This window comes from Rhineura floridana, chromosome 1 (assembly GCF_030035675.1).
Source record: "Rhineura floridana isolate rRhiFlo1 chromosome 1, rRhiFlo1.hap2, whole genome shotgun sequence".
Classification (NCBI taxonomy): Eukaryota; Metazoa; Chordata; class Lepidosauria; order Squamata; family Rhineuridae; genus Rhineura; species Rhineura floridana.
The window spans coordinates 276,629,575-276,701,663 of NC_084480.1; positions in this window are offsets into that span (position 1 = coordinate 276,629,575).

Below are 72,089 nucleotides of genomic sequence, written 5' to 3' on the forward strand. Positions count from 1 at the left end.
CTGATTGGTTCAGTTTTCCCGGGCTTTCCCCGGACATTCGCGCACATGCGCAAAAGTGGAAATACATGATTGGCTGGGAATGAGGGAAGGGGTATGGGGAAACGCCCATGGACCGCCCACAGCTTTAAAGTCTGCAGTATTGCATCCGAGCACCTTACAATACAGCGGATGGTTCCCGATTTTAAAAAGGAGATCACATTTTTTGTGGTAATGCAACAGTGGATTTAACCACATGAAAATGCACAAAAGTGCGCGACGTCATATGGACGACTGAAAAATAATGAATACACAAAGTGATCATGTCACACATTATACGGTCATCTGGATGAGCCCTTACAATAAACAAAATCACAAAAGGGTGGGTCCTACAAATATACATCTCTAGTGTCAAAGGCCAGGGTAAAGAGGTAGGCCTTAAGCATTCACCAAAAACTGTATAGTACAGTTGCCAATGCACCTCTGTGGGGAGTTCCGTAACTTAGGGGCTGACACAGAGAATGCCCTCTCCTGGGCCACAACCGCCAGGCTTCTGAAGGTGGCAAAACCACCAAGGGGCCCTCCTCTGCTGATTTTAACACCTGAGAGGGTATGTTGGGAAGGAGGCAGTCTTTCAGATATTTTGGGCCTAAGTCATTTAGGGCTTTAAAACACTAACCCAAGTACCTTGAATTGGGCTTGGAAATGAACTGGAAATCAATGCAGTTGTTTTGAAACAGGGGTTATATCATGAGATCTGTAATCTGGCTGCTGAATTTTGGACCATTTGAAGTTTCTGAGTTGTCTTCAGGGACAGCCCCATGTAGAGCGCATTGCAATAATCCAATCTGAGCATGCAGTACAGTGGCCAAGTCATTTCTGTCCAAAAGGGGCCCTAGCTGATTAATCAGTTGAAGCTGCAAAAGGTACTCTTAGCCACTGAGGCCACCTGAGCCTCCAGTGACAGTGCTGAATCCAGGAGCACCCCTTAGCTGCAGACCTGCTCCTTCCAAGGGAGTGCAACCCCATCCAGAACAGGCCATCTCCCTATCTCTCAGATGGGAGAATGAGACTTTTGAAGTAGTAGCTGTTGATAAAGAAGTTATTTTAAGACAAACATAGGGTGATCTGCCTGCACCTGCATCTTCTCTAATATTGTCTCTTGCTCCTGCACCTTCTTCAGTCGTACAGTTTGCTCCTTGCCCCGCTGCACCCCTCAGTCCCCAAGTGTCGGGGACAGTTCCATGGAGTTCAGGATCGAACCCAGCAGGTCCAGCTCTGTCATCTTGCCCACCCTGAAAGCCCCACCCACTCACACACCAGGGGACCATTTCAGACTATCAAGACATTATTGAGAGGATCTTCTAGTTAGTTTAGTGGATCATATTTCTATTTTAGTGTAAATTGGGACAACCGGAAGGGTAATACAATTTGGAAGGGCTTTTGGACGAAAATCTGATCAGGGGCCCAAGGAAGTGATTCAAACTGTGTTGGCATTCTCTCCTTACCACTAGAGAGCAGCTATTAGATATCCTGAGTGAAAGAGTGAAAGGAGCAAAGAGAGTCTAAAGAGTCAAAATGTATGTTGATATCACAAGAACATAATACTTATAGCACAAAGTACAATTGCTTCATGTGTTGCTCTTCCCTAGACTGAGTCACAACAGGCAGCACTCAGATCAGAGGTGGGATCCTCGGGCCCAGGAGCTGAATGTGGTCCTTCAGGCCTCTCTGTCTGGCTCTTGGGACTCTCCCCAGGCAATGCCTCTCTCCAAGCCATAGTCGCCCCTGGTCCTGCTCCATATATCCCTCCAGTACTTTTGCCTAGCTGTCCAGGCCATGTCCCCTCTCCCTGGCTGCACTCTTCATTGTCCCTGCTCTACCCTCTCCTCGAGTGCTTTTCCCTCTTGAGCTGTAATAATGCCTCTTGCTTGCCTGGATAGAGGGTGGGGACCTACCTATGTAAAAACCTGTGACTTTTGTGTGGCTGTAATGTAGCCAACTGTACAAAGGTAAGAGTTACATCCATTACTCCACTCATTTTCACCTCTGGCCTTGCACACTTTTTGCCTCTGGCACCAGCCACCACAGCATGTGGCTCTCAGAAGATTACCCAGAATGGAATTCGGTCCTTGGACTGAAAATGGTTCCCCACTACTGATTTGTTGGAAATATGACAGTGCATTTCAGCTTGTAGCCTGGGAGGAGATTGCATGCTACATGAGGAGTAGAGAGGTAGCGAGAAGACCTTCCAGATTCCTAGACAGTTCTGTCCTCTCTCACCTGAGCTGACCTTTCCTTCCAGGTGTAAACTGATATCCTCAGAGGAAACCAATCTCCCTTCCTGCTCCTTCTCTCATCTCAGTCTTCCTTTGTCCTTCTTGCCCGCATGGCTCCCTGAGGAGGAGCACAGATACAGCAGACATCTCTTCTGCAGCATCTCCTATCTAGTTAGTCAGATGTAGGTCTTTTCTATCTAAATGTATTTCCTACAAAAAACTTACTTTGTTATTTTTCCTCTACCAGACTCTCAGTGTGATTTCTATCAAGCTGAAGGGTAGCTACTGCTTAGAGTTTACAGCACATGCTTAATTCCACAAAAATACCATTATGATCCATAGATCCTAACAGGTTTATGGGCTCAGTGGTAAAGTGGTGAGGCGGTAAATCTAAGAAAAATTGCTGAGACTAGGAACAAAAGCTAAAAGGCAAAAATAGAGAAAGAATCATGGCTGAGAGTCCTGCAAGCTCCAGTGGATGTGGTCAGATCCCAAAGTTAACATCAGACAACTCTGAAGCTGGAGTGTACAGGATGAATCTTGTTTTGGCTGAGGAAGACTGGGGCAAGCCATAAGGACAGAGAGACCAGGGCAGACAGAAGATGTAAAAACCATAGCATCTTTGGACATCAAAAACAGTAAGGCACAATCTCTTATTGCTGGTGTTTTAACAGATTCTCAACTTGTGCATGTGAAGGGGGAGGAAACTGCAAAAGGCATGCTAGAAGCCCTGAAAGAAGTGTATGGGAGAACGGGTGTACAAGACCAAATTCTGCCATATAAATAAGTTGCTACCATGTGGCTAAGGGAAGGTGAATGCCTCCATAGGCATGCAGAAAATTTCCTGAATTTAATTGATAAACTGAAGGTTGCAGGAGGCAAACTGGATAATGCTCAGATAATAGTGTTATTTCTAGCTTCCTTACCAAGTTTCCCTCATTTCTCTCCATTATTGATGCTAAACCTTCCCCTGGATTTAGAGCCATTCTTGGGGACTTTAAAAAAGAATCAGAGAGACACTCCCAATACAAAGAGGAAAGTTCAAGTCGCTCAAATTACACAGCTAAAGAAAAACAAATTGACAGGTATTTCAGGAAATCTCTGCCCAGCAGCCAATCAGAGAAAGGGGATGGGCTTGAATGACATACATGTGCTACTTCAAAAGAAACTGTCCAGCCAATGATAGCTCTCCCTTTAAACAAAGCCAAGCTGCCAGTAAACAGAGAGAGAAACAGAGCAAAGATTCTTATCACGGTCAAAAGATGAAGGCTTTCTCTCTCACTCAAAGCAGTTCAAAAAACACTGCATGGCTGATAGACAGTGGAGCAACCAGCCACTTGACTTCATACAGATTTAACTGCAGGAGTTTTTCTAGCTGATGGAACATCTGTTGAAGTGAGAGGAGTTGGAACTGAAATGTTTAACTAATGATACAAATCAAAGATGCTAGATATGTCCCACAAATGGATGGAAATGTTTTAAGTATTGCCACATTAACTAAGAAAGGCTTCAGTATGATCTTTTATGATAATGTGTGCACAATCAATGTGGATGGAGAAATACATGCCAGATGCTTTGAGAGTAAAGGTGTGTTTGAACTGCACTATGTAAGAGAACAGGCAGATGTGATAAAGTACTGTTCAAGTGACAAATGTCTTGATTTGTGGCACAGACATTTTGCACATGCACATACAGGTGCAGTACTAGATATACAAAGAAATGATTTAGCCAAAGGCATGACAATAAAGATGTGCAAAAACAGAGAGGAAAGATGTGTGAATTGCATAAAAGGAACAAGTGTATGACTGTCTCTCCCAAAACAAAGCGAAAGGCAGTCAAACTCAAGTCCTGCAACTTGTTCATACAGATATACGTGGACCTTTAAAACTTCAAAAGCTGGAAATTCTTATATTTTGGTGTTCATAGATGATTATTCCAGATATTGTATATCTTAACGGCTGAAAGAGAAAAGCCAAGCTCTGGAAATGTACATAGGTGAAGTCCACAAGCCTCCATCAGCAGTTGAAGATGAAGAGATGGGGACCCAAGTAGAAGCAAAAGGAGATACTGGGCAAGATCCAGGACCCACCATTAATGCAGCTGATGCTCCTAAACCAGAACTCAGATGTTAATCCCGATGCAACAAAGGTATACCAGCCAAACGACTGTCCTACCTTGGAAGGCAGATATCACCATGCAAACCTTCAGCATGGGAAGACAGCTGAAGCTGATAAATGGAGAAAGGCAGCACAAGAGGAAATAGAGGCTCTATACAAGAATTGCACTTGGACAATCACAGGATGGCAAAGAGGAAAAAGGCCTGTGGAATGCAAGTGGGTATTCAAAACCAAGCGAAATGCAGAAAGGAAAGTTGAATGCTACAAGGCAAGATTAGTAGCCAAGGGCTATTCCCAGATATATGGGGAAGATTATGATGAAGTATTTTCCCCAGTGGTGAAGCACAGTATAATAAGAACACTTCTAAGTGTAGCAGCTGCAAGAAACATACATGTTGAACACTTAGATGTTAAGTCTGCATTTTTAGCAGGAGAGATCACTGAAAATGTTAACATGCAACAGCCTCCTGGATTTCAAAAATCAGGAGAATTGTATGCAAACCAGAAAAGTATATTATTATTGTTGTTGTTGTTGTTGTTATTATTATTATTATTATCCCATCCTTCCTCCTGGTATATGGGCTGAAGCAAGCTACAACAGCATGGAATGAAAAGTTTAACCAGATGCTCATCAGAGAAGACTTCAAACAAGGTAAAAGGGATCCCTGCCTATACACACGCTACAAAAATAACAAATTGACTTAACATTTTGACATAAGTTAATGATTTGCTTCTGTTTCATGAAGAAGAATCTGATTGTCAGGAGATAGTACTTCATCTGAACCAGGAGATAGAGGTAAAGCAACTGGGACAAGTCATCTACTATCTTGGGATCCAAATATAGAGAGAAGAGGATGGAAGTTACCTCCTCAACCAGAAGCAAAAGATTCAGGAACTCCTAATATACATGGGGCTTGAAGATGCCAACCCAGTGGCTACACCCATAGAAACAGACTTTCTGAAGGGAAATGCACAAACTCCACTCCTACTAAGTAATGATCAGTCTAGAACAGTTATTGGAAAGCTACCATTACCAGGCCAGCTGCAGCAGCTGCAGTAGGGATATTATGCAGAAAAATCAGTTCACCAAGACAAAGGGACTGGGCAGCTGTGAAGAACATGGCCAGCTATCTGAAAAGCACTGCACACCTAAAACTAAAGTTACAGGTCACTGCTAATCTCGAGTTAGTAGCTTATGCAGATGCAGACTGGGCCAGCGACACCACAGATTGCAAATCCACCAGTGGACATCTGCTCTTCTTTGGAGGTGGAGCAGTAAACTGGTCAAGCAAGAAGCAAAGTACTGTGGCAAGTTCATCCACAGAGGCAGAGTATGTGTCAGCTGCGCAAGCATGTCAAGAACTCATGTGGCTATGCAGCCTGCTTGAGGAGCTAGGCATTGTTGAACCAAAGCCTATGAAGTTCTTAGAAGATAACCAAAGCAGAGCTTGGAAATGTTACTTTTTTGAACTGCAACTCCCATCAGCCCCAGCCAGCATGGCCACTGGATTGGGCTGATGGGAGTTGTAGTTCAAAAAAGTAACTTTTCCAAGCTCTGAACCAAAGCAGCATAAAAGTCTCACAGACTGAGAAGATTAACTCACGCACCAAGATGTGAAAGCACATATTGAAAGATGCACAACAGAAGGGGCTTATTGAGCTAGAATACTGCCCATCAGAAGATATTATTGCAGATGTCCTCACTAAGCCACTTCCTAGAGATTGTTTCCAGCTTCTACGAAATAAGATGAACCTTGTTGGATGAAGTACAAGTTTCGTTGAGGGGTGTTGGAAATGTAACAGTGCAACTCAACTTGAAGCCTGGGAGGACATTGCATGCTACATGAGTAGTAGAGAGGTAGAGAGAAATCCTCCTAGATTCCTAGACTGTTCTGTTCTCTCTCACCTAAGCTGACCTTTCCTTCCAGGTGTAAACTGATATCCTCAGAAGAAACAAATCTCCCTTCCTGTTTCTTCTCTCAACTCAGTCTTCCTTTGTACTTCTTGCTAGCATGGTTCTCTGAGGAGGAGCACAGATGCAGCAGACATCTCTTCTGTAGCATCTCTTATCCAATTAGTAAAATGTTGTATCTGGTTCATCAGAGGTCTTTTCTATCTAACTTCTAGCTATTTCCTACAATTAACTTAGTTTGTTAATTACTCTCACTGTAATTTCTACCAAGCTGAAGTGTAGCTACTGCTTAGTGTTTACTGCACGCACTTAATTCCACAAAATACCATTATAATCCATAGATCGTAACATGATTTAGATAATTGAGGGAGAAAAGAAATTTCTTTGGATCCAAGAGAACTGAATTTGAGAGACTCAAAGATCACTGTCCATTTATTTATATATGCTATAATTTCCTTAATTGTATATATGCCTTCTTAGTTGTGTACATGGCTGGCTCATTATATCCTAATACAAATTTCTTCACTTGATAGGAAGGGGTGTCCCAGCTTCTCCCTGACATCATCTTCCAAGCAGAAAGGAGGAAGCCAAAGTGGCCCTCTCAAGGATAGAGATGCTCAATGGCATGGCCAGATAATGGCATAAGGCAAAGGCCATGACAAGGAAGGCTGCCGAATAATGGACATCTGCTGAAGATGTGCAGAAGATAGCCTTTAAAATGTTTTGAACGCACATACTCAAAGCAGTGAGTAAGCATGCTGTGGTATGGAGGAATACACAAAGCCCAAGTAGGGCAGCAGTTACCATGTCCCAGAACAGCAAGGTAACCCTAGAGGGCTGGATTCTACGAGATCCAGGGCTGAATGTTCTTATAGGGTTCTGAACTGCTATGATGCAATAATCTACAACAATGCTTTGGTTTCAAAGCATATGTTTCAATATTCTTAACTTGATGTAACAAGAAGTAGAGTTGGCAAGTGATCAAAATTGCCATATGCCTTTCTTCTGCTCAAAAAAGTGTATAAATATTTTGGCACCAGAAGTTGAGAATTTTATTTGAACGCTAAGCACTAAAGCAAAATGAATTAGCCTTTAGTAAGGGGAGTTTGAAATTGCCCCGTGCCAGAGGGTTAATGGAAAGCAGTATGTCATATATGCTAGTTTCTCCTTTTGCTATCTCGGCCAGAACACCTGGGTAATGTGTTCTGCATAAATTAAAATTCCATCAATATTCTGAGAATCTTAACATTGGCTGTCCTTATATGTTTGAGGGGGAATTTCTGTTGTTAAGGCTAGGCATCCAGTTAAGTATTCTGTTCTGATTAGTCTTATCATTGATATTCTACATGCAAAAAAGGATGTATAATGCATTGTGGAAATCATCTGCATTTTTTATTGCTTTAGGGCCTTCTGAAATACAGTGATCTGCCACCCATTTTCTCAATGTGACATTTAGGAAGCATCTCCATGAGTTTCAAATAGTTCCCTTTAACTAGATTTGCAATATTGCTTTGCCAGGGAATGCAGAAAGGTTTTTATCTTAGACTATAAACCAGAAAATTAAAAATGTATTTCCTGCACCTGTTTAAGTTCTGCTGGCTTGTCACTGAATTTCAATTGGAAAAAGGCAAGACACTATATCCTTACCAGTCAGTCATTATGTATTGCTTTACATTTGAAGTGCATGGCCGTTGCTTTATCAATGGGGCCCATGCATCATTAGGTGACAGTGTGTGGCATTTTTGAAATATAATATTGAAAGCTTGACAAGAAAGCAAAATTGACACACACCTTTGTATGTAACAGGAAGAGAAAAGCCTATCTGAAATCTACAATTTCACACCTTGTTATGGATAAATGGCCTGTTTAGCTTGAGGTCCAAATATAAGCAGATAGATAGCTCTCTTCAGGCATTACCAATAAATGTTATCACACAGGGGCAGATGATGACAGGATGAGTGTGCCAGCTCCACCCCCCAGTCACTGTTCTCATCACATTCCACCAGCTGGTGGCCTCCTGTACTCATGGAGGCTCCCCATGTGTTTTCAAACCTCCCTAAAGGTTAAGACTTAGGTATTTCTTGGACCACCTATATATCAGCCCTGTACACCAGCCCAGTCTTTGTGGTCAAGTGGAGGCACCCTCTTAACAGTGCTGTACTTGCAAATAGTGCGATATGTGACAACATGTGAGAGGGTATTTGCTATAGCGACACCCAATTGTGGAATGTCCTTCCCTCACACACTGGGTTGATGCTAACCTTGATGGGCTTTAAGCATATTGTGAAGACATTTTGTTTAATGCAAGCATTTGGTTAATTGACTGGAGGAGATTTTTGTCACTCTCATGGTGCTGTGAAGTACATTTGATTTATGGTTGTAGAAGACTGATTTTTGAATGCTCTTTTTTTCTGGTAGCTTTCCCCCTTCTCTTTTCTCTTTCTGGAAGCTTTTTCCATTTTGCTCTTTTGTCTCTTTCTGCCTATATTCCCATTCACTTGCAAATTTCCTGGGATCTCTACCTGACACTCCAACATGCTTTCCTTTATGGAGTTGCTGTGAGTGTCTGGGTGAGGGATGGGATCCGTTGGCCAGTGCCAGTTCAAAAGCATTCCGTTGACCTAACAGGCAGTATTGATTTGAGTTTGTTCTTTGTCCACTAGCTGCTGCTTTTTCCAGTCTGTTTCCCCCCCGCGCAAAACATATTGATATTAATAAAGGAAATATTGATATTTTGAAACATCGATAAATGAAAGGAAATACTGATAAAATTATCTTTCTTAATACTAATATTTTATTTGTAAGCTGCCCTGAGTTCCAGCTTTGGAAAAAGGGCGGGGTAAAAATAAAGATAATAATAAGATAAAGATAATAACAATATTTGAGAGGTGGATCTGAAAAAAATCATTTTTGAAAATAGCAACGGAAAATCGCTACATAAAAATCTGATCCACAACAACGATCATCAGCAAATTAATGGAAAAATTGGTACCAAATCCAAATTGGGTGGAATTCTGGCACATCCCTAGTCTGGGTAATGCTTCACAGCTGCTGCCATCCTGCTGTACCCCCTCCAGTTCACCAGTGAGCAAGCTGGGAGAAGAATGATGTGAAAGACAGCAGCAGTTCCTGCCTCCTGCTGACACTCAGGAATTCAGCATTAGATGTTGCAGAATACATGTGAAGGGATCCTAATAACAAAATAACTAATCACTGCTGTTTCCCACTTACTTGAGCAGCTGGAGGTTCTGGGTGCAGCTACTAATGGTCAATTTCCTGGGAAGGAGGGAGCATGGTGGTATTCATCTGTTTAATTTAATGGCAGGCCAAATATCCCTTCCCAATTTTGCATGACCAGTTGCCCCCCACAAAAGGAGGGAAATATTGGTGACTTTGAGGATGTGGGAAAGAGAATTCTGAACAATTTTCATGTGTGGGATGGACTTAGCATTAAGGATGAGGTGGCTGAAAAGTTTCTTCTGTCTCTTTTTTTAAAAGAAAAAAAGAAAAAGGCTTTGCTGCAGCTTCTTAGAATTCACCCAACCCCAACATTTAATCCAATCAACAGGGAGGATTTTTTTTAAAAAAAAACCAGCCCCCAAACAGAGGAAAAAGGCTGGGCTGGATACTTTGGCTTGGCTCACATTTATTTAGAAATTTACATGCTAAGCAGGGGCAAGCAGGCTGGCACTTAGATTGTCTTTAGTCTTTAAAATAGCTTTGTTTCCCCCAAAGCAAAAAGAATACCTATGAAATTCTCCCACCTCCTGCAGAAACTGAGACTGCTGTATTCTTTATTTACTACATCATAACTTCCAGACTGGTTTTCTAGACATGTGCACACAGATACCCAGAACCGTAGTCTCAGCCACCCTCTCCATTAGGTACTTCTAGTAACCAGCCACCAGTCATCCAAAGCCATTAAGTAAGCATCTTCTATCCATTAATGCACATGGGTACTTTGACATTAGTTTGATCAGGGGCCCAAGCAATTAGTTAAACAAAGGACTGCAAAATGTCATCTCTTTACTTGATGACTATTACAGTGTATGAGCAAACTACCTTCAGCCAAGTTTCCAAGCAAGCTGTCCTTTTAATTCATGACTTTGTGCCAGAATTCTAACTCAAATCTTTTTGCAATCTTACGGGGAGCTTCTTTCTAAAGCCAAGTGTTTTCTAAACACTGAGAAAACCAATGTTACAGAGATATTTCAATACCTTACCTCTCTGTCTTGTGTCACCAGGCAATCACTGAAATTCACAAGAGGCTATTGTAAGGACATAATATGGAGAAATTGATTGGTTCCCAATCAGAAAGGGTGTGAGACAGGTGTGTATTTTATCACCCTACTGGTTTCATCTATACAGAGAACATATCATATGGAAAGTGGGACTGGACCAAGATGAAGGAGGTGTGAAAATTGGAGGGAGAAATATAAATAATTTAAGATATGCAGATGATATCATACTCTTAGCAGAAACCAGTAATGATTTAAAACGAATGCTGATGAAAGTTAGAGGAAAGCATAAAAGCAGAACTACAGCTGAACGTCAAGAAGACTAAAGTAATGACAAAAGAAGATTTATGTAATTTAAAGTTACAGCGAGGACATTGAACTTGTCAAGGATTATCAATACCTCGGCACAATCATTAACCAAAATGGAGACAACAGTCAAGAAATCAGAAGAAGGCTAGGACAGGGGAGGGCAGCTATGAGAGAACTAGAAAAGGTCCTCAAATGCAAAGATGTATCACTGAACACTAAAGTCAGGATCATTCAGACCAAGGTATTCCCGATCTCTACGTATGGATGTGAAAGCTGGACAGTGAAAAAAGCGAATATGAGAAAAATCAGCTCATTTGAAATGTGGTGTTGGAGAAGAGCTTTGCGGATACCATGGACTGCGAAAAAGACAAATAATTGGGTGTTAGAACAAATTAAACCAGAACTCTCACTGGAAGCTAAAATGATGAAGCTGAGGTTATCATACTTTGGACACATAATGAGAAGACATGATTCATTAGAAAAGATAATAATGCTTGGAAAAACAGCAGGGAGTAGAAAAAGAGGAAGGCCAAACAAGATGGATTGATTCCATAAAGGAAGCCACAGACCTGAACTTACAAGATCTGAACAGGGTAGTTCATGACAGATGCTCTTGGTGGTCACTGATTCATAGGGTCGCCATAAGTCATAGTCGACTTGGAGGCACATAACAACAACATCACTATAAGCTAAAATTATGAAACTGAGAGTGTCATACTTTGGACACATAATGAGAAGACATGCTTCTCTAGAAAAGACAATAATGCTGGGAAAAACAGAAGGGAGTAGAAAAAGAGGAAGGCCAAAGAAGAGATAGATTGACTCCATAAAGGAAGCCACAGAGCTGAACTTATAAGATCTGAACAGGGTGGTTCATGACACATGCTATTGGAGGTCGCTGATTCATAGGGTCACCATAAGTCATAATTAACTTGAAGGCACATAACAGCAACAACATAGAAATTATTAGGGGAGATTGGAGAAAAATTGTGAACTGAAATATTATGATGCCTGAATTTCATGCAGACTGTAAAAAATAAAACACAGCTGCTCTGGGCTGTTTTTATGCAAACAGTCTATAGGTTTTATGATGGTGAAAATCAGTTCCTCTTTAACGGAGAATAAGAATTTTTGAACGGCAAGTCTTTTTGAGAGGATCCACTGTAGATTACTATCGTCTTCTGTCATTTCACATCAGATAACAAAATGGGAAACCAGAGTAACCAGTCCAAATAAAAAACAGAAATAAATTGTATGGGTTTATAATTAGTTGTGTTTAGGCAGAGACTGGTAGCTAACTAGGAAGAACAATTCGAAAATCTGATATTTCTCATCTGCATGAGTAAAGGAGGGCACCATCATTTAAGATATGGTGTAAAGATGATCAAAGGTACACTTATGATTTAATCTAGCAAAAGTGAATCACATATGGAAGTTGGATTCCAGATTTGGATTGCTAAAGGAGGCTGGGTATTGCACAAAACAGAATACCTCATGAGGAAAACACTCTAGAATCACAGAATAGCAGAGTTGGAAGCGGCCTATAAGGCCATCGAGTCCAACCCTCAGCTCAGTGCAGGAATCCAATTTAAAGCATACCTGACACATGGCTGTCCAGCTGCCTCTTGAATGCCTCCAGTGTTGGAGAGGCCGCCACCTCCCTAGGTGATTGGTTCCATTGTCTTACTGCTCTAACAATTAGGAAAGTTTTCCTGATGTTCAGCCAAAATCTGGCTTCCTATAATTTCAGCACGTTATTCGGTGACCTACACTCTGGGATGATTGAGAAGAGATCCTGGCCCTCCCCTGTGTGGCAACCTTTCAAGTACTTGAAGAGTACTATCATAGCTCCCTGCAGTCTTCTCTTCTCAAGGCTAAACATGCCCAGTTCTTGCAGTCTCTCCTCATAGGGCTTTGTTTCCAGTCCCCTGATCATCCTTGTTGCCCTCCTCTGAACCTGTTCCAGTTTGTCTGCATCCTTCTTAAAGTGTGGAGTCCAGAACTGGACACAGTACTCAAGATGAGGCCTAACCAGTGCTGAATAGAGGGAACTAGTACTTCACACAATTTGGAAATTATGCTTCTGTTAATGCAGCGCATTTGCCTCTTTTGCATCCACATCACACTGTTGTCTCATATTCAGCTTGTGATCAACAACAATTCCAAGATCCTTCTTGCATATAGTATTGCTAATACTATATAAGTATTCCCCATCTTATTACTGTGCATTTGGTTTCTTTTTCCTAGGTGTAGAACTTTGCACTTACCTCTGTTAAATTTCATTCTGTTGTTTTTTAGCCCAATCAAGATGACTTTGAATTTGTTTTTGTCCTCAGGGTATTAGCTGTCCCTCCCAATTTTGTAACATTTTCAGATTTGATAAGCATTCCCTGCACCTCCTCATCCAAGTCATTAATAAAAATGTTGAAGAGCACTAGGCCCAGGACCGAGCCCTGTGGTACCCTGCTCATTACTTCCTCCCAATTTGAGAAGGAACCACTGATAAGCACTCTTTGAGTACAATTCTGTAGCCAACTGTGGCTACAGAATAGCCTGATAGCCACCTGATATTTGTTCCATCTAACCCACATTTAGCTAGCTTTCTAATCAGATTATTATGGGGCACTTTGTCAAAAGCTTTACTGAAGTTGAGATATATTATGTCCATAGCACTCCCACAGTCTACCAGGGAGGTTAGCTGATCAAAAAATGAGATAAGATTAATGTGGCAGGATTTGTTCTTGTTGGCTTCTAGTAATCCCTGCATTGTTTTCAAGGTACTTCCAGACTGACCACTTTATAATCTGCTCCAGAAGTTTCCCAGGGATCAATATCAGGCTAACTGGACTATAGTTCACAGGTTCCTCCTTTTTGCTCTTTTTTGAAGATAGAGACAACATTAGCCCTCCTCCAGTCATCTGACACTTCACATAACCTCCATGATTTCGCAAAGATAATAGACAATGGTTCCAAGAGTTCTTCAGACAGTTCCTTCAATACTCTAGGATGCAGTTCATCAGGCCATGCAGATTTGAACTGGTTCAAAGTGATTAGGTATTCCTTGACCATTTGTCTATCAATCTCAAGCTCCAATCCTGCCCCTTCTACTTCATGTTTCCCGGGAGGGTCACAGATCCTTTTTTGGGAGAAGACTGAGCCAAAGTAGGAATTGAGCACTTCTGCCTTTTCTTTGTCATCATTGAATAGCTGTTTTTTACTGTGGATGTACCTGAATAAAGCTTTTTTGATACTTTTAGCAGCCCTCGCCAACCCCAGCTCACTCTCAGCTTTAGCCTTCCTGACACCATCCCTGCAATTCCATGCTACCTGTCTGTACTCTTCATTTGTGGCCTGGCCCTCCTTCCACTTCCTGTATGTGTCCTTCTTGTTTTCAGATCATCTCTAAGCTTTTTGCGAAGCTACATTGGCTTCTTCTGCTGTCTTTCCCCTTTTTTTCCTTGTTGGAATTGTTTGCAATTGTGCCTTTAGAATTTCCTTTTTGAGAAACTTCCACCCACACCTAGGAATGAGTGAAACCATTAGGTTCCGCTATTAAAAAGTCTGAAGGAGAGTAGACTAGAGTATGTAGATTGTTGAATCTGGGGGTGACCAATATGGTGCCCTTCAGATGTTGTTGGACTCCAACTCCCATCAGCCCCAGCTAGCATGCCCAATGATCAGGGATGATGGGAGCTGTAGTTCAAGAATATCTGGAGGTCCACAAGTTATCCACCCCTGCTAGAATGAATCCTGGAACTATCCTTGCATGGGCAGCTAGCCCCTCATATCAACTGCTCCAAGGCCAGCGCAGCAAGAGGTTGGTAATATCACTGAACTCTTGCCATAGACATGGCATTAGCTTTCAGGCATATACATTTAGGGGTCAGGCAGCCTTCCTCAAATTGGTGCCCTCCAGATGTTTTGGATTACAGATGCCATTAGCTAAAGCCAGCATGGCCAATGGTCAGGGATGATAGGATAGGAGCTGTATTCCAAAACATCTGAAAGGCACCAGGGAAGGCCAGCTTTGATTATCCTGGAGAGTCCCAGATTCATATTAGTGCAAATCCTGACTCTGTCCCTATCCACACGAAGCACTGATTCCCCCCCACCTTCTCCAGCACTTTGCATGGCACCAAGCTGGAACACAGGAAGCTGCCTTATGGTCCATTGGTCCATCTAGCTCAGAATTGTCTACACTGACTGGCATCAGATCTCCAGAGTTTCAGGCAGGGTTCTCTTCTAGTCCCACCCAGAGATGCTAGGGATTGAGCCTGAGACCTACATGCAAGGCAAGAAGGGCAAGCCTCTAGATCTATGGCCTAAGAAGACATGTGCCATGCAGCACAGGCTAAACAAGCATGAAAGAGTCTGAAGACCAAAAAGCAGCAGCTGAAAGGATGCCTGTATCCCACTCCATACCACTGAGCTATGGCCCTTCCCTGTCTGGTGGTATGCATGCCACCAAAGTTGGAGCTCTCATCTCTGATTGGCCTGATCACCTGATAGTGAAAAGATCAGAATACAGACATCTTATCTTCTTCCCTCACATTAGGTGATTAGTGGCATCAGTAATGACTTTGCCAATCATTTGTTGTGCAGAGATAATAGGACGGAGATCCATACATACAGCAGCATATATCATATTTATATCCCGATATTACTTCCAAAAGAGCTCAGGATGGCATATGTTATTGTCTCCCCCCTCCCATATTATCATCACAACAGTCCTGTGAGATAGGATAAGATTAAAGAGGATACCAGGCTCAAGGTCAGCAAGGAAGCTTTGTAACTGAATGGGGATTTGAACTACCTCATTTTGAAGTAAATGAAGCAATACATGTTACCATCTTAAAAAAGACTCTCCCCATAAGACTGTCAGCGGGACAGACTGGGGATTCTGTTGGTGTACCGCCCACCCTGCTGCCCAACGGATTCCCTAGCTGAGCTGACAGAGGTGGTCTCGGGTGTACTGTTGAGATCCCCCAGACTGTTGGTTCTGGGGGATGTCAACATCCATGCTGAGGCCACCTTATCCAGGGCTGCTCAGGATTTCATGGTTTCCATGACAACCATGGGGCTGTCCCAACATGCCATTGGCCCAACATATAGCAGGGCATACTCTAGACTTGGTTTTTGCAACTGGACATGGAGATGGTGATCTGAATGTGGGGGGCCTTACATCAGTCCCTCCGTCATGGACAGATCACTGCTTGCTGAAGTTTAGACTTACAGCGGCTTTTCCCCTCTGCCTATTAAGGGGACCTATTAAGTTGGTCTGCTCCCAGAGACTAATGGATCTGGATGGTTTCCAAAGGTCTGTGGGGAGTTTTACGGCTGATAGGGCTGGCGCTCCTGTTGAAACCCTGGTTGAACTGTGGAATACAAAAATGACCCGGGCGGTTGACTTGATTGCTCCTGAGCGCCCTCTCATATGTAGAGCTCCTACGGCTCCATGGTATACCCCAGAGCTGAGAGTGATGAAACAATATAGGAGACGGCTTGAGTGCAGATGGAGACAAACTCCTGGCAGATGCAATTACACACTGGTAAGTGCCTATGGTAAGCTGTATTTAGGGACAGTGAGGGCAGCAAAAAACAATATTTTGCCGCTACTATCAAATCATCAATCTGCCGCCCAGTGGAGCTCTTCAGCATTGTCCGGGGGCTATTACACTCTGGCCCCAAGGACATGGTAGAACCATCTGAGGCCCGCTGTAATGAATTTGCTAGGCACTTCCAGGATAAAATCTTTAGCATCCACCAGGACTTAGACTCCTGTGTTATAGCAGGTGAATCAAGTGGGGTATCAAGAGCACAGCCTTATCCCAATTACTTGGATGAGTTTCAGTGGGTACAGCTTGAGGACGTTGACAAGGTGCTTGGACTGGTTCGTGCAACCACTTCTGTGCTGGATCCTTGCCCTTCTTGGCTAATAAAAGCTAGCAGGGATGGAACAGCTGGCTGGGCCAGGGAGGTGATTAATGCCTCTCTGTGAGAGGGGGTGGTCCCTGGCTGCCTGAAAGAGGCGGTAGTGAGATCACCCCTGAAGAGACCCTCCCTGGACCCAGAAAATCTTAATAACTATAGGCTGGTAGCAAATGTTCAATTCCTGGGCAAGCTCCTTGAACGAGTGGTGGCAGGCCAGCTCCAGACACTCTTGGATGAGACCTATTATATGGATCCATTTCAGTTGGGTTTCCAGCCTGGTTTTGGCACGGAAACAGCCTTGGTTGTCCTGTATGATGACCTCTGTTGGGAGAGAGACAGGGGGAGTGTGACTCTGTTGATTCTCCTTGATCTCTCAACGGCTTTCGATACCATCAACCATGGTATCCTTCTGGGAAGACTGGCTGAGTTGGGAGTGGGAGGGACTGCAAGGCGGTGGTTCCACTCTTACTTGGTGGGTCAGCTCCAGAAAGTGGTGCTTGGGGAACATTGCTCGCCACCCTGGACTCTCTATTATGGGGTTCCGCAGGGGTCAGTTCTGTCCCCCATGCTGTTCAACATCTACATGAAATCATTGGGTGCAGTTATCCGGAGCTTTGGAGTGCATTGCCATCAGTATGCTGATGACACGCATCTCTATTTCTCCTTTTCATCTTCTTCAGGTGAGGCTGTCAATGTGCTGAACCGGTGCCTGGCTGCAATAATGGACTGGATGAGGGCTAATCAACTGAGGCTTAATCCAGACAAGACTGAGATGCTGGAGCAGGTTCGTAGCTTGGGGGTTCTCCTAGAACCATCTCTGTCACTTGAGGCTCAGGTAGCCTCAGTGGCACGGAGTGCCTTCTACCAACTTTGGTTGGTGGCCCAGCTATGCCCCTATCTGGACAGGGATAACCTGGCTTCAGTTGTCCATGCTCTGGTAACCTCCAAGTTAGATTACTGTAATGCGTGCTACATGGGGCTGCCTTTGAAGAGGGTTCGGAAGCTGCAGCTTGTGCAAAATGCAGTGGCCAGATTGGTAACAGGGACCAGATGGTTCAAACATATAAAACTGATTCTGGCCTGCTTGCATTGGCTACCTGTATGTTTCCGAGCTCGATTCAAAGTGCTGGTTTTAACCTATAAAGCCTTACATGGCTTAGGAACACAATACTTGATGGAGCGCCTCTCCTGACACGAACCCACCCGTACGCTATGCTCAACATCCAAGGCCCTGTGAGGGAAGCTGGGAGTCTGGCAACAAGGGAAAGGGCCTTCTCAGTGGTGGCCCCCAAATTATGGAATGATTCCAATGATGAAGTGTGCCTGGCACCAACGCTGTTATCTTTTCGGCACCAGGTCAAGACTTTCCTCTTCTCCCAGGCATTTTAGCATGTGTTTTTAAATTGTTTTAAATTTTTTAAATTGTGTTTTTAAATTGTCTTTTGTGTTTTAAAATTTGTATATTTGTTTTTAATGTTTTTAATTGCTGTAAACTGCCCAGAGAGCTTCAGCTATGGGACAGTATATAGATGTAATAAATAAATAAATAATAAATAATTAATTTACCCAACTGCACCACTGCCAATAAGGCTGATTCAGGACATTTATGGGAAGTATGGACAGTAAAGTTGCAGCTGAGACAGTCCCCCCATAAGTTTCAACTTATATTTTAACTACTTTCTAATATGTGGGCTATAATTTACCTTGGTGTTTGAATGGTTAAGCCTTTGTTGTTGTTGACTGTGTTCAAATGCATTGAATGAGACCTGTTTAATGCCATTGATCAAATGAGCTCTTTTGAAAGTGGATGTTCCATGATAATACCATCACAGTCATGAACAAAAGTTATTTCTTTGAAAAGTTCTTCTTATCTTTGTCTGTTTTGACAGGTGTCTACACAAAGATTCTCTCAATAGTTATACAGTAAGTATGGAACTGGCAGAGATGCATAATTAATCGCTCTCCATCTCTGAGAAATATGTCTGAGTGACAGCATGAATGTAAAACCTCTACTATCGTTGCTTGCTGCAGAGACTTTCCATAGTTTAATAAGTCATTTCCATCTCTAGCAGTTTCTCATGGGCCTTAAATATGCCTGCTTAAAATACATTTTCAGTAGGAAACTGGAATATTATTATATCCCATTAATATAGCCTGGCCAACCCTTTAGAAATAGAGGCACATAAAATGCAAGGTGGGAATTTCTGCATAAAATAGAAGAGCACATAAATACGGCACCCATTATAAATTAGAACAGGGCAGAAGTCTGCTGTTCACTCAAATGTCATCTCTGCTTATCATCATGTACAAGAGTATGGAGCAAAGAAGACTAACTTCTTGGGATAGGATGCTAATATTTTAATTGTCAAAAATGGCAGTCTTGTGTTGAAAGATGTACCCATGCAATCAACACGAGGAGTCACCGGGAATCTTTGAACAATGCTAAGCAATTTACTAAAATTCTGGCAATTTAAGAAGTTCTTACATTTGAACTTCTACTTGTGCATATTTCTTGTGGAGAATTTCCTGTTATCTGCTATGATCCTATGTACATTACCCATTTGAAAAATCTTTCTAGTCTTTTCAGCTTTTTCACAAATTACCCACAGGAATTTCCTAAAACAGGATGAGGTATCTGTGGCCCTCCAGATTTTGTTGGACACCAACTCCCATTAGCCCCAGGCAGCATGGCCCATGGTCAAGAATGATGGGAGTTGCAATCCAACAACATCGGGAGGGCTAAAGTTTCTCCATTCCATGATTGTAAAAAATGAGCATAAAATTAATATTAAATTTTAATAACAATTCCTAGCATCCTTCCCCCTGCCCCACAACAGTAAACAAAGGCCAAGAGAGAGAGAGAGAGAGAAGTAAGTTGCTCCATCATGGTACGGCTATGAGCTAAGGAACCATAAGGGATCAGGTGTTAGGTCCCAGTAGCTTTTTAACTGGTCTAGTTAGTTGTATCTTTCCCTTGGCTAAAACTGGAGAAAGATTAAATGAAAAGGGAGGAACAAATAAAAGCTCCAGCGGATCTAGTCAGCAAGTCTGAATGCTTGGAAAACTATAAGAATATTCAGTGAAGTAATTAATGCAGGTCTAAAAGTCATTGACACAGCATGAGAGCAGTTTGGAAAGGTCCATTTAGGTCAAAGTCAGTGCACTGTTTGTTGCGTTATTTATGTACGTTTGTTAGTGTGACAAAGGATCTCCATCACTCACCACCACTATTCTCTCATAGCAGGCATGAGACGTGCCAATGCCCAGTAGAGTGGAAACCAGAGACTCCAAACTATTAGAACCAGCAGGATCAGTCAGCTAAAAGTTGGCTCAGTCACTTAGAGGAACAGTGAGGTGTTAGACTGCATGGCACATTACAAAAAGTAGTGAAATAAACTTAAATATGTCCCAAACCTCTTCCCTACTTGTCGCAATTTTCTCCACTTTAACTAATTCTCTTTAACTAATTTGTCCTTTGTCACCAGTATGCTACCTCACCCCTTTCAGGTGCTTTATGGATGATCTCAAAGTGAATGATTTAGTGATGCTTTGGGTATAAAGCAGGGTTGGAGAACCTTTTTCATATTGAGAGCCACATTCCCTTCTGGGCAACCTTCTGAGGGCCACATGGTGGGCAGGACCAGAGCAAAAGCGGGCAAAGCAAGGAATATAAACGTTACATTTAGAAAGCAGGCTAGTTTCTTCATACATCTCTTTATCCTCCATCCAGGCAAGCAAGAGGCACTTTCAGAGTTCAATTCCAGCCAGGCAAAAACAAGGAAAGGGGAGAGGTTTGGCCTGGGGAGTGTCCCAAGGCCCAGACAGAGAGGCCTGGAGGGCTGCATTTAGCCCTCAGGCCTGAGGTTCCCCAACCCTGTTTTAAAGTGTAAAAAGGAAAGTTGTGAATGTCCTCTGTAGTACAATGAATGAACTACACACACAATCTGGGAAGTGCATGGCTCACTGCACAGGTGATGCTCAAGTTCTCACTTGCATTTTATATTGGAAGAGTTTATTTAGACATTTATATACTCCCATTTGCCATAGGACCAGAGGGCATTTTACAACGTAATGAATGGCACAGCAGCCATACAACACAAAAACACAATTACTTCAATACAGCTCAATATAAAGCAGCAAATGCATACTGTTCATAAATGCATTCCATCATAGTTCTCCTGGAAGAGATGTTTCCTAAAAGAATGCAAGGATATCAAAAAGTTGGAAGTGTGAGCCAGTGAAGCCTTCTTCCTATGTTCAGTACATGTAGGTAACAAAGATGTGAAGGAGGTAGTGAGAATGCATGGGCTAGCCCTTTCCCCTGGATGCTGACACATGTTCCAGTCATGCCTTCTTTCCACTGCATGTTCAGTCAGTCTGAAGGACGTGTACATAAGTACAGGTGCACACACATAGGGTCCGTTTCATGATGTCTGGACCCCTAGTCAATCAGTGTTCCTGTCCTGTCCATGAACGTCAGTGTCTATGGCTGTGGCTACATCACCACATTCCCACAACTTCATGTGTTCAGCTCCCAAGCATTCCAAATGTCTGTATCAGGTTTAATTCATCTGATACTGTAACACTGCTTGTAGCTGGTGGAAGGAGGGATATGGGGAAGGATATGAAATATTTTTGCATTAGCACCTGATATTATGGACTGCAGAGCTGTCCAGAGAAATACTGTAATGATAGATGCTGAGAAGTTCCTGTAGGTCTATAAACTGGAAAGTCACAAAGAGAAGTGAAAATGGAGTCTGAAGTGACACCACCAAAACCTTCTGGCCTGAAATGCCAGCTGAGAAACATCTCATGATTCTGGTGCAAGTTAGATGGAGTGTGCTGTGATCTATCCCCTGCTTCAACCAGTGAAGGAGGATGGGAAATACAGAGCAACATGGTGTCAAATCACAACAGCCTTCCAAGGACAAAAGGCTCACAAACCATAAGCAAGACCTGAAAGGCCTGCATAGTGATATCAACATACTTAGGACTTTACACCATCATCTTATATATGATTTCTGATCTTCAGAGTGTTTGCCATTATGTAGGAAAATGGCAACATTGACGATCACTCGTGGCCAAGTAAGATTGTCTTCTAAGATAAGGTCTTTAACAGTGGGTCTGTAAGTGACTGTGGAGGCCAATTCTGGATCCACACAGCCTCCCACAGTGAGGACATAGAGTTCCAGATGGAAGATGGCCGCAATGAGGATTTGTTTGATGTGCCTTGCGCTTAGCTCGTTTGTCCCGATCACCCTGTATTCGTGCTTCTTCAAAGTCCACAGCACCTTTGATAATAGCCAAACTCCATTTGGACGTTCATGGGCCAAGTCTTCCCAGTTGTCGATGTTCATGTTACATTTTTTTTTAGATTTGCTATAAGAACATCTTTCAACGGCTTTTGTTGTCCACCGATGTTCCCTTTTCCATCCTTAAGTTGGGAGTAAAGTAGCTGCTTTGGAAGACGGTGATTAGGCATTCGAACAACATGGCCGGTCCAGCGAAGTTGATGTTGAAGGATCATTGTTTCAACACTGGTAGTTTTTGCTTTTTCCAAAACGCTAACATTAGTCCACCTGTCTTCCCAAGTAATTTGCAGAATTTTCCGGAGGCAGGGTTGTTGGAACCTTTCAAGAAGTTGGGAGTGGCGTTTATAAATGGTCCATGTTTCACAGGCATATGGTAAGGTCAGTAGTACAATGGCTTTGTAAATAAGCATTTTGGTCTCCCTGCGAATATCCCAATCCTCGAACACTCTACGCTTCATTCGGGAGAAGGCGGCACTTGCAGAGCTCAGATGATGTTGAAGTTCAGCATCGATGTCAGCTTTTACAGAGAGATGGCTGCCAAGATAGGGGAAGTGATCGACGTTCTCCAACGTCACACCATTAAGCTGGATTGATGGTGCTACAGAGGGACTGGTTCTCACCTGTTGATGAAGCACTTTGTTCTTTTTTAATATTAAGTGAGAGCCCAAGCTTTCCATATGCTTCTGCAAAGACATTTAGGATAGTTTGAAGATCTTTCTCTGAATGTGCAGAGACTACATTATCATCGGCGTATTGAAGTTCTACGACAGAGATTGACATGCTTTCAGCCTACTGAGATTAAAAAGCTTTCCATCTGTTCAATATATGATTTCCACACCAGTAGGAAGTTTCCCCTCAATAAGGTGTAGAATCATAGCAATGAAGATAGGAAATAAGGTTGGAGCAATGATGCATCCCTATTTTACGCCTGATCCGACTCTGAATGGATCGCTCTGAAAGCCATTGTTGTCCAAAATTGTTGCTGTCATGTTGTCATGAAGGAGTTGCAAAATATTCACAAATTTATCAGGGCATCCAGTTTTCAGAAGGATGGTCCAGAGAGCAGTTCGATTCATAGTGTCAAAGGCCTTAGTCAGATCAATAAATGCCATATGTAAAGGTTGATTCTGCTCCCGGCATTTTTCTTGAAGCTGTCGTGCAGTGAAGATCATGTCCACTGTTATGTCCACAGATTGCGGGAACTATCAAGGTATCTCTCTTCTTGCTACCACAGGTAAAATCCTTGCAAGGATCCTTGCAAATCTCCTCCTGCCGATCTCAGAGGATGTCCTCCCTGAATCTCAAAATGGTTTCCACCCTTCCAGGGGGACAGTGGACATGATCTTCACTGCACGACAGCTTCAAGAAAAATGCCGGGAGCAGAATCAACCTTTATATAAGGGGAACTGACTGGATGGCCACTGCTCCAAAACATAAAAGACTGCTGGTGCTGGCATGCCAATTTGAAGTGCAACAGGAGCCAGCTGTGGATAGCCAAGGATGCTCCACCGTGACACTGGAGCTTCGCCTGCCCTTAAAAGGAAGCCCTGCCATGGTATTGTCTGAGCAGCAGAGAGAGAGGCATCATGTGAGACAGTCATGCCTTCCCCTAGAGAATTCTGGGAAGTGTAGTTTGTGAAGGGTCCTGAGAGGAGACTCCTATTCCCCTGAAAGAGGCCCAGTGGCCAGAGCGGTTTAGCAGTCAGCCACTCTGATTGAAGCTTTGTGAGGGGAACAGGGCGTCTCCTAGCAACTCTCAGCACCCTTCACTAATTACATTTCCCAGGATTCTTTGGGCAAAGCCACGACTGCCTAAAATGAAATAAAGGCCTGGTGTGGATGTGGCCAGGGACAGCTTTGGTTTACATTTGGGTGAGAGACTACATGTGCCTTCTGTAGAATAAAAAGGTGGGGGAAACACTGAAAAACGATACTGTTCACAATGTTTTTTTTTTTGGAAAGGAAAAGGGCTTCCCTTCTGCCCAGAGCCTGGCCACCCAATCTCCTCCCCTCCCCTCCTCTCTCCCCCTCCCACCCTCCCTGCCCCTCCCCCGGGTCAATGTTGGACTATGACCTGGTAGACCAGGGTTTGAATTCCCACACAGCCATGAAGCTCATTTGACCTTGAGCCAGTCACTGCCTCTCAGCCTCAGAGGAAGGCAATGGTAAACTTTGAATACCACTTACCTTTGAATACTGTTTACCATGAAAACCCTGTTCATAGGGTCACCATAAGTCGGGATCGACTTGAAGACAGTCCATTTCCATTTTCAAATATGATTGCACAGAAATAAATCCCATTGAACTCCAAAAGTATGCAAAAGATCAAATCCACCCTCCCTCCTCCTCCCTCCTATACCCTCCCTATTGCCCCTTCCCTCCCCCTTCCTTTGCCCCTCCCTCCCCATCCCCATCCCCATCCCCTTCCAATCCCCTTCTTCCCCTTCGCCCAAGTGGATTGGACTGTGAAAGACCAACCCAAATTGTGTTTGCATTTTGACAAATGTGTAGGACAGTGTAATATCTCAGAGAGTAGGTCAGGTGTCCTGCTCCCCTGGTGCATTCACTATAGCTGCCCAATTTCCCTGCTTTTTAAAGTTTGATAGAAATACCTGTGGGCTATAGGTACATTCTTAAACCTCAAGGTTTCTTGCCTATTAGTGAATATTACATAAAGATGCCAAGAAAGCATACAGAAGAGAGCCAGTGAGGTAGGGTTGCACTATGACTGGGGAAGACCAGGTTGAAAATCTCACTCAGCCATGTTGCTCAAGCGTGGCGCACCTGCAACAGCCAACCCCTTCCTGCTGAGAAGGATCCAATGGGCAGCCTGGGTGGGTGGAAGCCCAGGGCCTGGAGGGATTTCACAGAGATGCCACTACCTGCAGTTCAGTGACTCACCACAGAGGGGAGCTGCACACAGATCCAGCAGCCTTTTTCATGGACACGTGCCACACAGGCAATACGGTACAGGTAGAGTTTCTGCTTTGACTTCAGTGAAAATGGGACACATAGGGCTTATTCACACGGGAGGTGAACTTCGTATTAAAGACAAAGCTTTTGCCATCACGATAGATTTGCAAGGTTCACACTTCCTACCTTCCTATCCGCTGTTTTCCATTCACACTGAAGGGAAAGGATTGATCATGCAGCTTCCTTATGACCACGCCCTCTTAAGGACAAAATACCACTTCCCATGGTTACCTTGGCAACTGAGCATGCTCAGTTTGTTCGAGAGTAAGTTTCATAAAAAAAGAAAAAACCCTGTGATTATTTGTATTTTCACAATCCAGCTGAAATACAAATATTTGTTTGAAGGAGAAACCGACTGGTTCCCCATTGGAAAGGGTGTGAGACAGGTGTGTATTTTATCACCCTATTTATTTAATCTATACGCAGAATATGTCATACAGAAAGTGGGATTGGACCAAGAGGAAGGAGGTGTGAAAATTGGAGGGAGAAATATCAATAATTTAAGATATGCAGATGATACCATACTACTAGCAGAAACCAGTACAGGCATACCCCGCTTTAACGTACGCAATGGGACCAGAGCGTGTATGTAAAGTGAAATGTACTTAAAGTGAAGCAATTATCTATGCATGTACTACACTGCAATTGCCACTAGATGGCAGCGGCATCATGCCATTAAGTGTCTGTAATTGCGAAGCACACGGAGGTTAAGCGGGGTATGGTGGCGTATGGAGCATGTACGTTATAGCGAGGCGACATTAAGTGACGTTAAGCGGGGTATGCCTGTAATGATTTGAAACGAATGCTGATGAAAGTGAAAGAGGAAAGCACAAAAGCAGGACTACAGCTGAACCTCAAGAAGACTAAAGTAATGACAACAGAAGATTTATGTAACCTTACAGTTGACAATGAGGACATTGAACTTGTCCAGGATTATCAGTACCTCAGCACAGTCATTAACCAAAATGGAGACCATAGTCAAGAAATCAGAAGGCTAGGAGTGGGGAAGGCAGCTATGAGAGAACTAGAAAAGGTCCTCAAATGCAAAGATGTATCACTAAACACTAAAGTCAGGATCATTCAGACCATGGTATTTCCGATCTGTATGTATGGATGTGAAAGTTGAACAGTGAAAAAAGCAAAAAGAGAAAAATCAACTCATTTGAAATGTGGTGTTGGAGGAGAGCTTTGCGCATACCATGGACTGCAAAAAAGAGCAATAATTGGGTGTTAGAACAAATTAAACCAGAACTATCACTAGAAGCTAAAATGATGAAACTGAGGGAATCATACTTTGGACACAACATGAGAAGACATGCTTCATTAGAAAAGACAATAATGCTGGGAAAAACAGAAGGGAGTAGAAAAAGAGGAAGACCAAACAAGAGATGGATTGATTCCATAAAGGAAGCCACAGACCTGAACTTAGAAGATCTGAACGGGATGGTTCATGACAGTTGCTCTTGGAGGTCGCTGATTCATAGGGTCGCCATAAGTCGTGGTGGTCGACTTGGAGGCACATAACAACAACAGGGAAGAAAGAAAAATACAGCACCATTGGCAACAGGCTTGCAGAACGGGAGCCAGCAGGAGGAGGAGGGAGTGGGCATGGAGAAGGGAAGGATTGACACACCCACCTACAAGTATAGGAGCAAAGCATCTGCAAGCCCTAGAGATACAGAATGAAGACTTTTTTCCTTCTCTTTTTGGAATATCAGAGGATTGGGTTAGTACGGATTTACATGGGGCAAACTGCGTGATAGTTTCTGTTTGCCAATAACATCATGTGAACCATGAGGATTAAAAGGGGCTGTGAGTAACACCAGACACACACTAAACCTCTATGTGAATCAGCCCATAGACAGACAGGTCTGGCTGAGTTGATGTCAACTCTTACAGGTCAAGACCAGGAGCTGGAATGCAAATGGTGGACAGGCACCCCAAAAGCCACCTTGCTCTATAAGTGTCCTCTTTCCAAGATCCAAATCCTCTCCAGCTTTTTGCGCCTGTTTAAAAATTTTAGGCCACCAGCTGAGTGGTGCTTATCAGGCAGTATTTGTAAAAAAAGGAGAAGCCCAGCAATTGAGAGGTACCAGTTTCAGCAGCACAAGTTTGATGAGGCAGCAGGAATAGATAGATAACTTTCAGGATGATCCAACGGTCCTTCCCGTGGTGTAAGTGTCACTGAGTTGGGCTTTACGTTGGTGCATGAGCCATTGGATTGTTAGTTAGTAAACTAAAGCAGATTCATAAATGAATCATTGCTGTACAGTCGATAAGAACTTCTGACTCTTACCAACAAATGGCCACTGAAACAGGGTGTAAGCAAGAAGCAAAGCACACTGTGTGTTTGTTTGGCTCTGTTTTTTCAAACTGTGGGATGTCCAATAGGGAATTCGTGGGAAATCTGCTTTAAAAAAACGCCGGTGTCATTCATAGCATGAGGAGCAACCAGCAGCAATTATCGGGCTACCTGATTGCTGTGTCTTGGCTTGTGATGCCTTTCCCTTCAGCTGTACTGCAGGTGGTTGGATGTTTTGTGGTTCTCTGGCCCCTTTCTCCTCACTTTGGCCTGATCTTGCAGGCTCTGATGTTCTCTATGTTCTGCTCAGCCAATCCCAATCCAAAACTATCCATCTCTCTTCCATCTCCAGGCCAAAGGGGTTGAAGAACAATGTGGATGTTGTGGAATCATCTTATTAAATGCAAGTAGAGATTCCTCATTGGTGAGTCAGGTGCACTTTGTACATGTTGTTCCCATTTAGAACTAAATGATAATCCCTAACAATCCCTGCACATTTTCCTTCTCAGTAACACAACTAGCAAAAGCATTGTATTTACTTAAAAAAAAAAAGCCAACCCTCCAGAAGATCTGGAGGCCCAATTTAACCTTCCTTCTCTCTGCCACAGGCTCATTGCCTGGTCCTGGGTATATATTTCTCTGGTTCACTTTCAAACAAAGGGGTAGCCAACTAGCCATGGCTTACAGCAGAAACAAGACAATAATTCAGTGGCACTTTAAAGGCTAGAAAACTTATTATTACATAAACTTTCATGTATTACATGGAATAATAAAGTAGGCTGTCTTATTATCATAGTTTGCTACAATTGTGCTATGATCTACTTTACAGGATTGTTATGAAGCTAAAAAGAGCATTAAACACTTTGGCAACTCTAAAATGCTATTTCAAAATGTAGGATGGTGCAGGGGGTGGTGCTGATGACAACTCAACTCAGTGTGCAGAGTCTATATGTCGTACAGGAGCATGGATTGTACCCTGCTTGCACACCTCACCAAGGCAGTCCTTCCTGGGAGACAGCCACACATTGGATTTGCAGAGAATTTGCATGTAAAGTACAATATTTGTAGGCCTTAATATCCTGACTATGTCCCAGATTCCTTTTTGTTTGATTTTTAGGGTGGGTTATTTCATGATTCTAAACTTGGCCACACACAAAGACTTCTTATCATTATTTATTGACCAGCATTGAATTTATATCCATTCCACATTTCCTCCAAGTGAACTTCATGACCTAGTGGTGATTCTAGCCCCGGTCTCTCAGGTCCTAGCCCAGACTTCTGTGGATGGTTGCTAGGGATGGTGGGAGCCCCAACCTCCTCTCAGGCCCCTCTTAGACCTGATGGGTCAGTCCCCATATCCCAGTACAGAGTCTCAGAGATGAGAAGGGGTCACCTGGACCCTTAGACCACTAGCACTGGAGGCAGAGCTAGGAGACACCAGCCCAGTCCCCAGAATCAGGACCATGCCTGACCCACAGCCTGAGGCCATCAAATCAGTGGCTCTTGAGGCAAAGACCTCTCAAGTTGGGACTTCCAGAGTCTGAACCCTGAAAGCTTCCATGTCCCCCTGAGGATCCAGCCACCCCCTATGCCAGGCATTCAGCCAGGGACCCATCAAGTTGTAGCTGCCAAGCCAGAGTCCTGCCCTTTTAGGGGCTCCCCCTCCACAAGGAAGGGGTGGAGACTGGGAGGAGTCAGCTGGCACTGGGAGCATTAAAGCCTCTGGCCCCTGGGAGACTTGGCCCGAGCATGTTCCTGACTGACAACTCCACTGGCCCCCAAAAACTTCCCCCTCCTCACAATAGCAGAAAACCCCAATTACTGTTCTATAACAAACAACCCCCTGGCAATATACCTGAGTTCATAAACAACCTCTAGGACCATTTTGACAATTTTGGAGGGGTCCAGGAATTTCTGGAATCTGTCAAGGATGTCCTGAGAAGAGAGCAAAAGAGACAAAGTCATTTCTCCAGGGACTTCAGGAGGGCTGCTCCAGCCCCAAACACAGTTGACTTTCCTGGCCATTGGTGTTTCCAGATACCATACTTGCAAAGGCCTCCTCCTTGCAAGACCCACAGGATTTCCCAAAATCCCATCCCCAGGGCTCCCTCCTCCCCCCACCTTCCCACAGGGCTTCTCCTCCTGCAACTCACTCACCCCAATTGCATGGGCTGCAGCATCCTTGGAAAAGGGGAGGGTGTCCTGGCCCCTCATCCAGGCAGCTCTGTACAAGGGAGAAGAGGAAGAATTCATCCCTCGTGAGTTCCTGAAAAGGGAAACAATAAAACCTTTAATCAGGAAATGACGTTTTAGTTTTCAAAAATACAGAGCTGTAGAAATAATGAGGGAAAGGGGTGGTCCCAAGAGTGTCTGCAGAAAGATTTCAGGGGGTGTAAGGTCTATGAATTATACTACAGGTCATTAATGGGCAAACCACCCACCATTACATTCAGACTTTGGGGGGGTACACACTTCCTTGCCCCCACCTTGTTGACCTCCTTGGGTGCTCTCAGACCCCAAAGTGCAAACACCTAGAATGGGCATTTTCTTGGTTTGGGGTGAGTGTGCATGTGAGTCTCTGTATGTTTGTGTGCATGCTCAGGCAAGGGAACCTCCTGTGTTGTGGGGCTTTGCATCCGTTCTTCGCTTCCATTCCCCAGATACTGACCTTGGGCGAGGGGATGAATTCCTTCCTCTGCAGCATCTGTGGTTCTGCAACAGAAACAGGAGGAAAGGGCTTGCAGAAAGGTTCATTCCCCTCTAGGAATACCCTGCCCTGATTCCTTTAGCCATCTTCTTGCAGACCTTCCTGCTCCCCATCTCCTGGTCATTCTTCAGATGATCCTCTCTGCTCTGCCCCCCCCACCTGCCTTCCTACTTGCCAGGCACCCAACTCCTTGCCCTCTCTTTTGCATTTTGCACCCTCTGCCTTTCCCCTTGCCTTTCTTTCAATGCCTCCTCTCTCTCTCTCTCTCTCTCTCTCTCTCATAATACTGGGATCCAGTGAGGTCGAAGGGGAGGGCCGTAGCTCAGTGGCAGAGCCTCTGCCCTGCATGCAGAAGGCCCCAAGTTCAATCCCCATGGCATCCCCAGGCAGGGCTGAATGCCTGAAATCTTGGACAGATACAGGAAAGATACAAGAGGGAAGGACCTCTTCATCATCACACAGCGCTGCATCAACTCAAGGTTGGAGTTCCGGACCACAGGATGCAGTGGGGGGGCACACTGGGTGGCTTTAAAGGGGAGTAGAGAAATTCGTGCAGGATAAAGCCCTTGAGGGCTAGTAGTCAAGCTGGCTCTCTCTTACTCCAGGGGGTCTTTGAAGGAGGTGTGGGAAACCTCTGGCCCTGCAGATGCTGCTGAACTACAACTCCCATCACCCCTTCCCATTGACCATGCTTACTGGGGTTTATGGGACTTGCAGTTCAGCAACAACTGCAGGGCCTAATGTTGTTTGGGGATCACAAGTCGGAGAGGGTGACTGTCAAGGTGTCCTTCGGTGTCCTTTCCCCCTGAAGGATCCGGTTGGCCGCTGTGGGAACAGACGGGGCTCTTTGTGGGAGGGAACCTCAGTAGTGTAGTGGCACATACCGAAGTGCAGGGTCCCTTCAGGAAAGTCACAGTCCTGCCCCGTCTAAGATTCTGCAACCATCTAAAATTACAGAATAATCTGGCCAGGCCTGAATGCTGCTTTCTGCGTCTCTATCACTGCCACCATTTGTCTGTCCTTTCTCACTGTCAAGAGATGTTGCTCAAATTACTGAGTTCAGTGTCTACAGGTTTATCTCCTGCCGCTACCAGAGTGCTGGATGATGCAGATGGGATGCTATCCTCAGGATTCTCTCTCTCTACATCTGCAGTGACAGAATTCTGCCTCTCCACAACTTGTCTGGGATTTTTGGATTAGGAATGCATGGAGGCTTCCTTCTCAGTGGAACATTCTCCTTCCATGCTGATTGGCTTGTAGGACACTGGAGATATAGGGACTCTGATTCGGATCTGGCTCCCAAAACATTAGTGGCCTAAGACTTCATGGGACCCCTGAAAACTACACCCCTGTGAGGGATTCCTGAGCACCAGCTGACATCTTCCTGGGCTCTCATCCTAACCATCTGCCTTTTCCCCAATACTGGACACCACCTCCACACCAGCAACCTCACCTGGCTTGGCTTCCGGCTTTCTTTTTGACCCAAAACAGGGGCACCTCCAAGAGGGCTTTTTGTTGGCCCCTGAAGGGGTGACCTTGCCAGGCCTGTGCCAGAGAAGCCTCCGCAGCTGCCTCAACCTAGAACAGAAGAGGGAGAGGTCAGAATGAGGCCCCTAGTTGGAACAGTTGTGGGGAAGGGAAGAGGGTCTGGAGAGGGCAGGGATCAGACCATCCAAAACAGAAATAGGGGCATCTGCCTAAGTTTTAACCTCTTTCAGGGCAGGTATCGCCTTTCTCATTTCAGGTCCATCAGAATCACTCAATGTGTGTGCATATGTCTGTGTGCTAAACCTTCCACTCCCCAACGACCCCAGTGAAGCCGAGATTCATCTCCCCACTTTGGAAACCTCAGGATGGATGCAGCAACCTTTGCTCTGTGATGGGGATGAGGAGGCCTTGAGGAGCACCCTGCAAGCCTTCAGGTGTGCGAGGAGAGAACAGTCAGAGGCAGAATGTTGGGAGCAGACGGAGTGTGATGGAGAATGATTGACAGGGAGGTGGAGAGAGTGTCTGTTGGGACCGTTGGAGAGATGGAAGATGGAGGAAGGAGAAGGAATGAGGTGGGGGGAGAAGGGGGGCTTGGGGGAAGAGTTTGGGGGAGGAGGGGGGCTCCTGAGGAGGGGAGATTCAGCCAGGGTGTCAAAATGATAATTTTAGCATTTTGTGTAAGAGGGCAACTAGTTCCGAATATTACTTTGTTTAAATAAACACATCTTTATTGTATTCATCTAGCTGTCCCAGTGTCTTGTGGAGAGTCCTGCTGGTCTCAGGAGGGGGTGGGGGCAGGTGCCGTGGTGGATTGCAGTGGGAAATCCCTGGGCTCAGCAGCAGGGAACTGGGGCAACTGGCCAAGTGACCTCCAGAGGCCAAGGCCACATAGGGAATCCACTGACTCTTCCCCCAGGATATCAACACAAAAACAGAAATGGTGTGAAGAATTTACTTACATTTTAAACATGTTGAGGCTTCTTTGTAAAACTCCTACCTAAACCTACTCTGAGATGACTACCTAAACTAACCTGAGCCCTAATTCTACCCTGAGCCCCTTCCTCAACCCCCAACCCTAACCCGGCCCCAACCCCTATATACAAAAGCAATATATACAAATATATACAAATGGCAAAGAAAAAATAATCAGAAAGATAAACAAAATAGAAGTAGCAAAATAAAAATAAAAATCAACAAAAATATAAACAAAATATAAACAAAAATAAAAATAAAGAAAAAATATAAAAAAACAAAAATTAAAATACAAACAAAAATAATGTAAAACAAAAATAAACCAAAATAGAAATAAACCAAAAAGCCAAAATAAAATCCTCCTCTCCTTGCTCTACAACTCCTACTTCTCTCTCCTTCTCCTCTTCTCTCTCCCGCTCCTCCTGACTAACCCACATGGGACATCCCTAGTTGATGCCTTTGAAGCCAGCAGCACGAGATGTCACAAAGGAGGGCGGGTCCCTGTTGCCTTGGCAACCCTCCTCCCTGGACTCCAGGCAATGGCCCCTCCTGAGTCTTCTTGAGGCATCTTCAGAACTTGGAGGCCCCTGCTGTCCCACCAGCCAGCTTGCCCCAGCATCCCTCTTCGTATAAATGTGTCTGTTTCTCTAATGAATCTGGTTGTTCTCCATTAAGCAGCATTTCTGAAGGGAGACAGTCCCCCCAGCCTCCCTTTATATCCAGTGGGAAACTCATTGCCCCCTGTGATGTCCTTATATGTTAAAAACTGTAAATATGGTAAGTGCGGGTTTATATAGGGATATATGTTAAGTGAATTGAGTAAGAGGGGGGAGTACATTGGCTAGAATGCGGGAGAATGTTGGATGATGATTGGCTGAGTGTTTTGAATGCCTGAAGGTATAAATGAGAGGATGACAGTTCTGTTTGGTGGGGGAGTTGAGAGGAGAGTGATTGGAAAGGAGTTGAAGTGGGAGGCAGTTGGGACTGAGTTGACAGAGTTCTGAGGGAGGTTTGGATTCTATTAGGCTGATATTTGGACAGAATATATATAACTGGAAACATAAGAGTGACACTATATGAAACCATACGCTTGTTAAACATTCCTAAAGTAATCTTGTTATTTCCTAGTGTTATCAAATAAATATTTTTATTGGTTTACCAAAAGCCTGATCCTTGGCTGGGGATATACAGACCAGAAGGGAGGGCAGGGTAACTACCAAGGCTGAACAGAAACTGTATCTAATGGTGGCAGCCGTGAAGGAAGAAATTGTAACATCATCAAGTATCCAGAGCAACCCAGGATTGTATGCTTTATAGACAAAGATACAAGGGGGTTGTGGACAGCAAGGCACCCAGACACAAAGTAACAAGCCATAGGGAGACTAAGACGAAGTCTCTAGCAGTATTGTTTACAGGGAGTGGCTGGTGATGCTGCCTAGCAGTGGGATCTTGAGAGATCTGTGCTAGAGCAGAGTGAGAAAAAATAAAAATGATGATCCTGACTGGTGGTGTCCTGAGGAGGTGCCTAGTGAAAGACGGTGGCCACAAGCAGGTGGGAATCTGACAGGTGGAGCCAAAGGTGGGATCATCACACACACACACACACCCAGTTTAGAGGCTCAGGGGGGCAGAGCATCTGCTGTGCCTGCAAAGGTCCCTAGCTCAATCCTCAGCATCTCCAGGCAGGGCAGGGAAAGAAAGATGCTGTTTGATGTCCTGGCAGGCTGCTTCCAGTCAATGTGGGCAATACTGGGCTAAAAGGATCTGGCGTAAGGCAGCTTCCTAGGTATCATCCTGCTTTGTCCTTTATCCTAAGAGCAAGCAACCTCCTCTGCAAGACATGCAATACAGAAAAGTTCTTTCAAATAATAACATAGGCACCGAAATTGTGGCCATGAAAAGGAGGAAACTTCCTGCCTCTGCAGTGAAGCCATTAGGGCTGTAAGGTGACCTGCCCTGATGCTAACTGAATCTCTCCAAAGGGAAAAGGGGTTGGGACTGGGAGGGAGCAGGAAGAAGCATCCTCAGGCACCAGCCCTTCCTTACAAATTTTTCTTTCTGGCAGGAAACTGCAGTTTCAGATTCAACTGTTAATGCACCCAAAATAGAAATAGAACCTCCAATTTGAAACACAAAAGGCTGTCTTCACCATCATATGACATTGACCAATAAAAAGGCTTTGAAATTAATAAAAATAAATTTGACACAGATTTCTAGGATGAATGAGGGAAATAAAATTTTCTAGTTTAGATTCTCCGTAGAAACATTAGTAACATGGGAAAGAAGCAAAGTAAGAAGAACACCAACAAATAGAAAAATATAATTCTCCATCTTTGGAGATGGCATGTGTTGCCACCACTCACCATATGCTCAGAGACACATGTTACCAAATTCTGCCAAGCTACACAGCAAGTGGATTGGACTGTGAAAGTCCAACCCAAATTGTGTTTGCATTTTGACAACTTTGTAGGGCAGTACAGTATCTCAGAGAGGAGGTCAGGTCTCCTGCTCCCCTGCATTCAATAGAGCTGTCCAATTTCTCTGCTTTTTAAAGTTTAATAGAAAGATCTGTGGGCTATATATACATTCTTAAACCGCAAGGTTTTTGTGTTTTAGTGAATTTTTATTAGTGGGAGATCAAGGGGATTATGTATCTGGGCCATGGGCAGGAGGGAGAGGGAATTGGGGCTACCATCCCTACAATGGTAGGTAGGGGGATGTATGGGGGTGGCAAAGGTATACAGATGGGAGAAGGAGAACTACTTACATCAAGACCCTTGCTCCCTTTCCTTTACCCTGAATGTGTCACAATTTGAGGTTGCCAGCCAGTTGATCCCCTGGTCTGGTGATGTTTTTAATAAATGGCAAATCTGTCCTGAATAAAACATCTGTCATCCACAATTTGATCATGGATTAGGGGACCAAACTGGCATACAGAACCAAGGCTGGGAAAATGTGCTGGGTGGCCTTATGCAGACTCAGTTGTGTCTACCTGGGTCCTTAATACAACACTAATCCAGGTGAGAGGGGTGGGGAGAGGGTTTGTGATCATGAAAATTCTATCTTCCTTGCCAGGAGACCAATTCATACTGTGTCCAGATTTGAGGGCTCGTTCTTGGTGTTGGGCCAGAGGGACAGAACAAGGATGTTGTAAATGTTCTGCCCACCCTACTGCACTGCAATGTCCCTGACTAACCTGATGGACATGGTCTTGGACATGGTGTTGAAGAACCTCTTCACAATGGTGTTGGGGGACTTCAACATTCATGCTGAGGCAGCCTCAGATGGGTCAGCTTGGGAATTAATGGCCTCAGTGCTAACCATGGGGCTATCCTAGTACATCAATGGCCTGACCCATTTGGCTGGACTTTTTTTTTTTCTTGCCATAGAGTGAGTTGGAAGTATTCTGTTGATTGGGGGAGCTTCTTGTAAGCCTGTTGTAATGGATGGGATCATTCCCTGATGAGGTTTGGTCATGGCTCCTCTCTTCAGGGCTTGGGGGCCCATTGAAATGGTCTGCTCCCAGAGACATATGGAATCTAATGGTTTTCCGAAGGCTCCGGTGGAGGGATATTCCAGCAGATATGTTTGATGCTCCTTTTGAGGCTCTTGGCTTGCTATGGAACTGTGAGAGGCATAGGGCCATTACACTGTAGCATCCTATGGCTTTAAACAATAAAGTTTCTTTCATTCATTTATTGGGCCATCAACATGATTGCTCCCAGCTATCTTCATTGACACTCTGGCGCACACATGTCACCCTGCTACTCTCATTACTTCCATATGATAAAACAGTAAGGTCGATGTTTAGAGTGTAGGTGGAATAAATCCTGATATGGACCTGACCACACATGGGTGAGTGTTCAATATTTGTGCCTACCACATGGCAGTGATGGCAGTGAAGAAAGCTTACTTCTCTGACAAACTTGTATCCACAAATAGCCATTTGGCAAAGCTTTTGCAAGTGGTGCATGGGCTTTTGTTCTCTAGCCTGGAGAGCATTGTTCTGACATCCTTGGAAGTAGGTGAAAGGCAGGTAACAAATCTAATAAATAAACAAACAAATCCCAAGGTTTGGAGAAATCCAACAAATCTTTAGTAAAAGCGACAGCAACCCAACAACCCTAAGGGGAAGAAATCAAAACAGTCTAATGCGGAGCATACTCAGTAGCCACAGAATGCTGAGTGTTTGTGAGGAATAGAAAACTTGGGGTGGGGGCTAGAATGGTATGTCCTGGAAAGGTGCATTGCTGGCTAGCTGGAACCCTGAACAGAAACATTCCACACTGTAAAAGTTGTTGTCAGTTCCATTCATTGCTCTTTAATAAAGGATCCCATCCTTTAAATGGCCTCATCCTTAAAATGGATTTGCAGATATCAGGATATGAGACATGTTCCTAAGGCCATTCCGACCCCAAAGATCCCAGGTCAGTCATGAGAAAAATACCTTTAAAAGCAGTAGTAATATTTGGCTTTCGGTGTATTAATAACAGCACTGAAAAAATCTACGAAGACCAATTGCCTCCTTAGTTTTGCTTTTTCTCCTTACCCTGCTCCTCTCTCACATACTTTCCAGGTCAATAAAATATGATGCCTCCTGCCCTCACTTGCACTCATCCTTGCTCTCCTATCTATCACATAAAGTCTATATCTAGCATTTGACGTATTTTCTGTAAAGATGGCCTGAAGTATGTTAGATTGCTTCAATGACACCTTGTCCAGTTTTAGCATTGATTCATCTAACCTGTAATCGAGAGGTGGTAAAACATTACACATTTTCCACTATCTCCATTGATTGCTGTGGTTCAAAGGAATTCCTGCCCTTCTTAATAGAGGTATGAACTTGTAGCAGAGAGGGCAAAGTCTGAAATATCAGAGGAATCATTTTCTCTTTTCATGACTTCTCAGATTTCTACTAACGTTAGAGGTGGGGGAGTCTCTGTTTCTTTTATTTAGTATGCAAGAGGTTGACCTTTCCAAATCAAGTGCACCTCTTTGACACTGACTTCCTAATAGTGAGGTTTTCTTCCTTGAATTATGTCAATGAAAATAATGGGGTCAACTCAAGCCACCGTGTAATGGGTGTTGAATATATGATGATTTTTTCCAGACTTTTTAGGCCATAGAATCCATTAAGAATGTTATCAGACAGTTATATAATTATGGCTGCAAATGAATTTAACATGCTAAATGAAGGAAGTCTTTGGACTACTCCATGCATTATACGAATATAGGCTCACTTTAAGACAGGTGTGGTGAACTAGTGGCCCTGTTGATGTAGTTGGACTTCAAACCCACTGCCTGCAAGGGGAAGAGGACCATCACTGCCCAGGGAGGGAGAGCCATCTGCCTGCCTGTGCTGCTGCTGCTGCGCTGCTGCTGGATAACATCTCTGCTCTCTCCTTCTTGGGCTCCTGCTCTGCATGTGGGCACCTTGCAGGACCAGGCCCCAGGTACTCAGCCAGCTGTGGCTGATACTGTTCCATCTGTCCCTTCTTTGGAGGGGATATATAAGCCGGCTGGCTGAGGGGGCTTGGGAGACCCACTGCCTGCAAGTGGAAGAGGACCATTGCTGCCCAGGGAGGGAGAGCCATCTGCCTGCTTTGCTGCTGCTTTGCTGCTGCTTTGCTGCTGCTGCTGCTGCTGCTGCTGCTGCTCATTCCTTCTGAGCCCCTGACGTTACAGCTGCCACTGTTGCGATTCGTGGCTATTGGGACCCTGCTGTTGTTGCTGTGCTATTTGTGCTATTTGGGTGTATGAATGGTTGTATGAATGAGTGTGTGATTGTGTATGGAGTATGAGTTTTTTTATTTATTTTATTCTTATTATGTGCCTGGGGGAGAGGATAGGGTGTTGGGAGGGAGGACCAGAGGGGGCCCCAATCAGCGCAGTGACGGGTAATGGGAGGTATGGCGCTGTGAGGAGGACTTGCCAGTTAAGGGGAACTCGGCCCAGACAACTGGTGGCTGTGCTGTGTTCCGGTCCTCCTCACATCCACAGGATTGCTGGTAGTTCTACCAGCCAACTCTCGGATCTCCAGTTGCTGCTCTTTAATGCCAGATCGGTAAATGATAAAACCTCCCTCATCTATGATTTAATCATGGATGAGGCGGCCGATCTGGCATGCATTACCGAAACCTGGGTGAGCGATCTGGGAGGTATTAATCTCTCCCAGTTGTGCCCACCTGGGTATTCGGTTCAGCATCTGGGTAGATCCGAGAGTCAGGGACGGGGAATTGCTGTGGTCTATAGAAGTTCCATCTCTCTTGTTAGGCACCCCATCCAAGTGGCTAATGGCCTGGAGTGTCTGCACATTACGTTGGGCCAGAGAGACAGACTGGGAATACTGTTGGTGTACCATCCACCCTGCTGCCCAACAGCTTCCCTAACTGAGCTGACAGAGGTGGTCTCGGACTTGGTGTTGCGATCTCCCCAACTTTTGGTATTGGGGGATCTCAACATTCATGCCGAGGCCGCCTCTGGAGCGGCTCAGGACTTCATGATCTCCATGACAGCCATGGGGCTGTCTCAATTTGTTGCTGGCCCGACGCATGTGTCAGGACATACTCTAGACTTGATTTTTGCCACTGGAATGGGGGAAGGTGATCTGGGAGTGAGGAATCTTACATCTATTCCTTTGTCATGGACAGATCATCGCCTCTTGAGATTTAGACTCACATCGTCTTCTCCCCTCTGCAAGGGTGGAGGACCAATTAAGATGGTCTGTCCCCAGAGACTAATGAATCCTGAAGGATTTCAGAGGGCTCTGGGGGATTTTCCGGCTGATAAAACTGACGATCCTGTCGAAACCCTGGTCACTCTGTGGAATACAGAAATGACCTGGGCAGTTGACACAATCGCCCCGGTGCGCCCTCTCCATTGCAGAGCTCAATTGGCCCCTTGGTTTACCGAGGAGCTAAGAGTGATGAAGCAAGAAAGGAGACGGTTGGAGGGTAAATGGAGACGAACTCCCGACGGCTGTAATTATGCACTTGTGAAGGCCTCCACGAAACGCTATGTGAAGGCGGTGAGGATGGTGAAGAAGCAATACTTCGCTACCTCCATTCAGTCATCTTGTAACCGCCCAGTGGAACTTTATAAGGTTGTCCGGAGACTTTTACACTCTGGTTCTCCAGACGCAATATTACCATCAATAGCCCGCTGTAATGAGTTTGCGAGGCACTTCCAAGACAAGATCATAAACATCCATCGGGACCTTGACTCCAATATTGTAACAGTTGAATCTAATGAGGTGTCCAGAACACAGTCTTGTCCTGTTTTATTGGATGAGTTTCAGTTGGTACAGCTCGAGGATGTGGACAAGGTGCTTGGACAGATACGGGCGACTACTTCCGCTCTGGACCCTTGCCCCTCGTGGCTAATAAAAGCTAGCAGAAATGGAACGGCCGGCTGGGCCAAGGAGGTAATTAATGCCTCGTTACGAGAGGGAGTGGTCCCACCTTGCCTGAAACAGGCGGTAGTGCGACCGCTCCTAAAAAAGTCCTCCTTGGACCCTGATAACTTTAACAACTATAGGCCGGTAGCAAATGTTCCATTTCTGGGCAAGGTTCTAGAGCGCGTGGTCGCTCGCCAACTCCAGGCCCTCTTGGATGAAACTGATTATCTGGATCCATTTCAATCTGGCTTTCGGCCGGGGTTTGGTACAGAAACAGCCTTGGTCACCCTGTATGATGACCTCTGTCGGGAGAAAGACAGAGGGAGTGTAACTCTGTTGGTTCTCCTTGATCTCTCGGCGGCTTTTGATACCATCGACCATGGTATCCTTCTGGGGCGACTCGCGGAGTTAGGAGTTGGAGGCACTGCTTGGCGGTGGCTGTGCTCCTATCTTGAGAATCGTCTCCAGAAGGTGATGCTTGGGGAACACTACTCGAGTCCCTGGGTGCTCCAGTATGGGGTCCTGCAGGGCTCAGTTCTGTCCCCCATGCTTTTTAATATCTATATGAAGCCGCTGGGTGAGGTCATCAGGAGTTATGGAGTGCGTTTCCAGCAATATGCTGATGATACGCAGCTCTATTTCTCCTTTTCATCTTCTTCAGGTGAGGCTGTTGCTGTACTGAACCGCTGCCTGGCCGCGATAATGGACTGGATGAGAGCAAACAAACTGAAGCTCAATCCTGACAAGACTGAGATGCTGCTAGTTGGGGGGCCCTCTGCTCAGATGGTTGATGTCAGACCTATCCTAGATGGGGTTACACTCCCCCTAAAGGAACAGGTCCGTAGTTTGGGGATCTTATTAGATCCGGTTCTGTCACTTGAGGCCCAGGTAGCCTCGGTGGCACAGAATGCGTTCTACCAGCTTCGGCTGGTAGCCCAACTACGACCCTATCTGGACAGGGAGAACCTAGCCTCAGTTATTCACGCTCTGGTAACCTCTAGATTGGATTACTGTAATGCTCTCTACGTAGGGTTACCTTTGAAAATGATTCGGAAACTTCAGCTAGTGCAGAATGCTGCAGCCAGAGTTCTTACTGGGACGAAGAAATTCGACCACATAACACCTATTCTGGCCCAACTGCACTGGCTTCCAATATGTTTCCAGGCCAGATTCAAAGTGTTGGTCCTTACCTATAAAGCCCTTAACGGCACTGGACCGCAATATCTGATGGAACGCCTCTCCCGCTATGTTCCTACCCGTTCACTCCGCTCGACGTCTAAGGCCCTTCTCTGGGTCCCAACCCATACAGAGGCCCGGAGAACAGTAACAAGATCTAGGGCCTTTTCGGTGGTGGCCCCCGAATTATGGAATGTCCTCCCAGATGAGATACGCCTGGCGCCTTCTCTGTCATCTTTCCGGCGCCAGGTAAAAACCCACCTCTTCACCCAGGCATTTTAAAGTATTTAAGCTTTTAATCTTATTTTTTTTAGTTTTCTTTCACTTTGTTTATATAATGTTTATATTGTCTGCGCAATACACACTTGCTGTATTTTAAATATTGTGGTTTTATCATGTTGTACACCGCCCTGGGAGCTGCTAGCTATAGGGCGGTTTAGAAATGCAACTAAATAAATAATAAATAAATAATAAATAATAAATAAACCCGATCAGTCCTATCCAGCATGGTCACTTGAAGGGAGCTGTAGTTCAGGCACATCTGCAGGGCTATACGTTCCCCATCCTGGATTAAGGTATGTTCCTTGCATAACTGTAGCATCTTGCAGCTAGAGGAGACTACTGTGCTGTAGTCCCATCATGACAGATGGCCAGAGACTAGTACTGCAGCCTAGCCAATAAGGTCCCATTTTGTCTTATAAAGCTGGCTTGGCTCGGGTGTAGACTGAGATGTCAGGCTTTCTGCTGTCCTTTATGCCTGTAGCCATGTAACCAGATCTGAAAGCCTCTTCCTGTGGTAGAAGAGCAGGGACATGTTTCTTGCCATCATGCAATTCCTGTAATGTATAACATCAGAGCTATATGTATGATTGCACAGTTCATGTGAACTATGCTGTTCATTTGAAGGAGAATTGATCCACGAGCTAGAGGGAGCCCCAGCTGATGAAGCGTCAAGGCCCCAGCTGACAAAGCGTCAAGGTGAGTTAAGCAGCAGAGCGAGTTCGGCAGCAGGGCGAGGAGGCCAGGGCCCCCCACTCTGCCCGCCTGTTCCCTGACCTCAACTAAACTGCAATCCCTGTTACCATCTGCTGACATGCAGTGAGAAATGTAATTTTGATCCCCAAGGATGCAGGGGAACAAAGGGTTAACGAGTCATGAGTGAGCTGAAACAAGGCTCAGGTTGCAGCAATCACACAGCTGCAGGAATTTGTCTCTAATTGCTAGAGGGCCATAAAACCCAGTTAGAGATTCCAGCAAGCGTGGGGGTTTGAGGAGTAAAGTCGATGTGGAGTTTGTTGCTGAAAGTGTTTGTGCTGCGTAAGTGTCTCTGTCTGTCTATAGAGCTTATTTGTGTGATACAAATAAAGTTCTTCTTTACAACGCTCCTGTGTACGTCTGCCTATTACGTTCTACCTGGTTCTGAAAGTCCACCGCTAACAGTCCCCAACCCACTGACGTAATAAACCTTAAACAAAACTATGCAGGTAAGAAGCCAGCAGGGGTGTGGGGGCTTTCCAGTGTTTTGCACTGCCTGCAGCATGTACGACTATCTGCCTGTTGGACAGAAGTCGTGGGTGTGCTCTTGGTGCAATGAGCTCCTGGCTCTCCGGGAATGACTTCATTTTCTTGAGGCCAAGGTGGCTGACCTGGTAAAGCTGAGAGAGGCAGAGAGGTGTGTGGATGAGGCCTTCAGGGACGTTATAGCTGTGTCCCACTCCAAGGATGATAGCTCTTCTGCTATCATGGAGAACGATGGTCTCGGGGAAGGAGAGCATCCAGCCGAGGAAGAGGGACACGATCCCTTAGAAGGGACCCATTCCTTGGGGGATGAGCAGCTATCCTCTCGTGCCGAGGATATATCTCCAGGGGGTGGAGGGATCCTTGTAGTGGGTGATTCGATCATTAGGAACATAGACAGTGGGGTGTGTGATGGGCGTGCAGACCGCAAGGTGTTTTGCCTGCCTGGTGCGAAGGTTGAGGATATCGCCCGTCGTTTAGATAGTTTGGTAGACAGTACTGGGGAGGAGTCAGTGGTCGTGGTGCATGTTGGCACCAACGACATGGGGAAATGCAGCAGTGAGGTCCTGGAAGCAAAATTTAGGTTGCTAGGTAGGATGCTGAAAGCCAGGACCTCCAAGATGGCTTTCTCTGAAATGCTACCGGTTCCACGCGCAGGACCAGCCAGACAGGCACAGCTTTGCAGTCTCAATGCGTGGATGAGACGATGGTGTCGAGTGGAAGGGTTTGGATTTGTTAGGCACTGGGGAACATTTTGGGACAAGCCGGGCCTGTACAAAAGGGACGGGCTCCACTTGAACCAGAATGGAACCAGACTGCTGGCACTTAAAATTAAAAAGGTGGCAGAGCAGCTTTTAAACTGACTGAGGGGGGAAACCCGACAGGAGCTGAGGAAGGTCCGGTTTGGAGTAAACCTCCCCCCTGGGATAAAGACCAAAGAAATGATGAAATTTTAAAAGGGGTAGGCCTAGAAGTAGGCATTGTGAGAGCAGGGGCACAGGATATATATTCAGAAGGGCAAAATTGCCACAGGCCAAACCACAAGTGCCAAAGACACTTGAAGAGAGACACTGCTTACAAGTGCCGGTATGCTAATGCTAGGAGCCTCCGAACCAAGTTGGGAGAACTGGAGTGCTTGGTCTTAGAGGAGAGCATTGATATAGTGAGCATAACGGAGACCTGGTGGAATGGAGAAAACCAGTGGGATACGGTTATCCCTGGATATAAACTATATCGGAAGGACAGGGAAGGACGTATTGGTGGCGGAGTTGCTCTATACGTGAAAGAAGGCATTGAATCCAGCAAGCTCGAAACCCCAAAAGAGGCAGACTCCTCCACAGAATCGTTGTGGGTGGTGATACCATGCCCCAGGAGGGACTTAATACTGGGAACGATCTATCGTCCCCCTGATCAAAATGCTCAGGGAGACCTGGAGATGAGATATGAAATTGAGGAAGCATCCAAACTAGGAAATGTGGTAGTAATGGGTGACTTCAATTACCCACACATAGACTGGCCGCATATGTGTTCCAGTCATGACAAAGAAGCAAAATTTCTAGATATTCTAAATGACTATTCTCTAGACCAGTTGGTCATGGAACCGACCAGAGGGACAGCAAACCTGGACTTAATCCTCAGTGGGGACCGGGACCTGGTGCGAGATGTAAGTGTTGTCGAACCGATTGGGAACAGTGACCATAGTGCTATTAAATTAAACATACATGTAACTGGCCAATTGCCAAGAAAATCCAACACGGTCACATTTGACTTCAAAAGAGGAAACTTCACAAAAATGAGGGGATTGGTAAAAAGAAAGCTGAAAAACAAAGTCCAGAGGGTCACAACACTCGAAAATGCTTGGAAGTTGTTTAAAAACACTATATTAGAAGCTCAACTGGAGTGCATACCGCAGATCAGAAACGGTACTGCCAGGGCCAAGAAGATGCCAGCATGGTTAACGAGCAAAGTCAAGGAAGCTCTTAGAGGCAAAAAGTCTTCCTTCAGAAAATGGAAGTCTTGTCCAAATGAAGAAAATAAAAAAGAACACAAACTCTGGCAAAAGAAATGCAAGAAGACAATAAGGGATGCTAAAAAAGAATTTGAGGAGCACATTGCTAAGAACATAAAAACCAACAACAAAAAATTCTATAAATACATTCAAAGCAAGAGACCATCTAGGGAGGCGATTGGACCCTTGGATGATAAGGGAGTCAAAGGTGTACTAAAGAACGATAAGGAGATTGCAGAGAAGCTAAATGAATTCTTTGCATCTGTCTTCACAGTGGAAGATATAGGGCAGATCCCTGAACCTGAACTAACATTTGCAGGAAGGGATTCTGAGGAACTGATTCCCTCGGGTCCTCCTCCATGCCTGAGGACTGGAAAGTGGCAAATGTAACGCCAATATTCAAAAAGGGATCCAGAGGGGATCCTGGAAATTACAGGCCAGTTAGCTTAACTTCTGTCTCTGGAAAACTGGTAGAACGTGTTATTAAAGCTAGATTAACTAAGCACATAGAAGAACAAACATTGCTGAAGCAGAGCCAGCATGGCTTCTGCAAGGGAAAGTCCTGTCTCAGTGACCTATTAGAATTCTTTGAGAGTGTCAACAAGCATACAGATAGAGGTGATCCAGTGGAAATAGTGTACTTAGACTTTCAAAAAGCGTTTGACAAGGTACCTCACCAAAGACTTCTGAGGAAGCTTAGCAGTCATGGAATAAGAGGAGAGGTCCTCTTGTGGATAAGGAATTGGTTAAGAAGCAGAAAGCAGAGAGTAGGAATAAACGGACAGTTCTCCCAATGGAGGGCTGTAGAAAGTGGAGTCCCTCAAGGATCGGTATTGGGACCTGTACTTTTCAACTTGTTCATTAATGACTTAGAATTAGGAGTGAGCAGTGAAGTGGCCAAGTTTGCTGACGACATTAAATTGTTCAGGGTTGTTAAAACAAAAAGGGATTGCAAAGAGCTCCAAAAAGACCTCTCCAAACTGAGTGAATGGGCGGAAAAATGGCAAATGCAATTCAATATAAACAAGTGTAAAATTATGCATATTGGAGCAAAAAATCTGAATTTCACATATATGCTCATGGGGTCTGAACTGGCAGTGACCACCCAGGAGAGAGACCTCGGGGTTGTAGTGGACAGCATGATGAAAATGTCGACCCAGTGTGAGGCAGCTGTGAAAAAGGCAAATTCCATGCTAGGGATAATTAGGAAAGGTATTGAAAATAAAACAGCCGATATAATGCCATTGTATAAATCTATGGTGTGGCTGCATTTGGAATACTGTGTACAGTTCTGGTCGCCTCATCTCAAAAAGGATATTATAGAGTTGGAAAAGGTTCAGAAGAGGGCAACCAGAATGATCAAGGGGATGGAGCGACTCCCTTACGAGGAAAGGTTGCAGCATTGGGGGCTTTTTAGTTTAGAGAAAAGGCGGGTCAGAGGAGACATGATAGAAGTGTATAAAATTATGCATGGCATTGAGAAAGTGGATAGAGAAAAGTTCTTCTCCCTCTCTCGTAATACTAGAACTCGTGGACATCCAAAGAAGCTGAATGTTGGCAGATTCAGGACAGACAAAAGGAAGTACTTCTTTACTCAGTGCATAGTTAAACTATGAAATTTGCTCCCACAAGATGCAGTAATGGCCACCAGCTTGTATGGCTTTAAAAGAAGATTAGACAAATTTATGGAGAACAGGGCTATCAATGGCTACTAGCCATGATGGCTGTGCTCTGCCAGCCTAGTCAGAGGCAGTATGCTTCTGAAAACCAGTTGCCAGAAGCCTCAGGAGGAGAGAGTGTTCTTGCACTCGGGTCCTGCTTGCGGGCTTCCCCCAGGCACCTGGTTGGCCACTGTGAGAACAGGATGCTGGACTAGATGGGCCACTGGCCTGATCCAGCAGGCTCTTCTTATGTTCTTATGTTCTTATGTCTCCTCACGTTTGATCCAAACAAGAAGTAAAAGGTTGGAAGTCTGCCAACAAAACATTTGGTCATAAAACAACCTGGTGCAGAGATAATTCTTGCCATCAGTTGTTGAGGTGCTTTGAGCACAAATTCATTAGAATCACATGAGAAATATATTAAGACTTGATGAAGAGATTCATGTTCATATGATCACACCTGGAAATTCTGATATTCCTTTATTTTTCTTTTATAGAAGACTATCTTTGGCAGAAATAAATGTGTAACATTCTTCTTCAGAATGCAGAACCCATATGGATTTTATAGAAAAGATCTGAAACCAGGAGTCTGTCATGCCTAGCTCTGACCTCATATCTGTCACTGAGTCATCAGAGGATGAACTACATACTCCACAGGTCAAGGACCTTGAGGAGTAGATAGAGTCCCCTGAAACCAGTGTTGAGGGTCCACTTGAGGGGACCTGTGGAAGAATCCCTGGAGTTGTCAGAGCAGGAGTTGCAGCCACCCGTAGTCCTCAAGAAAGCTAGAGTCAAATGGTTCAGATCCAGACTGAAGGGTGACAACATAGTATGCATCTACGGACCCAGAGTCACAATTCTCTTGTGAGTAAAGGATCTACTTGTGAGTAAACAGCTCCTGAAACTCCTTCCCTACTAGCAGCTGTTGTTAGGGTGTAGTTTAGGAGGCCAGAGTATATAAGGTCTCCCTCTTGAGCCTTTTAGTTGCTGGTAATAATATAGGACTCTAGCTCTTTCATACTTATGCTAAGCTACTTGCCTTGTTGAACTCCCTGTTATATTGACCTTGTCTCTGGATCACATTTGGACCTAGACTGGCTGTCTGTGCTTGACCATGGTTTGTTTGGACTGAGCTATACCTGTGACCCTGCCGTTGTTGGTTAGTACTTTGGTGAGAGGCTTATACCTGGGACTGGGACCCTATCCCCTAAGGGCACCTACTGGAGCATGACAGCGCCCTCCCTAGTGGTTTCTAATGATGACTATGAATTCCAAAATGGAGACTGTGTTCTGGTTTTGCATTTCTGTGTTTGTCTCTCCATAGATATTCTTCTGATCAGCTCACTTGTTCTACACACTGATTGTAAACAATTAGACAGCTTGCATTCTAGATGCTTTTACACCAGCAGAAGGGTGACTATTCAGTCTGTGTAAATAAAAGGTCAGTGATAGAACACATGTTTTGTAGGCAAAAGGCCCCAAGTTCAATTCCTGGCATCTCCACACAGGGCTAGGAAACTTCCTTTCTGAAAACTGGAGAGCCATGGAGTCTGTAGATAACACTGAGCTAGAAGAACCCAATGAACCTGATTCAGTATGAGGCAGTTTCCTATTTTCCTATATAGCTGTTATGGGAGATAAAATAATGCCACAGCCTGTACTTAAATGGCCATTTAATTTGCAATTTAATCTTGTGTGTAACTTAAAGTGTAACTATGAAACTTGCTACAGGTCATGCCCCTGCTAGCAAAATCCATTCCCTTTGCCCAATGATACAATATGTCCTTATATCTGTGCTTGTTTCCAAAGGCTATAGAATAATCTAATGAAAGTTAAGAAACTTAAAGTTCTATAGATTTTGGTATGAGTGTTTAGAGCACATGCTTACATTTCCCACTGTAATGGTTGGGATTTAAAAGTGCTTAACACTGAATGGACTATGCTTACTTATTTGCACTATTTATTGGATGCTTAGTCAACCTTAGTCAAATCAACCAGTTTTTAATTGTAATCACAATTATCTATGATCACCAGGAGAACAATAAAAATAATTAGAGAAGCAGAAGTGAAGATAAACTAAAATGTTGTTGTTAAAAAGTCTTGATAGAAAGTAAGTTTGTCTTTGAGTGGTTTAATGATATTAAAAAAACTCTCCTTTTCACTGACTTAAATCCACTGGTTTTTCAAATTGGCCTGCTTAGTACCAACTTACCAATCTTTCATATTTTCATAAAGGCTTATTGCAGTGCATGTTTGTTATTCCTAGTGAGCCAGCCTGCAAGGCATATATGAAAGAGTGTATTCTAGAACTGTGGGAAAGATCATTTGTATCCAAAGGAGAGTTGGGAAAGAAATGTGGGCATGTCTGTCGCATATGTATGGTAATATTGTAGGAATACCTGAATCAACAAATTGTGAGACTTTTGGTTTACATTTGCAGTAATGCTAATGCTTGAGGAGCTTGTGGGGGTAATGTATAGGTTCTACTGACAGAGGGGTGCTTGTGAAAACTGTTATATCCATTATGGGGACCACAGAGGCACTAATTTGTACAATTAGGGTAGCCCTTTCCTAGGTCTGTATTGGGTGTAAAGAAATTCTGCTGCACGGATTAAGTAAAATAATAAAAAACAAAACAGACGTTTTTCAGAGTTCCCCCCAAAAGCTTATTGTGGCTGTTAATTCCCATTGCATTTTGGATGCAGCTGCATTTTGTCAAGGAGGAAACTTGCATTTTTTGCAGTGTTCCAACAAAAAGAATTGTCTCCCAAAGTAAGGACCTTCCCCAAACACATTGGGCATTAACAACAAACTTATTGGGGGTACTTTGAGAGCTTTCTCTCTTTGTATCCAGTGCGTTATCCCTCTGGTTTTGGTTTAAGTAAAATAATCTGAAATAAGAAAAATGAGAAACCAGTTGTATTCATATTCAACATCTAAGGAATAGCTTGACATAAGGGATGGGTGAATCTGTCATTTTCAGTTTCTTTCATTTTTCCAATCTTAAGTTTCTACATTTCCAAATCAGTTTGTAAATTCCTTTTTTAACAAGTCTTCATGAAAATTCATTAGCATTCTAGTGTGAATTTCTCCTAGCCTATACAGTTTGTATGCAATTTTGCCTAATACACATTTTTGCAAGCATTTTCCTCATCACATAATGCATTTGTGTATATTTTCACCAATATATGCATATTTTACATTTGTGTATATTATGTTGGAGAACTGCACTGCAAAATTCAGAGAAGTGCAAATTTTGAAGGACTGCATTTTCTCCTGTGTATGTCAAGAAGTGTAAATTAAATGCAAACTGAATTCAACTTCTTCACCATCCCTACCTGATACTAATAGGAACTATCTATTAGATTCATCATACTATCCTTATCAGAAAGGATCAGTACAGTATGATTGCAATAGTCTTCTCTCATTAGTGCTCAGTAGCAGCTGGTATTCATTGGAATATCACCCCTCAACCTGGAAGCCATTTCATAATAATTTAAATAGCTCCAGGACAGATATTAGGGATAGTTTGGTGTGGCTTAGAACAGTGGACACAGGTGGCTCTGATACCAGTGGGGCAGTGAATCTGCTCTGGATTTTAGCCCAAGGAGCTATCCAAGGTGTTTTCAGCACTCTCTACTGGCTTAGAGGAAGCTTGTTTGGAATAGCATGGGCTTTCAGGTCTACTCCTCCACCAGTATGAACCCCTGCTTTGCCTCTTGATTTATCGCTAAATCTCATTTTTGAGTCGGATTAACTAAGCTATTTCTCAACAACTGCATTAAATGCAGAATATTCATATAATGTCAAAGGTGAGATTCATTTAAAATTCTAAGATATGGTGGTTTCCTTAACAAGTGTAGCTCAGCCTAATCTAAACCCTATTCATATAATGGAGAACAAAATCAATGTCTCTTAGAATCACACAGAGAGTTTCTGAAAGATCATTGCATTGGGCTGCATTGCATAGGGTCAGTTATTGAATGCCGAAATCTCACCATGTTTGTACATTAGATAAAGGAAAGAGAAATATTTCTTTCTCTCATGTAGAAGGTATTTTCAAGGATTTCATAGGTGAAATTATTCATGTTATTCATGTTCCTATTTTTCTTTGTAGACTGGACATCATGACATCATAGTATTATACTACACTATACAGCAGAGAAACTGGAACAGAGCCTCTTTCTCTATCATCACCAACGTTCAGTAATGGAATTGCTTTACCATGCTAAGCTGTAATCAGAACAGAGCTAATGAGAAGATGAAATGTTGCCCCTCTGTCTGCCTTTCCCAGTCAATCAAATCTCTTGCATTTACTCCTGCCCTTGCTAAGTAAGATGATGTCCAGCTTTTCATCTACAATTTTGAAAGGATGCATAATTATTTCATACTGAAAAGAGAAAAAAATAACACATGTTTTCATGACTAGCAATGTATTAAACCACAGTCTTTTGTGATCCTTGTTGCACCCTATTGCCACTGGTGCAGTTAAGATCATTTAGACTCTGGACTTAATTGTCTTATGGGAGCCTCCCACTTTAGATGGTAATGTGTATACTGTATTGTAACTTCATTTTCATCAAAACGTGCTAAGCTTTTGTGGGCCATCCTGCTCATTCTGCTAAATGGGGATGCATGGATGCCTGCTTCATAGTCCTGCTCTGATGGCTCTAGTGCCTAATGCCCAAGTTACTCAATGGGTTGTCAACACATGGCATGTATAACTGGAGGCAAATTTCTTCATTCTTGGAGAAAACACATGTTGGGATCAACTGGGTAACCATTTGACTAAACCCCAAGAAATGAGGCAAACAGAGTAATAAATCAATAGGAGAACTTAGTATGTAGCCTCTTTTGGCTCTCTAACAATCAGGGCTTTGAAAGTGAGGAGGATGTACCATGAAGTGAAGAAAAGGTGGGCAATAGCAAGGCCTGCTTCCATTTTCCAAGAGAGAATATGTGACTAGAGGCTAAGCCTATAACTGCCTAGATCTGTGGTTCCAGGGTTGTAGGGTACATCAGTTACCTATTGGCTGTTTTAGGGTCTCTAATGAAATGGATCCAAGTACGTTAAAACCAGTTATTGCTACTTTACATTTTGATTAGCCTTTTCAATGTTCAGGGCATTTTTGTTCGATATCAGTAAAAGACAAAATTGTATTCTGGGAGGACATCCAAGTAATTTGAATAAATTGGTTGGGCTAGGTTGTGGTATATGCAGTCCCATTTTTGTCCAATGTAACTATTTATTATGGCTCACGTAGTTGTAGTGCCACAAATCATTAAGGTTTATTTTCTACGATTATTTTATAGCCATGTAATCTACTGAAATTATAAATAATATTCAACAGACATGGTAGAGAGCACTGTAGATTTGTTGCTGAAGGTAATACATTGTGAGCATATCAAATGGGTCTTGTGTTCTTGGTGGAATTCCAACAGTCTTGGACAGAGCTTGGAAAAGTTACTTTTTTGAACTACAACTCCCATCAGCCCCAGCCAGCGCTGGCTGGGGCTGATGGGAGTTGTAGTTCAAAAAAGTAACTTTTCCAAGCTCTGGTCTTGGAGCTTGGTCTGCAAAATATCACCACTGTTGTAAAAATGGGTCTTTGGGATTGTACATATTCTTGTGATACCTGCAATTAATTTTGTGCCCAAGTGGCTTTAAACTCCCCAGAGGGATTGTGACCCATGAACACTATGAAATATAAACTTGTATACCTGTTTTTAAAGAGTGCTTGCTATGAATTGTGCCTTTCCTTGTTTGTTGGGTATTTCATTCCTCTTTCAAAGTTCATGTCCTAGGACAGAGGTGGGGAACATCAGGCCCAGGGGCCAAATGTTACTTCTATCTGCCCTTTGGGACTCCCCCCAAGCCACACATCCCAGGCCACATTCCTCACACCCCTGCTCCATGCCCATCCTCAAGTGTTTTTCTTTGTGTATATCGAAAACTGTACATTTTGGCTGGAGTGTAGCTTGCTTTACAAAGATAAGAGTTGCATCTGTTGCTCTGCCACTTTTGCTTCTGAGAGAGGGGTCCATGAGGAAATGCAGCCCTTGGGCTATAAAGGGTTTCCCAACGCTGGCCAAATAACACGACATGTTTGCTCTTTCAGCTTAATTCAGCTCCTTCTCCTCAAGCCCTATAGCAGGTGCAAGGGGGTGGAGGAGTGGAAGCAGTGCTGCATCTGGCTTCAAAGGGAATGTGGGGCTTAAGATGCAGGGATGCATCTGGTGCTACATCCATATGCAAATAGTGTGGGATGAGAGCTTCCAAATGGCATATATAAGGCCATCCCTGCCTCCTGCAAGCTTAGTTGGCTGTTTGCTCAGTGCCCATCTACCCCTCCTGTGTATGCATCTGTCTCTGCTACTATTGACTTTCAGGAGGAATTTAGAAACCTTCCTGTTTACCCAGGCATATGCTGGCTGAAGGGTTTCTGGCAATCCAGAGATCACGGTTTGTATCCCACCCTTACGTGAGCCATGCTAAATGGTTACATTTGGAAAGAATGTTATTGTTATAAAAATATTTATTTATTTATTTATTGCATTTGTATACAACCCCATAGCTGAAGCTAATAATTAATATTAAATAGGTTTATTTATTATATTTCACATCATACATAATACATATAGTGACATTACAGAAGTCAAATAAAAACAGAGGTTGGGGAGCACTACATCTTCATAATTCATCCAATGGGAGGGTGTTCATATTTTCATTACTGCCGTCATAGTATATTGGGAAATAAAAAACAATTTCAAAATTCATCACCGTCAGGGGTGCCAAATAAATTCATATTCCCTGGGGACTATCCATCCATGTGCCTGTCTAGTTACATAGATCACAAGGGGCCACCACACTTCCAGAATTCTGCTGAAAGAATATTTTTGTGTTTTTAGAATGTTTTTCTTTATTGTTAACATTGTTTTGTTGATGTGTTTGCCACCCTGGGTTCCTTCAGGAGGAAGGGTGGGATATAATTTCAATAAATAAATGCAGTACAGGCTCAGTCTGGTCATATAAAGGGCTGAGAAAGATTGTATTGCTTGTCAAGCAAATTGCCACTGGAGATGCTTCCCCCCCCCTACTGTTTGCCCGGTGGGAATTTGGCAGATAGTGCTAGCTACAGTGAAGGGGGATTCTTGTGACTTGGTATTCAGGACTATGGGACTTGGGGAAAGGAATCCCTGTGGGCCTTGACTGGCTCACAAACTCAAGTTCTTGAGCTGTGACTCAGGAAGACATCCCTCAATATCTGAAGGTGTTGCCAGGTGGAAGAGGTACAGACGGTGTACTCTTTACCTGACTCAGCACTGGATCAGGCGCACCCTTATCCAGACAGCAGGGAGAAGGTAGTATCTGCCTCCTGCCTTAACCCAACGCCTACACAGTTTGATATGTTGCAGGTTATTTTCTTGTAAAGTTAGTGAAGTTGGGGTGGCTCTAATTAACACAATATCACGTTCATATCTCTATTCCTGGTGTGGACTGCATTAACAACATCATATTGCATCTGTGTTAGAATTGCTTAATATGTTTTTTAATAATGTTTTTAAACCTTTTAAAAAGCTTTTCAAAAATGTTTTTAACGCTGTTTTGTTTTAATGTATTTTAAGATCTGTTTTTATGATGTTTTAAAGTGTTTTTAGCGCTTTGTTTGCCGCCCTGGGCTCCTGCTGGGAGGAAGGGCAGGATACAAATTAAATAATAAATAAATAAATAAATATTGCTATAAGTCAAAGCTATGCATTTTAAAACTCTTATAAAAAAATAATGAGCTATGCAGCCCAACTCTATGCATCTGGAAGGAACTACCAGGACTGGTGCTGGGAGGCTGCAGATCTGTGTGGGTGTCCCACATGGTATCTCACCTAAGGTTGCCATATTGCCCGGTTAGCCGGGTTTTACCCGGATTCTTTGCATGCCATTCTTTGCATGCGGAGAGTAGTCGATAAGACAGACATCCTGGCATTGGTAATCTAATTAGCAAGGTATGTGTGCGGTTGTTGCACACTTCCAGGCCCAGTTTCATTTTGAGTATGGAGGTGGAACCTGTGTAGATGTGGTTATCAAAGGGAGAAGAAATTTTGAGTTAAGCAAAGCTCTGCTTTTATAAAACCTAAGAAACATACAGATACTTTGAATGTCTGAGTGCCTGCACCAGTGGAATACTGGAGGAACTTGTAAAACTTGCTGCAATGGTATTTAGAACTGAGCATGTGGTGTGAAAGACTCCTTTTCCTAACATTTTGGCTTCTTGTTTTTCTCCACCCACCACATCTTTGAAATATATCGTATATGGTTAACCGTACTGCTGCCCTGACTTACTTTATGTTTGTTGCTATTTTGTGTTTTTATTATGTTTTTATATTGATTGTGTATTTTTATTGTTTTTATTATATTTGTAAGCTGTGCTGAGCCCTGTTTTTAACAGCAGAAGGCCAGGATATAAATCCTCTTAATCAATCAATAAATACTCCATAGTGTTGGAAACTAGAGTCTAGGCATTTAAGGCTGAAAATGTTGCTTTTTAAAAAAAGATTTCTCACATCTTTCCCCAGTTTTTGGTGGTAATTCCTAGGGACAAAAACAAAACAACTGGACAATCCAAACATTAATATGCAAATATTTGCATAATATGCAAGTTAGCCTGTCCGGATTTGTGGAACTGGAATATGGCAACCCTAATCTCAGCACAACTATAGACTGGAATGTTCAGGAAGCAGTGAAGGCTCTGGAATAACTCAGCCCATCTAGGATGCCCACTGGCTCCTCTTGGGCTTCCAGGTCAAGTATCTACATAGAATCTGCTGTGTCTGACTCCTGTCTTGTGATGCCTAATTCCTCAGAGTCTGCCTAAGCTCTTACTGTATGTTCATACAAAGTTAAGTTCTGCTGAGTTTGGTATGTTCGAGCTCTTTAGACTATCCCATTCATGTCAATGGTACTAAGCATGCTCTGTTTGAGCCCTTTGTCCCCCCCCCTCTTACATGAAGGGAGAATGGGATAGTCCACTACTCTAACAAAGCACCATACATAGGAAGGCTACCAGTCCCATCATTTGTCCTAACTCACTTGTGTTTATTTATTTTAGACTTATACACCACTCTCCAAAAGATTACCAGGGAGACTTATAATGAAAAATAAAATAAATTAAACCATAAAACAGCAAATACATTAAAATAAGTTAAAGGCAACAACATGATGAAAGCTGCATTCAAACAAAAACTAAAAAGCCTTGGAAAATAGACACATTTGTCTGGCACCAGAAAGACTTTATAGAGGATACTCTTCTTGTAGCCTTCTAAGGAGCTCAGAGCTGTGTTTTTGTAATGACCTCAGGAATAGGTTCAATTGAGAGACAGTGACTTGTCCATGGCCACATGGTGAATTCCATAGATAAAGAGATGTTCAACCTGAGGCCCTGGGGATGGGGTTCTACCTAGCAAGGCTGGCCCTGCCATTAGGCGGAGTCAATTGAGTGCCTCAAGTGACAGATGCTGGGGGCACTGGGGGCAAATCCTTGGCTGTTCCTCCAGAAGACAGAGGCGTGTGTGCCTCATGGCCTGTCTTGCATCCCATAAACAAGCCTGATGCTCTCAGGTGTGCTGGAGGCTGATATCCTGTTGCTGGTACTGAAGTAAAATTCAGCTGCCAATGCAGTTGGCTTCTGTATGTGGAATGATGGGGTGGGAACCATCTTGTTCTTCACCTCAAGCAACATTATTTAGTAATTTAGCTATTTAGTAATTACTCTGTCTGGTAATAGGTACCTTAAATCTTTTATTCCCGGTATCTCTGACATTTTAGGGGAATCTAATTTTTTTTAATTCATTCTCCTGCCCTTGTTTATAAGCCAAATTGAAATGAATGGATATTGTACAAAATACATCTCTGTTCTTAGGCAGCATCCATTGAGCAGTAAGTGCTTTTGTGCAGTTCCCCTTTGTTTTTTATGGGGCTTGAACAGAAGAACAAGTTCCTGATGCACTGTGCCCTTAAGCCTTATGTTCTCAAACTTAAATCACAGAGAGTTGCCCTGGTTTCTAGTTGGTGAGTCATCATAAACTCAAGCTGTAGAGACTCTGGAGGATATTGTGTTAATGCATGAGTGATATGGTTCAGCCTGTAGATCTCATTAGAGGATTATGCAAGGGGAGAAAGCATATGGTTTTATCAAGCCACACTATTAAAATTCCCAAAGTTAATTAGTATTTGCTTGATGTCAAATAGTAATACTATACTAATAGTTTGCTTCATGTAGATTAAAACATGAGTTTCATTTAAACTCAAACCATGCAAGTAGATATTCTGGGATATGAATATTTTAGTGCTCTATCACAATAGCATCATAGTGAAAGCCATTATGTGCTACGAGCATAGGAAATTGCCTTATATTGTCAAGACAATTGGTCCATCTGCCATAGTACTCCCTCTTCTGACAACCAGTGCTCTTCTCTAAGGCCTTAAATGCTGTGGCCCCATCTGCACGATACATTTAAAGCAGTATCATGCAACTTACAACAGTCATGGCTCCCCACCCCAAAGAATCCTTGGAACTGTAGTTTGTTAACCGTGCTGAGAATTATTAGAAGATCCCTATTCTCCTCACAGCCCTATAATTCCCAGAGTTCCCTGGGAAGAGGGATTGACTGTTATGGTTTAATGTGGTATCCTCAGACACACCTCCCTGGTGCCCACCAAGCACCCCTTTCCCTCCCATTTTTATTTTTTATTTTAGCTTTTTTATTGTTTAGAGAGTCCTCCAGAGTCTCTACAGCTTGAGTTTATGCCTACTTTTTGGGGGTGTGTGTGTTGTCTGCTTATTTGTCTTGTTTTGGGGGTGTAGGTGCTATGCCTATTACTGGGAGGGTGGTTTCTGAGCATTGCTTATATTTCACTATTGCCAGTTTTTCATCTGTGAATGGGTACAGTTTCTTAGAATAACAAATATGCCCCTAGGCTCCAAACGTTTGAGGATCTGTGGTCTATGTCTCCATGATAGCATTTCCTCTTTGTCCTGGGCTTTGTTTGCTATAGAAAAGCCTACAGTTCTGCATGCCACTACATCTCTGGCATTACTAGTATGCTGAGATTTTTTTTTAAAATGGGTAGGAATGTGTGAAATCTCTTTTATTTCTTCATATGTATCTGAATGCAGGGGAAGCTAGGACAGAAATCCACACAGGTTGTCTTGGATATCTCTTCCCACTCCCTACTAATTCTGATTATTCAGGTGCCCTGCTGCTATAAATGTATGTACAAACATGGTGGCTGTACTAATGCTTACCATTTAGCTGCCTTGTTCTTACAGCAAGCATGTGTATACCTTGAGAAAGGGAGAAGAGCAAAGCTAGATCTCTGAGCTTATATATAGATCTTCCCAGAAAGTGCTATCTCCATGCTCAAAACAAGTTTCCTTATGGTGTATATGATGGGGTCCTGCTGGGAGGAAGGAGGGGGGATATAAATCAAATAATAAATAAATAAAATATATTAGGCTTTGCCCATGTAGCCTTCAGTCGAGCCCTAGTAGTTGCACATAGTTACAGGTGGACTAATTGTGCTAATTATGGATGGGACTGCATATTTGCATGTGCAGTGAACTATGCATCCAGTGAGAATAGTGCAGTTCAGACAGACTTCTACACATGGATGTGGATTCAATATGCATTCTGTTCTGCATTCGGTCTGTTGTGACTGTCTCCTAGTCTGCACAATATTTTACACGTTCGATTGCCAATTTCCCCCCAGCTTTCCTTGGTCACAGAAACACTTCAGGAAAGTTGTCCACATCAGTGAAACAACCGTGTCTGTGTCAGAAATTGCAGGTTGTGGATTATTGCAGAATCCCAAGAAATAGGAGAATATATACCATTGCCCTTGGGGAAGACATACCTGTTGAAATGTGTCGAGTGTTTGTAGTTCAATTAATAAATTCCTCATTCAGCCCCAGTTTTTTATTAACAATTTTATTGGCTGGTTTCTAGAATAGTTAACAATTTACACGCATTTGTCCTTTATAAAACAACCTCATACCTGGCATTGCTTGGGAATTCTAAGAAACCATAAAAATCAGTGCAGTTTTGAAAAGTTTCCATCTATGTTTGGATACAATTAAATGCCATCTTGGTTCAAAATGGCATTTAATTGTATCCAAACATAGATGAAAACCTGCTCCTTGATCTTGTGAACCATCATACAATATTTGGTTGCAATATCTTAAGAGACATTCAAATGCATAGCAAACAACTTCCAAAAATACATCATAGATACTTTTTTGATTCAAGCGTTTTCCTATGTTCTTTCTTCTTCATAGCTTATTCAAGTATTTGATGCACCTTTCTTCATTTTTCATAGCTTTTTGTCATGCCTTTTCTTTCAGAGCAGGAAGTTGTGTGAACCAGCTCCCAGCCCAGAGCTTGGAAGTAATTCGTTACAAGTAACAAATTACTCGTAATGCATTACTTTTTTGAGGAATGAGTGGATAATTCCTTTACATTTTGATTGTAATAGAACTAGGAGTAATTTTATTACTTTTGTGGAATAATTGTAATGTTTCCAGCATTACTTTTGGGTATTACTTGGGGGTGGGGGAAGCAGGGGAAGTCTTGTGCTCCTCTGATTTGTGGATGAAAATCATGTGCCTCAAACTGGGCTTCTGTGCAGCGTCGCTCATCCCTCATGATCCGTGGGTGGGTAGGAGGCGACGAGGGAGGAGGTGGAGAGTGTGATGGGGTGGAGTGGAGAAAACAATTGTTTTAAAAAATGGATGGTGGTAGTGATGAATGGAGTGGAGGGGAAAAGGAGCTGGAGGGCAAGAACATGGATAAAGGAGGAGGAGGCAGCAGCAGAATGGAGATAAAGAATAGTGGAAGTGAAAGATGACAATGTGTGTGTGTGTGTGAATACTGTGTTTACACTTGGCACACAAAGTGGCCACCACCCTCTCTGGCTATTGTGCTGCATTTGCAGTATTTTAACTTTTTTGCATCTCAGGGGAAAATGTTTTCTTGTGTGAGTTCCCTTAGTTGGTGGCATGGCTGGGTCCAGGAGGTGGTTAAGTGACAGAGATTATGCTTGTTGGCTGGGGGGGGTGTTGCACTTGGCTTGACATGCAAAAATCTGAGTAGTGGCCTCTGCCTCCCTCCCCACCTCTCTTACCAACGGAGAGACCACTGTGACCTCCTTCCCCAGCACCACCTGTGAAGCTCTCACTTGTGGCTACCAGCAGACAGGATCATCAGGTTTATTTTTACCTTTCACCGCACTAGCACAGATCTCAGAAGATCCCCCTGCTAGGCCTTACTACCCAACACTCTGTATCTCTTATAACCTTTAGACTGTGCCTTAGTCTCTGCCAGGCTATCTTGATACCTTGTGTATATGGGTATAGGTAATTCCCAACCCCCCCTGCAGCCTCTTGCACTGAAGCTTACAGCACTGGGTTTCTCTGTGGTACTGGATACAATATCTTTTCCTCCGCCGCTGCCACCATTTGATACAACTGTTCAGCCTTGGTTACTTGCTATCCCCCCGGTTTGTGTTTCCCAGCTGAAGGAATCAGGCTTTTGTTTAACGAATAAATATTTATTAAGAATTAGAAATAACAAGATTACTTAAGAAATGTTTCACAAGCGTATGGTTTCATCTATATTCTGTTATGTACTTGACTTCTTACTAATTGCCTCAGAACTCCGACTCACTCTCAACAACAACAACACCCTCCAAACACCACCTCACAGCCACCACCTCAATTCACCACCAAACCTCCACCCAGATTCAGCTGTCATTCTTCCATTTATACTCCCAGCCATTCTAACGCTCAGCCAATCATTCAGCATTCTACTGCTCATGTACTCCCCCTCCTCTTTCACTCCACTTACCATATATCTTCTATATAACCAGCACTTATCATATTTACAATATAAGCAGGAACATCACAACCACCATGCTATCTTATACATAAAAAGAATTATTCTACTACCTCTGTATGTGTGTGTTTATTTTTAATGTTGTTTTAGGCTACTTAGATGTACAGCAGCCTAGGCCAGCACCTTGTAGGCATTTTTTAAAAGAAGTAACTGAAATGTAATTGTGATGATTACTTTTGAGAAATAGTAATCAGTTACTTTCAGAGCAATTGTAATGGTAATGGTTGTTGTTGTTGTTGTTGTTGTTATGTGTCTTCAAGTCGACTACGACTTATGGCGACCCTATGAATCAGTGACCTCCAATAGCATCTGTAACTGTAATTGTAATGGTAATTAGTACTTTTTGGGGCCATGTAATGGTAACTGTAATTTATTACTTTTTAAAAGTAATCTTCCAAGCTCTGGCCCAGACTGAGGTGTTACAACTCACACCAGAACCATGCTCTAGGATTGAGGACACTCTTAGCAAAGTATCCTCCTCTTGGCAAAGCACTTTCCAATGTGGATGCCCCTAAAATTTGCAGAGCTTCCCTTGTAAAGTGTCAGAACAGTGGGCCCTGCTCCCTTTTTTCATTGCTCTAAAGAGCAACAGCTTCTTGTCATACGCTGTCTTGTCACCAGTTTTTCTAGGAACCTTCAGTTGAAAGGTGAGTAGTAGTAATCATAATAATAAATAAATGTGGGAAAGCAAATTTCTAAAATATTGTGGCTGGCAGCAGAACTGCAGTTTCTAGAGAGCCCAATCCTCTCTGGGGGTGGGGAAGGTAGGCCAGCCTGATTCACACAACTTCTCAGGAGTTTTGAATTAGTATTACACTATTATTATTTTATTTATTATTAGAATTCATTACCTGCCCTTCACTCAAAGGTCCCAGGGTGGGTTACAACAGTTTTAAAATAAATAATTAAAACAGTTAAAAACATCTCAGAAAATAGGGTAGGTCCTAAAAATATGCATCTCAGGTATTGAAGGCCAGAGTAAAGAGGCACATCTTCAGCATTCGCCGGAAGGTGTACAATGAAGTTGCCAGACTTCCCTCGATGGGGAGAGAATTCTAAAGCTTAGGGGCTGCCACAGAGAATCCCTTCTGCCACCCCCCCGCAAACTTCTGAGGGTGGTGGAACTACCAAAAGGGTCCCCTCTGCTGATCTCAACACCTGACACGGTCTGTAGGGAAGGAGACGGTCTTTCAGATATTTGGGATCTAAGTCGTTTAAGGCTTTAAACACTAACATGAGCACCTTGGACTAGGCCTGAAAATGAACTGGCAAAACAGGGGTTATATGAGTTCTAAAGGAAACCCTAGCCAGTAACCTGGCTGCTACATTAGATTAAGAGTGAGTAACCTCTCTAAAATAGAGGATTGCATTCTCCCATCTGGGCAACCTTCTGGGGTCAGTGGTGGGCAAAAATGGGTGAAACAATGTATTTTTTTTCTCTTTTGTACAGCAGGCTAGATTCTACACTCACACACCCCTCTCCATCCTCCATCCAGGCAACTAAGAGGCATTATGGAAGTTCAAGGAGACATTCCAGCCAGGTAAAAATGCTCAAGGAGGATATGAAGCAGGGCTGATAAGAGGGTGTGGCCTGGGTAGAAACTTGAGGGCCAGTTAGGATGCCCGCAGGGTTGCATTTGGCCTATGGACCAGAGCCTCCCAACCCTTTCATTAAACCCTGTCATGCATAGTTTTATTTGATTGAATTATTCACAGGTGAGGAGTGAAACATAGGGGTGTTCGGACAAGTCTCATGCCAGCTAGCCCCCCCATGTCCAGATACTTGGTATGTGTAAGGACACTATGCACATAAGAATGTATACAAGTCAATCTGCTCATGTAGGATGAGATCTTGATTATCCTAGGCATAGCTGCCAGGCATGTTGGTGGCAGGGGATGGAGCTAACATGTGTGGCCTCACGACTCTCTGATGTGTTGAACAAATAAATGGCAGGGATTGTCTCTATCCTGTTAGAGACAAGGTATTGTACACACAGCAGAACAAAGTTCAGTTGGCCTGAAGTAACCTATGTTAGCATACTTTGAAGAGCGGTGTGAGAACTACAGCACTAGTGGGAACATGGAAAAAGCATTTTCTCAGGCTTAGCAAAAGCCACCCCCAGTGGCAGTGCTTTTTTTTTTAAAGAACAATTTAGCACCAAGAAATGGTGCATTAGTAGAGGTGTCTGAAATCAGACAATACGTTCAATTAACAGCACTTCTGAGAGTAACTAGACAGTGTAATTTTAAATGTTTACAAGTTGCTCTTTAGTTTGAAGGTTGTGAACTGGTCTTTGAAAGCAGAATAGGCTTGATGAAAGATGTGCTTGAAAATTTCCTGTGAAACTGAATGCCTCAGTTAGCTGAAATATTATGTCATAGGAAATACCTAAGTGTATACAGTCCATTAAATGGATCCTTTTATGTACTGGACTCTTCTCTTTGGGTCCTAAATCAGGAATCATAACTCATTGTGGTCCACATTACATATGCTCCAAATGTCCCTTTTCATCAGGAGTAGTCCCTACTTTCTGATACCTGTTCCTATTTTGTCCCCATTTTCAGGCCCCGTGCTCAGGGCCAGATTTACGTACAAGCTAAACAAGCTACAGCTTAGGGCCTCACATTACTAGGGGCTTCGTGTTAGAAAGAAAGAAAGAAAGAAAGAAAGAAAGAAAGAAAGAAAGAAAGAAAGAAAGAAAGAAAGAAAGAAAGAAAGAAAGAAAGAAAGAAAGAAAGAAAGAAAGAAAGAAAGAAAGAAAGAAAGAAAGAAAGAAAGAAAGAAAGAAAGAAAGAAAGAAAGAAAGAAAGGTTTACAACATTGCCACCGGCAATTGTTTAATTGTGTTATGTGTTTGACAAACTCCTAAATAAAGAATGTGCACACATATAACTTGCATTTTTAATACCTATATTACACAACTATCAAATTCCGTTTAACTATACAGCCCATAATTTGCATTTAAAACTTTTATTTGTTGAAGAGGGAAGAGCCTCACTCATGTTATAGCTTAGGGCTACAACAAGTTTAAATCCGGCCCTGCCTGTGCTAACAGGCAATGGCTGAGGACAAGGGGCCCTCACCAACCTGAGCTCAGCCTTGCCATGCCACTGCTTCAGGAGCACATACACAATCAGCTCTGCCCAGAGCAAAGCGCCTCATAACAAGTCAAGGTAGCAGAGCTGTGAGGAGATATCATAGCTGATGGCCAACAGGTAACACAATGACTGTGTTTTGGCAGACTGTGAGTTGAGCTGTGAGCTGGGCTTACAGGAAGGGGGAAGGGCGATTCTTGTCACTAGGAAATAGGCAGGTGGACAATTGGCTACTTTCTACCAAGCAGTCCAGCGAGGGGGAAGCTGTGGTGGTGTTGTGCCCCTGTGAGGAAGACAGCCTGTGGTAACTGTGGAGCCCGTGTTGCTCATTGGAGGGCTCTTGTCTGTTGTAGGAAAGGGGGCCACTACTGTGTCATTGTGTGCTGCTGCTACTGATGGGCAGCCCTCCTCCCCATCAGGATATGCAGAAGCAGGGCCATAGAGATCCAAAAGGGACAAGGAAGCCCTCTTGTGATGCTCCAGTTGCTGTAAAACAGGAGGAGCTGTCAGGAGGAACAAGGCACTGTATCTTCTCCTCATGAGTCTGGCTACCCTGATTATGCCTACAAGGGGCCCTCTTCTTCTGCCAGGCAGAAGCTGCTTCTCATCATAATTAATCGCAAGGCTGTAGGAATGCACATGGCAGAGTCAGTCAGATGCTGGGCAATGAACGGCAAAAGTAGCAGCAGTAGCTGCTGCACGCTTGGTGTACATGTGCTGCTCCTCAGTGCCATTCTTGCCTCTGTTTATTGTGGCTGCCTGTTGCTTTGGCCTTTGTGGCCCATGCTGCCAGGCTCACCAAGCACCTGCCAGCTGACCATCCCTGTCTGGGACATGGGAGGGGGCCTCCCGCAGCAGAACCAGGAGCAGCTCGTTTTTCTTGCTGCTAGCGTGACCCTGGCAACTAGAGAGGAGGAGAGACAGGAGGAAGCTAACCTCTACACTGAGGTACATTTGTTTAAGCACTGGTGAGCATTTTTTGGTCTTTCCTTTGTGTCCATGTTATTCTGTTGACTCCCCAAGTATGCTGCCCTTATGAGAATAAAACACAATTGCCTGGCTTTGGCATGTTTTACTCAGAACTAACTCTCTTGAAATAAATGCTTCCTTCCTAGTGGGAAAAAATTATGATATTGCAATGCCCCCCTCTCCCGATTCTAAGGCATCTCTCTCAGTCTCCCACACATCGCTGCTACTGGTGTGCTTGTCATCACTGGGGTGTTTATTCTTATACAGTAAACCATAAAACAAAAATATAAAATGCAAAACCAGCCAGCAAACATAGCCTTATAATCATCAAAGACCAGCAGCAAATTGCAATTCCTAATGTGTGTGTCTTTTGCTGAGAGTAGTGAAACTTCACATGTTTATAGTATCTTTTGCTTGTTGTTTATCAGGGTTTGCCATTTTTGGTGTGTGTGTGTTTTGCTGTAAAATGTCAAAACTGTGGAATGTTGCACTGAAAGCAGGAAGGGGCTGCTTTCCTGGCTTTGTGCATGTATATTTTACTCGACATGATCTGTGAATGCTACAGTATACATTTGTAACTTGCTTTTCCTCACAGGAGCTCAAGGCTGTGTACATTGCTGTCCCCCTTTTAACTGCACAACAGAGGTAGGTTACGCTAGGAGCCAGTGACTGGCCCAAGGTCATCCTGTGGTTTCATGGCCACACAGAGATTTGTCTTACAAGCCTTAGACCATTTAATAGCTTCCTGTCTTAGTCCTCAGTCTTGAAAAGAAGAAATAGAAGCGAACAAGCTGTTTGTGTGTGTGTGGGAACACTCTTCTCTCCTAGGGCTAGAAGTTTATTAGATCCCTTGTTCACAGTCCTGTGCTGAAACTTTAAGTTTAGGCTGCAATTCTAAATATGCTTGCCAGGGTCAGGGACTAAGCCCCAAGGAGTTCAGTGGGGCTTACTTCTGAGTAGTCATGTGCAGGAGTGTACAGTTATTGTGGCATAAACCTATTCCTGCCCACATAAGGTTATTTATTTATTTAATTTGTATCCCGCCCTTCCTCCCAGCAGGAGCCCAGGGCGGCAAACAAAGCACTAAAACACTTTAAAACATCATAAAAACAGATCTTAAAATACATTAAAACAAAACAGCATTAAAAACATTAAAAAAAACTTTAAAAAAGGGTTAAAATTATTAAAAAACATATTAAACAATTCTGACACAGATGCAGACTGGGACAGGTCTCAACTTAAAAGGCTTGTTGAAAGAGGATAGTCTTCAAAAGGCGCCGAAAGGATAGCAGAGATGGCGCCTCCCTAATATTCAAGGAGGGAATTCCACAGGGTAGGTGCTGCCACACTAAAGGTCTGTTTCCTATATTGTGCAGAATGAACCTCCTGATAAGATGGTATCTGCAGGAGGCCCTCACCTGCAGAGCGCAGTGATCGGCTGGGTATATAAGGGGTAAGACGGTCTTTCAGGTATGTCACAATAAGTGTGTTTGTTGGTTGTAGTTGGTAGCTGTAGTTGACTTTTTATCTTCCATTGTAGCCGACAGTTAAAATATTAAAGACTGACTGACTGGTAGTTGTAGCTGGTGCAACCCTGAAATGCAGAAGTGTATTCTGGTTGAGTGCAATCCTATGCATGTGTACTAACAATTAAATCTCATTGAATTAAATCAGTGAGTGTATAGGATTGCAGATTAAATTCTAGCTCTGACAGGAATGCACTGTCAGACAGAATTCAGGAGATACATAATTTTCAAGTCAATTTTCTGTTGACTTGAAAAAATGGAGGGAGTGAGGAAGTTACATGCTACTTTAATCTAGACAGAAATGCCATACAGAAAGCGGGATTGGACCAAGATGAAGGAGGTGTGAAAATTGGAGGGAGAAATATCAATAATCTAATACAGACAATACCATACTCTTAGCAGAAACCAGTAGTGATTTGAAATGAATGCTGATGAAAGTTAGAGGAAAGCACAAAAGCAGGACTATAGCTCAACGTGAAGAAGACTAAACTAATGACAACAGAAGACTTATGTAACTTTAAAGAAGATTTATGTAACATCAAAGATGACAATGAGGACATTGAACTTGTCAAGGATTATCAATATCTTGGCACAATCACTAACCAAAATGGATACAACAGTCAAGAAATTAGAAGGCTAGGACTGGGGAAGGAAGCTATGAGAGAACTAGAAAAGGTCCTCAAATGCAAAAATGTATCACTGAACACTAAAGTCAGGATCATTCAGACCATGGTATTCCAGATCTCTATCTATGGATGTGAAACTTGGACAGTGAAAAAAGTGGACAAGAGAGAAATCATCTCATTTGAAATGTTGTGTTGGAGGAGCGCTTTGTGGATACCATGGACCATGAAAAAGACAAATAATTGGGTGTTCGAACAAATTACAGAGAGAGACTGAAAGAAATGGGCATGTTAAGCCTGGACAAGAGAAGACTGAAGTCACACCAGTCACATCCGTTTGACCCCTGAAAAAGTCCTTATGATTATACTTTAACTGACAAATGGGTTCATGTGGGAGTATGTAGTCCTTTGGCAGTAAGTGGGCAGACTTCAGGCTTGCAGGGTAATTTTTTTTTTTGAAAAAAAAGGGTTGAATCCTGAAGTGCAAAAGAAATATATAGATTTAAAGAACTCAGTTTTGAGTACTGAACTGAACATAGCTTGCTGTACTTCCACACAAAATATGACTCCTGATTACACCAAGCTTTCTTCATTTCATCCATATAATTTGAGGCATCACTAGAGAATAATTTTGTTTTTGCTGTTATTATTAAATCAGAAATCCTTGGTGACCTGGAGTAAATTATGCAATCTACCTTCTGCCTATTCCTGCTTTATATATATGAATGAGAACTTTCAGACACACACGTCTACTGATTAAATTAAGTTATCTACAGGTCGCTGTATTTCTTTATGGAACAATGAACTCACCCTCCAAAGATAATCAGCCTGCTTTTAGTCACATGATTGCATATCTCAAAAAGGAGAAGAGTTGGCAGAGTTCCTGATCTTTTGTGGGTGTGTGGAGTTCCTGATCTTTTGACATTTAATGATATTTTTCAACTACCTCTTATTTATTGCTTAAATAAGTACAAATCAGAAGTTCAAATAGGAAGTTGTTATCAGCATGTGTTAGAAATGAGCAAATATTTAGTCTAGTGGAAATAAAATCTCCACATCTCCTTCCCTTGTGTATCTAGACAGTCACAGTCTCTTTAAAAACAAAACATAACAGCCCTCATCTTTGTTCTCAACCAAGGGTGTGCCCCTGGATGAGTAATCTGAAACATTTCTAACTTGAAACATTTTGGAATAATGCATTGGGACACTGATTTGCTCAGGAGTGTAGTAGATTCAGATGGCCTCCATAGCAGATTTTGAAGTTCATTCCAATCTGTATAGCTCAGTGAGTATGCATGAACACACATATTTACCTGGAGGCATAAGGCAATGAAATATGGAAATGGTAAAGTAGGTAGGGAAATGTCTGTCTGCTCTGTCTTATGCTTTATTGGATTTATGGCCAACTACAAAGCTTATTGATGTAGCCATTCTACTAATTGCCCTTGACTGTGCTCTATATTGCCACTATAATCCATTTTCTCTAACAGGAAATAAATACTCTCAATATCTTTTGAGTGCAGTTGCCATTCTTTTGAATCACAATAGGGTTTCAGAGCATTATTTGCATAACTGGGCTTTTGTCACTCTTTTTTTTTTTTTGTCCTACAGAATTAACTGCCCATATTAAATGCAAATAAATTACATTAATACAACCTTAGAACAGTAGGAATTAAACATTTAGAGCATTGATCTTGTGGACAATTAAGACACCACTTTCCTAATGAATTTATTGTATTTCTGTACTTGTGATATTTTTGCAGACCTTATCCTAATTCCAAGACAGTATTCAAAAGGAGTTTTGTATCCCCCAATATATATCTAGACAGTGGACTTCAAAAATCAAATACATAAATGTTTCCAGAATGTGTTTCAAGACAGGAGGTTAGAGAGTGAGATGCTATTCCATACAGCAGTTACTCCATGTCAAAATGATGATGGTTAGTATTAAATTCTACTTTGTGATATCTTCTTTGGAGATAACTATAAGCAAACTAAAAAAATGCTCAAGATGGATTCTGAGAGGGTGCGTATTCTTTGCTTTCAACATTGCTAACTTTTTTCACGTAGCAGGGTCAGGAAAGCCCTCTGAGATTGATGAAAGCTACTTTCAGTTTATATATAGCAAATGTTGGGATAAGTGCACTATTGGTCCATCTCAGTAGCTCTTTTTACAAGACAATGCATTTAGGCTGAATCTGCATAAGGGGCAGTGCGTAGGAAGCCAGCAGGGCTAGTCCCAGGCATGCCTTTGGGCACCAGCTTGCCCTGGGCCCTGGCACCTGCATGCATGCATGCCCCGCCTACCTACCAGGTGGGCGGAGGAAAGGGAGGTTGGGTGGGCAAGGGAGGCGGGACAGCAGACAAGTGAGAGAGTGGGGAGTGAGCAAGTGGGGGGAGAAGGTGAGTGAGTGAACAGGCAGGAGGAGGGGAAGCGGGCAGGGCAATTTGGTGGTGGGTGAGTGAGCGAGTGGGGGAGAGGGTGAGCGAGCAAGAGAGCAGGTGGGAGGATGGAGCAAGTAGACAGGGTGAGTGGGACGGTAGGTGAGCAAGCGAGTGGGCGGAGAGGGTGAGCGAGTGAGCAGGCAGGGGGAGGGTGAGCAGGGGGGGCAAGCGAAGGAGCGGGTAGGTGTGGAGGGCAAGCAGGTGGGTGCGGGGGAGAGCGAGTGAGCGGCCAGGTGCTGGCCAGCAAGCAGCCAGGCAGCTTCCTCCCTGCGATCCGCAGCCGAAGGAGAGCACTACTCCTCCACCATAATGAGAGGCCCTTGGGCCGGAGGGTGGGCCAGTGAGTGAGCAAGCAAGTGGGTGGGGGGCAGGATGGTGGGCAAGCGAGTGGGTGGGGGGAGGGTGAGCAGGAGGAGGGAGGGTGAATGAGAGAGCCAGCGGAGGTGGAGGGTGAGTGGGCAGGCGTGGGCAGGCATGGGGGAGAGCGAGCGATTAGGTGTGGGTGGACTGATGAGCGGGCAGGCAGCTCCCTCCCTGCAATCCACGGCAGGGAGCCTGCAATGGAAGAGGAGCACTACTCCACCACCATAATGAGGGGCCCTTCGGTGGCCCTGTGGGCCGCAGGGCCCTTGGCCAGGGCCTCACCTGGCTGCCCTTTGGAGCCGGCCCTGCAAGCCAGTGTGGCATTGTGGTTAGAATGTTGGACTAGGACCTGGGAAACCAGATTTCAAATCCCCACTCAGCCATGAAACTGACTGGATGACTTTGGGCCAGTCATTGCCTCTCAGCCTAAACTACCTCACAGGGTGGTTATGAGGATAAAATGGAGAGGGGGCAAACAATGTACACCACATTGAGCTCCTTGGAGGAAAGGTAGGATATAAGTGTAATAGTAGTAGTAGTAGTAGTAAGTTACAGCAGCAGCCTCTGTTTTAAAAATGTGCTTAAGGAAAATCATGCATATGGGGCTCTAATCCAGAATGTGCCTCAGATCTTGATTCAGGCCCTTCATGGCTGCTTTCAAAACAAAAGTGGCTAGCTTACACATGTTTTTGTGTGGATGATGTAATGTAATGGTCACCTATGCAGTGCCCGTGGCACCAGTGTACCTCCCAGTGCTTCTAATAGCACCTGTGAAAAATCTCAGTAAATATCCTCTAAATACATGCGTGCACACAGAGCACTGTTTGCTCTTCCTGGCAGTTCTGTTTGCACTGGCTCGGCCTTTCCTACATTGAACACATCCCCTTGAACATGCCAACATTTCATTAGATGCCAGAAATGGACACCGACCCTCTCTCCTGTTCTGAACAGAGGAGAGATGCAAAGAGCTTCTCTCTGTGTGCAACTGTAGTGGTGGTTAATATAGGTGTCATTTTTCTATTGTGGGGTGCTGGGGGGGGCATGCCAACATCATTTTGCACTCCTGTCTGTTTTTCTGCTCTTTGAGATATGACAGCTGTTTTGTGTTCTGCCAAATACTTGGAGCACCCATTTTGTATCTGGTGCCCAAGTAGTTTGGAATCTCAAAATTGCAAGAGTATCCACTGGCCCCAAAAGGTTGGTGGCCCCAGATGTAATGTGTGGCTTGGCCCAGAGTCCACATGTGTGAAAACTATTCCAGACCACATGGATAGGAGAATGTGTTTGCACTGTTGTATATGCAGAGGCTCTGTTTAGATTTTTCAGTGAATGCACATAGGTTGGGAAAGAATTTGCATTGCATGTTCATGCATGAGCACCCCCCCACACTTGAAAAGGGCAAGTAGAAAGAAAGTATACCATGAAATGAACTCCAAGGCTTGTAATGGCGATGTGATGTTGGTGTGACCGGAGTTTTATTTTTTGTGTCTAAATATAGAAATATCATGATAATTCTTGATTTCATATTCTAGGATGTTCTTATCAAGGGCAGTGTGCTCTCCACACATGACTTAAATGTGCAGTGATAATAAAAGGCTGTTATAATTCTCTTATACCACATCTCCTCCTCCTCCTCCTTCTTTGGCCACAACAACACAAATCTTAAATGTTTGCATAAATAGCACCATGTCTGAGTCTTTCACTGTACAAGGGTTAATTGTTATCCTTGTCCACAGGTACATTTAAAAATGTGTTTCATTAAAGTGATACATGCTGCAATGGCTTTACAATTGATTATCATTTGCAAGTGGTGTCATTTGTCACAGAGTCAAACAGTGATGGATGATACAAGCTAAGCAGCCTACATGAAAGTGCAAAAACTTAGCACAAAAATACAAAACACCTTCCAAGTGTGGTGGTTTGATGGAACTGCTCAACCTAAAGTGAACCACTCTGTGCTTGTCAATGCTAGCTAGTATCAGATCTCCATGGTCTTGTGCCCATATTTACAAGGGCCCTGTGGGGACTTACCAGCTCTATAGATAGGGTGGGGGCAAATGGGTGGTACTGCACCCCACAGAGCTGTGCTTCCCCTACTGGATTTTTTAAATTATCTTTTTAATTTGTGACATGACGGACAATGACATCTTCCATTTAAAGAATGAGAGCTTGTTTTAAGAACAGCAACAATGTAAGGATAGGACCTTCTGAAAAATTCAGTGAGTAAGGGAGGGTGAGTGCACAACAAAAGCCTCATGTGGAGTAGCCCCTAAAAGTATGCTCACACAGGACTGTCCTTGACTGAGGGTAGATTTTTCATCATCACAATCCCCCCTATAATTACTTAAGTGTTCTTGAATCATGACCCTTGAAGAGTTAAACATTAGAACTTTGTATTATGGGCTTGAGTTAGACTCCATCCCTTGGATTTTCCTTTGCTCTGCTTTTCAGTTTTGTTCTCTACCCAGCCAGCAATAAAGAAGCATATAAAGAAGAGTCGGATTATTCTGCAGTTATTATGATAAATAGAGCAGGATTAGTTGCTTATTGCTAAAGGGTGAAATAAAGAGATAAAACTTATCTGAAAAAAATATCTACCCTTTGTTACTCTTTACTCTTTTAAAGCACTCACTATACTCACAATTATAGTGGCCTTCTTTGAGTACTTGACGACAAAATAGGAAAACAATTCTAGACTAATAGAAACACTGCTGTGCACACTACAGTTAGCTGCCGGGTTGGTTACCTGTAACTCAGGTCTAATTTCTGATTTTCCCAATGTGTGCAGCTCAGCATGAGGCCTTTTCAGGGTTTCTGGGTAGAAAAATCAAACCGCAACCAGTATTAA